Below are 60,948 nucleotides of genomic sequence, written 5' to 3'. Positions count from 1 at the left end.
CTGCTAACATTGTACAATTGTTTAAACAGGAAGAAGGAATAAGCTGAGTTATTACAAGTACAGTAGTTTTGTAATGAATACTTTGGGAAAGTATAAGCCTTTACTTTGAAGAGTACAGATTAATCAAAGACAGCCAGCATGGATATATTTAGTGAAGGTCACGTCTGATTAATATTTCCAATAAAAAGGCAGGTTAACAAGGTAGTAATTACCTATAAAATATGTCTGAATATTCTTCAGGTGTAATCTTAACTTTCTTATTATGATGCAGAAGGAGCCCATTGAATCTATGAATCAGAATTAGGTTTATTATGCTGATCTATAGTATGTTGTGAAATGTGTTGTTTTATGACAACAGTACAGTACAAGACATGAAAATTACCATGAGTTATGAAATAAACAAACAGTGCAAATAATGAATAACAAAGTATTGTTCATGGGTTCATGGACCATTCAGAGATCTGATTGCACAGTGGAAAAAGCTGTTCTTAAAACGTTGGGTAAGGTTGTTCCTGTACCTCCTCCCCGATGGTAGTAATGCAAAGTGGGCATGTCCCAGATGGTGAGGATCTTTAATGGCAAATGCCATCTTCTTGAAGCACCACCTCTTGAAGATTTCCTCAATGATAGGGAGAGTTTCACCCATGATTGAACTGGCTGAATCTATAACCGTCTGCAGCCTCTCTCGATCATGCACATTGATCCACATCAGCCGGTGATGCAACTAGTCAGAGTGCATTCCACTGCACATCTCTTTGCAAGTCTTTGGTAATATAATAATAATAACAAGTACTTTATTGATCCTGAGCAGGAAATTCTTTAAATATCAAATCGCTCCGCTGAAGTACCTCTTTCATGAATGCATTGATGTGTTCAGGCCAGGATAGATCCTCTGACATGGTAACATCCAGAAACTCGAAGCTGCTCACTGCTGACCCTCAATGAGGACCAGTCTATATTCCCTAATTTTGCCTTCCTGAAATTCACAACCAACTCCTTGGTCTTGCTGTCGCTGAGTGTGAATTTTTTGCTACAACACCACTCAACCAGCCGAACTACCTCACTCCTACATACTTTCTCAATGCCACCTGAGATTCTGCCAACAACTGTGGTATTGTTGGCGAATGTACAGATGGTATGTAGCTGTGCCGAGTCACACAGTCATGAATGTAGGGAGGGTACAGTAGTGACCTATGAATGCATCCTCGATGTGTGCCTGTGTTGACTGATGCTAGCTCTCAGCAGAATAACCTTGTCAGCCTTATTCCCCTTCTTCGCACTTCTCTACCGTCTACTCATATTTCCCTTGCTCCATCACTGGCCTACCAAACAATCCTCACGAAACTCGTTGTAAATTTGATGAACAACCATTTCACCTTCCATTAGGAATATCTCACCCTTCCAATGTCAACAATGACTTCAGCAACTTAAAAATAAAGTTATTATCATTTACTCTTGATACATTTATTATCTTTATATTTGTTCAATTATTCAAAGATTCAAAGTACATTCATTACCAAAATATGTATGTATATAGTATACAGTGCTTGATTCGTGTTTTTACAGACAGCCAGAGAACAAAAAAAGAGAAACTTATTTGTTGCAATGTCATTTATCCATTACATCATCCCTTATGCCTTCCATTCGTCAGTAATACCAATTCTACTAAGTCATTCAAGGAGGCCTGCGTAATCAGTTGATTGGCACCAATTAGGCATTCTACACCTCTGCTGACTGTTGAGAAGATAACATTTTCAATGAATTTAACAACAGCTGAGCAAGTATCAAAATGAAAGCCTTGATGGAATACCTTGTACACATTGCATCTTATAGACAGAAGAGACTGCAAATGCTAGAATCTGGAGCAAGAAATATACATTTCATTTTATATTACAAAACACATTACACATTATACCTTGTTTTGTTATAATAAAACAAAGAAAATTCTGGAAAATCTCAGCAGGCCAGACAACGTCTGTAGGAAAAACAATCACAAACTAATGTCTATAACTCTTCATAGTCTAATTTTTTCCATCTTTTCCTGCTTTTGTCAGCTTTCCTGTGTCCTATGTTATTTCTTTTTGTATCTGTTTTTGTACTTGATAAGTTAGTGACCTTCACAGCAGCAAAGACAAAATCAGTGTCCTTGAGAGCTGATGCACTGTTCTACTGATTCTGAGATTCATCATACCAATCTTACTCCCATTCTAACAGGCAGAAGTGGGTCAGGGTGTCAGCCTGCTCAATGTAAACTAGTCCTTTGCGCTATTTAGGTGTCAGCGACAGACCTTCAACGAACTCAGTCCCTCCAGGGAATACTCGGTACTTTCCAGAAAAGATTCCAACCACCTGACTCAAGAAAGCGGCTACCAAGACGGATATCAGGACTAATAAGTAATTGTCTTTTAATGGGAAAACTTGAAAGCAAATTTTAATTAAATCGAAGAGTTAGATGACTTTTCTAAAGAAATGGAGATGTTGGAAATTTGAAAAAAAAACAGAAAATCCACAGATGGAAGGCACTTCTTTCCACAGATACTACCTAACTTGTTGAGTTGTTCCAGCATTTTCTGTTTCTTTTGAAAATCTATCGATAGTCTGTGCTGCTATCCACTGTGCATAAGGTTGCAGGGACTAATGACATTGACTCGCCGTGCGGCAGAATGTAATGAAATCATTCCATGCTTTGCTGACACACCATGATTTTGTGATGGTACAAATTTCGCTGCCATCAACAGAATTTGTTACTACTCCTATGGCATTTCTGGATAGGAAAAACTAGTGACAGTACTAATAATTAGCAATTTCCCGTCAGCACTTCATTCCCCTCCCACTTTTCTTGCATCATAAAAACGTGTTTTAATCTCTTAAATCATGCCAATCACGAGAATAAGTCACCGATTTGCAACATTTACCGCTCTATGGTTGCCTAACTTGCTGGATATCTCAAGGCCATTGCTGCCCTTTTAATTCAGATCTCCAACATCCAGCAGGATGTCACAGTGCGCATTCAGTCGTCTATTCCTATAGCAGGTTGGCGATGAGGTGAAGCGAACGTCAGCCGAGCCCAGGCGGCAGCGCCTGCGCACTTTCCACAGTTCCTCATTTTTTTTCCCTTCACTCCCATTCTGCGATCCTACATTTTGGCGGAGGAAACGACGGGCGGATTTGCAGCTTCTCTTTTTTTTCCTCCCCTTCCCCAACCCCTCCTCACTTCAGGCTTCAGAGACATTGCGAAAGGAGGAGGGAGTGAAGCGCCGGTGTCTCGTCGGTGTCCGGAGCTCGCGAACAGCTGTGTCGAGTGCCCGAGGCTCTCGTTTCGATCGTGACCATGGTTTGCGGCGGGTTCACCTGTTCGAAAAACTCACTGTGTGTCCTTAACCTGCTGTACATCGTGAGTAGAACAATGAAGTGAGCGTGTGTATGAAAGAGGGGCGAACAGACGAAAGGTTAAATGCATGGGAGCTCCCCCCCCCCCATTGGCAGCAGGTGCTCGAAAGAACAGAAAATACCATTTTCGCAGTACCCACAAAATACCATTACATGTATTTTGTTTTTTTATAATTATTATGTTTCAACTGTTGCCTGCTGCATTTGTTCCAAGCAATTGTTTCCAAGGAGGTTATTTGATTTTTCATGCGTGGAAATCTTCTCTGTATTGCCTGCTAATCCCAGGAACGATTTGTGGCGTCAGGGTCCTCTTATATAATTTTGCCTCGCAAATAATTTCCAACTCCATCACAAGATCATTTCCTTTACTAGTTATCCTAGATAAGTTTTTTTTTACTCATCATCGTAGAAAAGTATCGGCAACGCAATGTGGAGGTTAATTTGCGTGGTGATTCAGGAAACTTTTGGACGTTTGGTTTTTAGCAATGTATTTGCAGTAGGTCAGGTTTAATCTTACGAGCGATCCTTTTTCTTGTTTTGCACTAAATGCGAATAGTTTTAAGGACGTAATTCATTGTCTGGCTGTTAGAATGTTCGGAGGGTGGAGGTGTAGACATGTACCATTTCCCAGTACTGTCAATTCCATGAATAATTAACGCAGATGAGAAATTGTGTTCTGATTTTGGTAATACGTTATGGATGAAGGTGTTTAATCTCTCACCTTTGATTCGAATAGCCTATATTTATAAATGGAATAAATTGACCAGAGTTCAAATACACGTCATAAGCTTGGGGCATAGCCTTGTGCGGAAACCACTGGTTGGTTTATTTAGGTATGGAAATTGCCCTTTTAGCAACTGACATACAGGACTGAATTAGTTTTTGTGCACAAAGAATTTTTGTTTTTAATTACAATGCAGTGTGTGCACGTGATTTCAATAAGTGGTATTCATATAAGACGGGATTATTTTCATATTTTAAAAAAAATAAACTTTTGGAAGTACTCAACTGGCCACAGCATCCCTGGAGAGCAATAAATTGTTGTCATTTCAGTAGCTAATATAGCATCATTGACCTGAAACTTCAACTCTGTTTCTCACTACATGTGTTGCTTGACTTGCTAACACATACAAAATGCTGGAGGAACTCAGCAAGCCAATCAGTGCAGGAGGGAGATTGAAAATTGTGGCTGAGTGGTGTCATAGCAACAAACTCTCACTCATGTCAACAAGACCAAGGAACTGATAGTAGACTTCAGGAGAGGGTCCATGAGCCAGTAATCATTGGAGGATCAGAGGAGGAGAGGGTAAGAAACTTTAAATTCCTGGATGTCATTGTCTCAGAGGACTTGCTCTGGACTCATCATATAAATGCAATTGTAAAGAAAGCATGCCAGCGCCTCTACTTCTTCAGTCTGCGGAGATTTAGCAAGTTACCAGAAACCTTAACAAACTTCAGTAGATGTGTGGTGGGTGGAAAGTGTATTGACTGGCTACATTACAGCCTGGTATGGGAACACCAATGCCTTTGAGTGGAAAATCCTACAAAAGGTAGTGGATCTGGCCCAGTATGTCACCAGTAAAATCCTCCCAATCACTGAGCTCGTCTACATGAGATGTAGTCATAGAAAGGCAGCATCCATCATCAAAGATCCTCACCACCCAGGCCATGTTATTTTCTTACTGCTGCCATTAGGTAGAAGATACAAGAGCCTCAGGACTCCCACCTCCAGGTTTAAGAGCAGTTACTACCCCTCAACCATCAAGGTTTTGAACAAAAGAGGTTAACTACACTCATTCCATTTCTGGTATTCCCACAAGCAATGATCTCAATTTAAGGACCTTTTTTCTTGTTATTTCATGCTGTCATTATTTACTGCTATATATTTATATTTGCACAGTTTGTTGTTTTCTGTGCTCTTGCTCTTTCATTGATCCTGGTTACAGTAACTATTCTATAAATTTGCTGAGTATTCTTGCAGGAAAAAAAAAGAATCTCTGGGTTGTATGTGACGACACGTACTCTTGATAACAATTTTTACTTTGGAACTACTTTAAGTATTTATGGAGGGCAATACTGCCTGATCTACTGAGTTCCTCGAGCATTTTGTGTGTGTTGTTGAAGATTTCCAATATCTGCAGAATCTTTTCTGACTATTTGCAGCCATTTGTTTTTATTTCAAATGTGCAGCATTTTCCGTTTTGCTTTTTTAAATTATTTCCATTATTGTTAAAATTCCCAAAAGTTGCTGTAGATGTGTGGTCATTGTTGATTAACTAGGTTGAACTTGGGCTTCAAATTGATCAATGAAATACCTTTTATTATTTTAAAAATAATTCCAACTTGTGTGTTTCTGAAATAAATGAAACATGACAAAATAAAATTTGTATGATTTATTAAACATGGAGACAGGTCTTTGGCTTGTACTGATAAAATGACATTGTTCACGGAAGGAGAAGTCTGCCAATTAAACTGAGTATTTCCTGCAGGAGTTCCACTGACGCCATTCTGAAGATGGGCAGGATATTCATTGAAGTGTTTTGTAATGTGTGCAGTTTGTTTAAAGACCTACTGACATTAAATTTGTTTTGTGAATAGCACAGCTGACATACATATAGTAGAGCACAGTAAAGGTATAGAAATTGTAGTTGTTCTTGAGAAATTTATCCTTAATAAAATCTAAAATATGATCTTGGACAGCTTGGGGCTTTGAGGTTGATAGAAGAGGGGATTTCATGATGAGTAATTTTATTAGATTCAGTAAGACCATATGATGTAGGAGCAGAATTAGGCCATTTGGCCCATTAAGTCCGCTGTTGCCATTTCATCACGGCTGATCCATATTTCTTCTCTACCCAGTCTCCTGCTTGCTCCCTGCATCACTCATACCCTGACCAATCAAGAATCTGTCAACCTCTACCTTCAATATACTTAAAGACTTGGCCTCCACAGCTGTCTGTGGCAAAGAATTCCACAGATTCACCACCCTCTGGCTAAAGAAATTCCTCCTTATCTCCACTCTAAAAGGATGTCCCTCTATTATGAGGCTGTGTCCTCTGCTCTTGGGGTCTCCCACCGTAGGAAACATGCTCTCCACATCCACTCTATCAAGACCTTTCACCATTTGATAGGTTTCAATGAGGTCACCTCTTAATCGCCTGAATTTTAGTGAATACAGGCCCAGAGCCATCAGATGCTCGTTATATGACAAGCCATTCAATCTTGGAATCATTTTCGTGAAACTTCTTTGAACTCTCTCCAGTTTCACCACATCCTTTTTAAGATATGGGGCCCAAATCTGTTCACAATACTCCCAATGAGACCTCACCAGTGCTTTATAAATTTTCAACATTACTTCCTTGCTTTTATATTCTAGTCCTCTTGAAATGAATGTTAGCATTGTATTTGCCTTGCTCACCACATTCATGACCTGCAAATTAATCTTTGAGAATCTTCCAGAAGGACTCACAAGTTCCTTTGCACCTCTTTTTTCTATTTTCTCTTCACTTAGAAAATAGTCAGTCCTTTCATTTCTTCTACCAAAATGCACTACCATACACTTCCCAACACTGTATTCCATCTGCCATTTCTTTGTCCATTTTCCTAATCTGACCGCTTCTGTAGCCTCTTTACTTCCTCAAAACTACCTGTCTCTCCACCTATCTTCATATTGTCTGCAAACTTTGCAACAAAGGCATCAATTCCATCATCCAAATCGTTGACATGTAACATAAAAAGAATCAGTCCCAACACAAACCCCTGTGGTACACCACGAGTCACAGGCAGCCAATCAGAAAAGGCTCCCTTTATTCCCACTCATTACCTTCTGCAAATCAGCCACTACTTTATCCATGTTAGGATCTTTCCTGTAATACAATGGACTCGTAGCTTGTAAGCAGCCACACGTTTGGCAGCTTATCAAAGGCTTTCTGAAAATCTAAGCACACAACATCAGTTCCTTTGTCTGTCCTGCTTGTTACTACTTCCAAGAATTCCAACAGATTTTTTTAGGCAAGATGTTCCCTTGTGGAAACCATGCTGACTATGGCCTCCAAGATCTCATCCTTAATAATTGACTCCAACATCTTCCCAACCACTGAGGTCAGACTAACTGGACTCTAGTTTCCTTTCTTCTGCTTCTTTCCCTTCTTGAAGAGTGAGTGACATTTGCAATTTTCCAGTCTTCTAGAATTGTTCCAGAATTTAGTGATTCCGGATCATTACTAATGCCTCCATGATCTCTTCAGCCACCTCTTCAGAACTCTGGGGTGTGCACCATCTGGTCCAGGTGACTTATCTACCTTCACACCTTTCAATTTCCCAAGAGCCTCCTCTCTCTTTATGGTAATTTCACACACTTCATGACACCTGACACCTGGAACTTCCACCATACTGCTAGTGTATTCCACAGTGAAGACTGGTGCAAAATCTTATTTGGTTTGTCTGCTATTTTGTTCTCCTCTCTTCTTCCCCCCCCCCCCGCCCCCCATTACTACCTCTTCATCATTGTTTTCCAGTGGTCCAAAATCCACTCTAGCCTCTCTCTTACACTTGAGTAAGTAAGGCATTTTTGGTCAGTGTTGTGGGCAGGCTCGAATTGGGCATTAAAACAAGACAGTGGTATAATAAGAAGCAGTGTCATTCTGAGCTGTGTTGCAGATAACTAGGTACTTAGGACACTGAGTGGAATTAAATTGGTGGAAGAAGCAATAACAGTATGAAACAAGCACTGTTTACTTCCTGACTACATTGTCAACAAATTTTAAGTAGTCATTATTATAAAAGGTTATTTCAGAAGGTCTTAAAAGACCTAATTTTAAGTTCCCAAATCTCTTGAATGTCAGAAACACTGGGTCTAGACAAATAATTTGCAGGTCATACATGCTCTGGAAAGTGAATGACTAAGTGCATTGTTGGGCCAAAATGCAGATTAATTACTCGCCACCAACTGGAGGAATTTACCTCAAGGAAGAGTTTAGAAGGGATAATGAAGGAAATAAATATATACTGTATGCTACACAAATATGTTAGATACCAGGAGTAGTCTAAATATTGGTGAATGCATGAGGAGGAAGAATTTCTAGTTTTGTATATCTGTAATCACTAAGAACAGTAGAGATCAGATATCAGAGCTGGCAGCAACAGAAAATTGGAAGTAAGACACAATGCTGAAGAAACTGAGCGGGACAGGCAGCTTCTATGGAGAGAAATGGACAATCAGTGTTTCAAGTTGTGACCCTTTATCTGGACTGAAAGATAGAGGGGAGGCAGCCAGTATAAAAAGATAGAGGGGAGGGGTGGCACAGATCTTGTATACTTTTTATCCTGACCTGCCAATTTCTGGTAGCATTTTGTGCATGGCTCCAGATTCCAGTATTTGCATCTCTTGTATCTCAAGTAAACTGGGATGTGGCCAATCCATCAAAAAATACGACTTAGTCCAGATATTGGGAAAGAATGTGATTCAAGAGAATATGAAATCCTTCGTATGGAAGAATGCTAAACTGGAATTGATATGGATGTGCAGGGAAGGCGAGAGGTGAAGAAAGTTGTGCACAATATTGAAAGTTACAAAATGAATTATATTTGAATAGAAATGTTTACTGCAGAAATTGTGTCGACTTTGACTCTGGCTTGTTTTCAGCATAAGGAAAGCAATTTTTTCTGAGTAGATAACAGTATGTGTAAACAGGAAACTCACTTAATGAGAGAATTCAATCTAATACCAAGTAGGAAATTCCAAGCAAGTTAGAAGTTGATAAACATTAAAAAGTGATTACTTCATCCACTGTCAAGGAAGTCTCACAGGTAAAGAACATCTTTGTGTGGTATTTGTATAACTTCTTCACCCCCAGAAACAGAACAAAGTGTGGCATGTGGTGGTGATCATGCTGCTATGTCACAGAACGTTCATATTGATTGTGAGCTATAAATCAGAAGTAACAAATGTTAAAAGATGATGGCATAATTTTAAGAATTAACTTCAAACAGGAAGACATTAAAGATGAAGGGGTTGTTCAGCATCTGGAGTGATTGTATATCTGGTGGAATACGTTGGAGTGGTTGAGGGGTTGATTTATCAAAAAGGTAGATGTAATTGCATTTAAAAAAAATAAATAAATAAATAAATATATATATATATATATATATATATATATATATATATATATATATATCTGAACATTGGAATAAAATAAATCCCAAAGACAAAGTAAATTTGTGGCTATCTTATTATAAAGTATATCTGATTCTTTGCAGTGATTTGTAGCACAGGTCACTGAGTAGAACTCCAAACAGAAATCCTTGCTGATGTCACTCTCCTGCAAAGCAGGTGTTGCTCATATGATGTAAGTCATGAGTTCTTCTTGCAATGCAGCATATCTGAAGAGTTGTGCATGACTGTTGGCTTTAATATTCTGCATCTTGACAACTATGAAATCTAATACAGTAGCACTTCTTTTGAGTTATGCTGGATTAAAAAAAAAAGTAATGGAGTTGGAAGACCTTTTAAGAAATCAGAAGAGTAATTGTATAATAAAAACTTTTTGTAAGGAGTGGTGTTATTCAAACCAATAGCTGCTTGCTTCTGAAGTTGTTTAGTGCCCATGGTATTGTTTGGACATTGATTTTATAAGTGGTACTTGAGCACAGATTTTGATTTGTAAACTAAAGTAAAACAGTTTAGTAAAAACAATAATTATTGCAGAAGCAAAATTAAATACCTGCCAGAAATCTGTGTAATAAATAATACAATTTTACCTGATGAATGACTTTTGTTGGGCTGAGATGGAATACTACAGTACTGTGCAAAAGTCTTAGACACCCTAGCTGTATATCTGGGTACACATACAGTGCCTATAAAAAGTATTCACCACCTCCACCCCCCCACCCCTGTTTTCATGTTTTTAATGTTTTACAACATTGAATCACAGTGGATTTAATTAGTATAATTACTCATGGCCCCTCCCTTAAGTCAGTATTTAGTAGATGCAACTTTGGCAGCAATTACAGCCTTGAGTCTGTATGGATAGGTCTCTATCAGCTTTGCACATCTGGACACTGTAATTTTTTTTTTTCCTCATTCTTTACAAAACTGCTCCAGCTCTGTCAGATTGCATTGGGATTGTGAGTGAATAGCCCTTTTCAAGTTCAGCTGCAATTTCTTGATTGGATTGAGATCTGGACTCTTGACTTGACCACTCCAGACCATTAATTTTGTTGATTTTAAACCATTCCTGTGTAGCTTCGGCTTTATGCATAGGGTGATTGTCTTGCTGGAAAATAAATCTTCTTCCAAACCTCAGTTCTCTTGCAGACTGCATCAGGTTTTCCTTGTATTTTGCTGCATTCATTTACACTCTACCTTCACAAGTCTTCTAGGGCCTGCTGCAGTGAAGCATCCCCACTGCATGAGGCAGCCACCACCATGCTTCATGGTTGGGATGGTATATTTTTTGGTAATGCGCAGTGTTTGGCTTGCACCAAACATGGCATTTAGTCTGGCCAAACAGCTCAATTTTGGTTTCATCAGACCATAGAACCACCTTCCACCTGACTTCAGAGTCTCCCACATGCCTCCTGGCAAACTTTAGTGAGATTTCATGTGAGTTGTTTATTTTTCAACAGTGGCTTTCTCTTTGCCACTCTCCCATAAAGCTGTGACTGGTGAAGCACCTGGGCAACAGTTGTTATATGCGCAGTCTCTCCTATCTCAGCCACTGAAGCTTGTAACTCCTCCAGAGTTGTCATGGGTCTCTTGGTAGCCTCCCTCACTAGTCCCCTTGCACGGTTACTCAGTTTTTGAGAACTGCCTGCTGTAGGCAGATTTACAGCTGTACCATATTTTTTCATGTCTTGATGATTGACTTAACTGTACTCCAAGGGATATTCAGTGACTTGGTAAGTTGCTTGTATCCATCTCCTGACTTGTGCTTTCTAATAACCTTTTTGCGGAGTCGCTTGGCATGTTCTTTTGTCTTGATGGTGTAGGTTTTTGCCAGGATACTGACTCATCAGCAATTGGACCTTCCAGATACACGAGTACTTTTACTACAACCAATTGAAACATCTTGACTGCATATCGTGCAGTCTGCATTTAACTAATTATGTGATTTCCAAAACCAATTGACTGCACCAATTCAGATTTGGTAGGTCATATTAAAAGGGGTGGTTACTTGTGCAATCAATTATTTTCTGTTTAATATTTAAATAATTTAGTTCACTTTGTAGAGATCTGCTTTCACTTTGACACAATTTTTTTTCTGTTGATCAGCGTCAAAAAAAGCCAAATTAAATCCACCGTGATTCAATGTAGGGAGGGGATGCGAGGGGTAGTGTGGTTGAAGGCGTTAGGCAGCGAGTGGGAGGGGTAGGTGGCAAGGGAGGTGGTAAAGGGTGGTGGGAGGGTAAAGAGGGTAGGGGAGGTAGGGTGGGGAGGGAGGGGTAGGTGAGGGGAGGGTAGAGAGGGGAGAGGGAGTGGGTAGCTGAGGGGAGGGTAAAGGGGGGAGGGAGGGGTAGATGGGAGGGTAGAGGGGGAAGGGGTAGGTGAGGGGAGGGTGGGAGGGAGGGGTTGGATGGGAAGGTAGGTGAGGGGAGGGTAGATGGGGAGGGGGTGGGTAGGGAGAGGGATGTGGAGGAAGGAGAGTCAATGAGGGGAGATGGGGGTGGGGAGGGAGGGGTGGTTGGGGGTAGTGGGGGAGGGGAGGCAAGGAGGGGGAGGGTGGTGGGGGAGGGTTTAGGAGAAGCTAGGGAGGGGTGGTGGGAGTGGGGAACTCGGAATGGATGTGGGGAGGTAGGGAGTTATGGTGGGGGGCATAGGGAGGGGGAAGGAGAGGTGGTGAAGGGGTGTAGGGAGAGGAAGGGAATGTGGGGGGAGATGGGTAGGGGAATAGTGAGTGGGGGAGGGGATGGGGTGAGGGGGGAGGGGAATGGAGGGGGAGGAGGTAGGGCGGGATAGAGGGGTGGGGGAAGGGAGGGGGTCAGGGGATTAGGGTAAGGGAGGGAGTAGGGTGGGGGGATGGAGGTAGGGAGAGGGGGTAGAAAGGGTGAGGGAGGTAGAGGAGAGGGAGTGAGGGAGGCAGGAAAGGGGAAGGTGGGGAAGGGGGTTGGTGAGGAGAGGTGTGGAGGGGGAGAGGAGGTGGTATGGAGGAGGTGCCCCCTTCCCACTCTTAGTCTGCAATAGAGACCCATATCAGAATCAGGTTCATCATCACCCACATACGTCATGAAATTTTTTTTTTTGCTGCAGTAGCATCAGTACAGTGCAAAAATCTTGGGCACCCTCGCAGTGTGTCTGTGTGTTTGTATATGTGTGATACAATATGACTTTGTACTGTATGTAGATTAGGTTTTCTTCTGCCACTGTTCATCATGTGACTGTTGAATAACAATGCTTATTTTTGGGAAAGGAATAGTGTTGTCATAGAGTCAGTGAATAGTACAAGGAAAGCCCTTTTAGTCCATGATGACTATGCCAAATTAAACTAAATCTTTTCTGCCTAGCCTTGATTTGTATGTCTTTATTCCCTGCATAGTCATGTGCCTATCTAAAAGCCTGTCAAACACTGCTATTTTATCTGCTATCCTGGCTGCCCATTCCAGGCACATACCACTCTGCTTTTTTTTTAAATATATAAAAAGGTGCCCTGCATATTCCCTTTTAAGGTTTTTTTTTCAATGCACTCTCTTTTGCTTTGAATCTTGAATATGACCACATGATTTGGGCCTCCTGCAATTTTCCACTGCCTTAAGTGGTAGAAAATGACCCTGTATCGTATCTCCTTTTAGATGTGGAATGGAACTGCTTATCTATGGGTATTACTCATATTTATTAATTTCTCATAATAGTTTTAAATAAAAGTAATTGTTTCAGGGAAGGTGTTGCATGCGATTGACTGAAACGTTTTTTTGCATTTCAAAGAATAATTGCTGTAAGGAACTTTTGAATACCCTGAATATAGTCTATCATTTCTGGGACAAATTGAAGCACTTTTTTACTATGCTCTGGAGATTAACTTGCAAGTCAGTGTAAGAATGGCTCAACACATTAGAATGTCTTTTTCTTTTTTGAGCCCCAATCCTTTCATTTTGTTCAAATTCAAATGGTGCTTATTTATTTTAAAATCATTATGGTTGAATCACTTTAATGTATAATGCTGCAAAAGACAGTAACAATATAAGTAAGAGTGTTGGGACATTTAGGAACGAAGAAGTTTTTAAACTATTGCAATGTAGTAATTCACATAAAAGTTGCTGGTGAACGCAGCGGGCCAGGCAGTGGAAGATGCTGCCTGGCCTGCTGCGTTCACCAGCAACTTTTTGTGTGTTGCTTGAAATTCCAGCATCTGCAGATTTCCTCGTGTTTGCGACAATGTAGTAATTGTTACTGCTTGTATTAGTCAAGTTGAGAATTGTCCTATTGTGTAATACTTAATGCAAGTAGTCTGCCTGGGTCTTTTAACATCATTAGGGAGAGGTATATAATTATCGTATGAATAATACACAGGAGATTTGATACAACTTCAGATAAAACATTTGACTTAATCAGTGAAGTAATTCATAAGGAGGATGCTTTACTGAAGTATATACAAAGAATTTAAAAGCACTTAGTTACAGTAAATTTCTTCCAACATTGTGTTATTCCTTGAATCCGATTTATTTCACCATATTGGTGATAAACATTTTAACCTTGTGATCCTCAAAAGTAGAGGGATAGTATTTTGCTGTATGCATGGCATTTCAAATTTATGGATATGGAAAATGCTTCTGATCCTTCCTAGCATATTCATCTACTTCTGCAATTAAATCCAATAACAGAATTTGCATGCTGAATTGTAGAGTCTGGCGTACAGATATTGAGCCTTTTTCCTATCAAGTCCAGGCTGACCATCAGTTACATATCCATACCATTCCCATTTTCTGGCATCTACTCTGTAGCCTTCTATGCCTTGACAATACAAATGTCCATTGTAGTATTTTAAGTGTTACGAGAATAGCTGCCTCCACTGCCTTCTCCGGAGAGAGCATCAGATTGCAGTCACCCTCGTAGGTGAGGGTGGGAGGGAGAAAATCCACGAATTCTATGTCCAAGCCTATGAAGGCCAGCATCTTTTATGCTACTTCTTCCATCTTTAAGGGTTCTGCCGCCTTTAAGGGTTCATGAACTTGCATACCAAGGACCTTCTGTTCCTCAATATCCCAGGCCCTAAAATTCATGGTATAGTGGAATGCAAAAGTTTGGGCATCCCTGGTCAAAATTTCTGTTACTGTGAATAGATAAGCGTGTAAAAGATGAACTGATTTCCAAAAGGCATGAAGTTAAAGATGACACATTTCTTTAATATTTTAAGCAAGAACACTTTTTTATTTCCATCTTTTACAGTTTCAAAATAACAAAAAGGGAAAAGGGCCCAAAGCAAAAGTTTGGGCACCCTGCATGGCAGTACTTAGTAACACCCCCTTTGGCAAGTATCACAGCTTGTAAATGCTTTTTGTAGCCAGCTAAGAGTCTTTCAATTCTTGTTTGGGGTATTTTCGCCCATTCTTCCTTGCAAAAGGCTTCTAGTTCTGTGAGATTCTTGGGCCGTCTTGCATGCACTGCTCTTTTGAGGTCTATCCACAGATTCTCGATGATGTTCAGGTCAGGGGACTGTGAGGGCCATGGCAAAACCTTCAGCTTGTGCTTCTTGAGGTATTCCATTGTGGATTTTGAGGTGTGTTTAGGTTCAGTATCCTGTTGTAGAAGCCATCCTTTTTTCATCTTCAGCTTTTTTACAGATGGTGTGATGTTTGCTTACAGAATTTGCTGGTATTTAATTGAATTCATTCTTCCCTCTACCAGTAAATGTTTCCCGTGCCACTGGCTGCAACACAAGACCAAAACATGATCGATCCACCCCCGTGCTTAACAGTTGGAGAGGGGTTCTTTTCATGAAATTCTGAACCCTCTTTTCTCCAAACATACCTTTGCTCATTGCAGCCAAAAAGTTCTATTCAAAGGGTTCAAAGGAACATCTAAACAAGCCCGATGAATTTTGGACACAAGTCAATAAATCGGATTCAAGGAATAACACAATGTTGGAAGAAATTTACTGTAACTAAGTGCTTTTTTGCGGGACTGCACAGGCGTGTGACGTCGGGCAGTGCAGCGCGGCAGATTTAAAAGGGCAGATATCCTGCTTCGGGTTTGGTTCGAAGAAGGAAGTCTGAGAGTCGGAGCGGGAGTGCGGAGGAAGACATTTTTGAAATTTTCGTTTTTTTTTCTCCAATGGCGTTCAGAGAGGCGAGACTGCGCAGGCGTGTGACGTCGGGCAGTGCAGTGCGGCAGATTTAAAAGGAACAGAGCCTCATACAGCGGGCAGCGTAGTTTGCGTGCGGCGGAGTGAGCCGGGAGTAGAATGAAAGCTTAAGGGCTTTGGCTCAACGGGCTTAGGCAGAAATTGGCGAGGCGAGGAAGGTTTGGTATTCATTTTCTGTTGTTATTTGAGGAGAGGGGCAGTATGAGTGTGAGGGCAGTTTGTTGTTCTCGGTGTCGGATGTGGGAGGCCCTGGAGTCTCCAAGCCTCCCGGACGTCTACATCTGCGCCAAGTGCATCGAGATGCAGCTCCTAAGGGACCGCATTACGGAACTGGAGCTGCAGCTCGATGACCTTCGTCTGGTCAGGGAGAGTGAGGAGTTGATAGAGAGGAGTTACAGGCAGGTGGTCACACCGGGGCTACGGGACGCAGACAAGTGGGTCACGGTTAGGAGGGGGAAGGGGAAGAGTCAGGTAATAGAGAGTACCCCGGCGGCTGTGCCCCTTAACAATAGGTACTCCTGTTTGAGTACTGTTGGGGGGGACAGCTTACCCGGGGGAAGCGACAGTGGCCGTGCCTCTGGCACAGAGTCCGGCCCTGTAGCTCAGAAGGGTAGGGAAAGGAAGAGGAGGGCAGTTGTGATAGGGGACTCGATAGTAAGGGGGTCAGATAGGCGATTCTGTGGACGCAGTCCAGAGACCCGGATGGTAGTTTGCCTCCCTGGTGCCAGGGTCCGGGATATTTCTGATCGTGTTCAAGATATCCTGAAGTGGGAGGGTGAGGAGCCAGAGGTCGTGATGCATATAGGTACCAATGACATAGGTAGGAAAAGGGAAGAGGTCCTGAAAGGAGAATATAGCTAGCTAGGAAAGGAGTTGAGAAAAAGGACTGCAAAGGTAGTAATCTCGGGATTACTGCCTGTGCCACGCGACAGTGAGAGTAGGAATGCGATGAGGTGGAGGATAAATGCGTGGCTGAGGGATTGGAGCAGGAGGCAGGGATTCTAGTTTTTGGATCATTGGGACCTCTTTTGGTGCAGGCGTGACCTGTACAAAAAGGACGGGTTACACTTGAATCCTAGGGGCCCAATATCCTGGCAGGGAGATTAGCGAGGGCTACTGAGGTCACTTTAAACTAGAATGGTTGGGGGGTGGGAATCAAATTAAAGAGGCTAGGCGAAAGGAGGTTAGTTCACAACAGGGGGATGGGAACCAGTGCAGAGAGACAGAGGGGTGTAAAGTGAGGGTAGAAGCAAAAAGTAGTAAGGAGAAAAGTAAAAGTGGTAGGCCGACAAATCCAGGGCAAGCATCAAGAAGGGCCACTTTTCAACATAATTGTATAAGGGCTAAGAGAGTTGTAAAAGAGCGCCTGAAGGATTTGTGTGTCAATGCAAGGAGCATTCATAACAAGGTGGATGAATTGAAGGTGCAGATTGTTATTAATGATTATGATATAGTTGGGATCACAGAGACATGGCCCCAGGGTGACCAAGGATGGGAGCTCAACGTTCAGGGATATTCAATATTCAGGAGGGATAGACATGAAAGAAAAGGAGGTGGGGTGGCGTTGCTGGTTAAAGAAGAGATTAACGCAATAGAAAGGAAGGACATAAGCCGGGAAGATGTGGAATCGATATGGGTAGAGCTGTATAACACTAGGGCAGAAAATGCTGGTGGGAGTTGTGTACAGGCCACCTAACAGTGGTAGTAAGGTTGGGGATAGTATTAAACAGGAAATTAGAAATGTGTGCAATAAAGGAACGGCAGTTATAATGGGTGACTTCAATCTACATGTAGATTGGGTGAACCAAATTGGTAAAGGTGCTGAGGAAGAGGATTTCTTGGAATGTATGCGGGATGGTTTTTTGAACCAACATGTCGAGGAACCAACTAGAGAGCAGGCTATTCTAGACTGGGTTCTGAGCAATGAGGAAGGGTTAATTAGCAATCTTGTCATGAGAGGCCCCTTGGGTAGAGTGACCATAATATGGTGGAATTCTTCATTAAGATGGGGAGTGACATAGTTAATTCAGAAACAAAGGTTCTGAACTTAAAGGAGGGTAACTTGGAAGGTATGAGTCGTGAATTAGCTAAGATAGACTGGCAAATGACACTTAAAGGATTGACGGTGGATATGCAATGGCAAGCATTTAAAGATTGCATGGACGGACTACAACAATTGTTCATCCCAGTTTGGCAGAAGAATAAATCAAGGAAGGTAGTGCACCCGTGGCTGACAAGAGAAATTAGGGATAGTATCAATTCCAAAGAAGAAGCATACAAATTAGCCAGAGAAAGTGGCTCACCTGAGGACTGGGAGAAATTCAGAGTTCAGCAGAGGAGGACAAAGGGCTTAATTAGGAAGGGGAAAAAAGATTATGAGAGAAAACTGGCAGGGAGGGTGGCTAATGTAACTCCACTTTTTAAAAAAGGAGGGAGAAAGAAACCAGGGAATTATAGACCGGTTAGCCTAACGTTGGTGGTGGGGAAACTGCTGGAGTCAGTTATCAAGGATGTGATAACAGCACATTTGGAAAGTGGTGAAATGATCGGACAAAGTCAGCATGGATTTGTGAAAGGAAAATCATGTCTGATGAATCTCATAGAATTTTTTGAGGATGTAACTAGTAGAGTGGATAGGGGAGAACCAGTGGATGTGGTATATTTGGATTTTCAAAAGGCTTTTGACAAGGTCCCACACAGGAGATTAGTGTGCAAACTTAAAGCACACGGTATTGGGGGTAAGGTATTAATGTGGATAGAGAATTGGTTAGCAGACAGGAAGCAAAGAGTAGGAATAAACGGGACCTTTTCAGAATGGCAGGCAGTGACTAGTGGGGTACCGCAAGGCTCAGTGCTGGGACCCCAGTTGTTTACAATATATATTAATGACTTGGATGAGGGAATTAAATGCAGCATCTCCAAGTTTGCGGATGACACGAAGCTGGGCGGCAGCGTTAGCTGTGAGGAGGATGCTAAGAGGATGCAGGGTGACTTGGATAGGTTGGGTGAGTGGGCAAATTCATGGCAGATGCAATTTAATGTGGATAAATGTGAAGTTATCCACTTTGGTGGCAAAAATAGGAAAACAGATTATTATCTGAATGGTGGCCGATTAGGAAAAGGGGAGGTGCAATGAGACCTGGGTGTCATTATACACCAGTCATTGAAAGTGGGCATGCAGGTACAGCAGGCGGTGAAAAAGGCGAATGGTATGCTGGCATTTATAGCGAGAGGATTCGAGTACAGGAGCAGGGAGGTACTACTGCAGTTGTACAAGGCCTTGGTGAGACCACACCTGGAGTATTGTGTGCAGTTTTGGTCCCCTAATCTGAGGAAAGACATTCTTGCCATAGAGGGAGAACAAAGAAGGTTCACCAGATTGATTCCTGGGATGGCAGGGCTTTCATATGAAGAAAGACTGAATGAACTAGGCTTGTACTCGTTGGAATTTAGAAGATTGAGGGGGGATCTGATTGAAACGTATAAAATCCTAAAGGGATTGGACAGGCTAGATGCAGGAAGATTGTTCCTGATGTTGGGGAAGTCCAGAATGAGGGGTCACGGTTTGAGGATAAAGGTGAAGCCTTTTAGGACTGAGATGAGGAAAAGCTTCTTCACACAGAGAGTGGTGAATCTGTGGAATTCTCTGCCACAGGAAACAGTTGAGGCCGGTTCATTGGCTATATTTAAGAGGGAGTTAGATATGGCCCTTGTGGCTAGGGGGATCAGGGGGTATGGAGGGAAGGCTGGTGCAGGGTTCTGAGTTGGATGATCAGCCATGATCATAATAAATGGCGGTGCAGGCTCGAAGGGCCAAATAGCCTACTCCTGCACCTATTTTCTATGTTTCTATGTTTAAGTCCTGTGAACTGATGAAGTTAAAATAGAACTTGTGAGAAGGATTGAAGGGAAGAAAGCAAGAGGAAGACAAAGACAAATGATGATGGAGACAGCAGCCAGAGAACTGGAAATGAATACCAATGAATTGATCCACTTGACCCAAAACAGCAGTGTGTGGGCCATGGCAGTCAAAGCTCAAACTGGGCATGGCACATGATGATTATTGCTTTATGGAGTCAGATTCCAAGATTTTGAGATCCCTAGTCCCAACTTCTATGCTGAAAGACTGTTCATTCTAGGAAGTTATTAGATCCACTTACTTTCTCCTCTCAATAAACTCTTCCTGTCAATTAAATCTTTCAGTCAATGTAAATTCTCCCAACCATTGCAAAAGGCTATGCCCAATTCTCAGATTTGATAAAGCTTCCTCTCATTTACTCAGTCACTTCTTACTTCCATTTTTAGTTGGATAATTTAAAAAGGAACACTTGTTCCTAATGTTAGTTGTGGCCAGCAATTCTGGAATACCAATATTTTGACTATTTTGTAATGTCTTTGCAGCTGTTTTGCCTCTTTATGATGCATTTCTCAAGAAAATCATCATCTTTATTTGTTTGTCATCTTCAGACTGTTAGGTCCAAGGGCTACAAAAGGGATTGTAATTTTGTTTATTGATAGCTAGCCTTGGCTTAATCAGCTCAAACTCTACTCTTCCCAAAATTCTTGTTCTGAGGTTACTTGATTGAGCAAAAAAAACTACAGTTTCTTTATGAATAATCACTGTCCCATCAAGACTTCTTTTCCCCTTTGTCTTCACTCTCTAATGAGTGTGAAAAGCGCTCTCTTTTACCATCTTGGAAGTAATTGTTTTGCTCCTTTGATCTCTAAGATCTGAAGTTTTCTCTTTGTAAAGCAGCCTCCATATCTCTTGCATTTTTCAAACTCCATCTCATTAATGAGCATTTAATTATTACATTACTTCCCAGATCCTTGCTCATATTGATTTATTGCAGTTATTTTTTGAAAACCAAAATTATGAAAGTATACTTAACATTTATTATTGAAGTACATTGCCCTCTCTTCCCTGAAAGCTCTGCTATTTTCAACACACTTCCTCTGTTGTTCAACTGCATATATGTGCTTGCAGTTAGTATTTCTTAAAAAATGGTTTCCTTTCCAATTACTGTTTGGTCGTATCTCTAGATACTCATGGATTTAAATGTTTTTTTTTCTCTACCTCCTAGGAATGTTATTTAGATTTCTTGATTTCAGAACAAAATTAAGCTGTGTTTAAACACATCTAATAGTGGGAATCAAACTTCACTTGGCATGGAATTGAAATTTGAATGTTCACTGCATGTTTAGATTTCTCTATTGCCTTCAGTACAATCCAGCCACTTCTGAGTAAGAAGCTGCAAAGGATGGATATAGACTCTCTCCTGGATTGCTGACTACCTGACAGAGAGACCCCAGTTTCTACAGCTGGGTAGTTCTGTCTGAGGTGGTAGTAAGTGGTCCTGGAGCTCCCCAAGGGGCAGTCCTGTTTCTGTTCACACTGTACACTTCAGACTTTCAGTACAAATCTGAGTCTTGTCACTTTCAGAGGTTCTCTGACGACTCTGCAGTGGTTGGGCTGGAGTCGGAGTTCAGAAGACTGGTGGAAAAGTTTGTGGAGTGGTGTGGGAGGAATTACCTGCTCCTGAATTGGCCAAAACCAGGGAGATGGAGACTGATATTCAGAGCAAGAGGACTGTGAAGAGTCCTATATACATTCTAGGAGTAGTTGTGGTGGTGGAGGAGTACAAATAGTTGGGTGTTCACCTCGACAACAGACTTGACTGGAAAACCAACACAAAGGCTGTTTACAAGAAGGGGATGAGCAGACTCTATTTTCTAAGGAAGCTGAGATCCTTCAATATGTGCAGCAGGATGCTGGCGATCCTTTACCAGTTTGTTGTAACGAGTGCAGTCGTCTTTTGCAGCTTTATGTTGGGGGAGCAGCATCAGTGCTAGTGATGCAAAAAGACTAAGTAAACTCCATCAAAAAGGCTGGATCCATCCTTGGCTACAACCCGGACTCTGCGTTAGTGGTGGAGAGGAGATCCCTAAACAAACTGTAATCAATTATGGACAATCTGGCACATTCTCTGCATGACCTACTGAATAAGCAGCGGAGAACCCTTTTGAACAGGCTCATTCAGCTCCACTGTCACAATGATCATTACAGAAAATCTTCCCTACGCTCTGTGTGACAGGACACACATCATAGTACAATAGTCTGTTTCATTATTTCATACATTATTGCACATTGGTCAATTATTATTGTGTATATTATTATTCTGTACTTTATTAGTTAAGTCTGCACACTGTTAAGTATGTTTTATTTAAATGTTGCTGCTGTAATGAAAGAATTTCCCACTTGGGATCAATAAAATACTTATGTTGCTTTGAAACTTCACATGCTGTAATTATTTAAAAAAATAACTGCATTTTAACCAATAATTAAGGTGCATAATGTTTTCATAAATGGATGTTTCTTTAGAAATCACATACTAGTATTAACCACTAAGATTGTTGGGCTCATTTGGACAAGCTGTACATGACTTGTACTTTCAAAACAGCCTTGCTTTGGAATTGATCACAAGCATGTTCACAAGGCCATTGTTTTGTTTCGACTACAGATATTGTGTCCTCGGTTTCAGATGGATTTGCCATGGTGCAGCTGCAAGATTAAAAATGCAAAGTTATGTTGAATGTTGTATTGGAGCTTTTATTGCTTGGGTTAGGTTTGGCACAAATCATTTGTACAAAGAAGTTGCCAATTTAAAATAGACTACAATGCACCTCTATCCCAATCTATGCCACAAACCTTTATCATTATTAGAACTGAGATGAAAATTGAAACTTCAGCTCCCCCTCTCCTCCCGTTCCCCTTGTAGAGAATGAAGAAAAGGTATAGTGAAATTTTAGAGGAAATTTATTTGCATACTGAAGAGCGGGGTGAAGAGGCAAAGCAAAATGTACGTCTGTATGCAATAAACAATAGCGTGAAGGTGGATAAAGGTTCCAAAGAAGACCAACTTTTCAGTAAGAGCTCGTTGAGAAATGTGTACATGATTGGCATATTATGTACACAAGCTATATCTTGTGCATCTGTATTACACATTTTGCATAGAGGAATGCTCTTAAATGTTTGAGGCACAAAAAAATTTGGTTATCAAAGCAAAGGTGGAACCAGTAGAAATTAGTAGGAGCATGGTCAAAGCATGTGAGCTGCAACATGTCTGTGAAGAAAATGAGGAAAGTGAAGTGGACCAGAAAGTAAACTCATTAAAGCAGGACTTGGGTTTTAAAAAAACGTTGGACACTGGTAGTGCAGCAGAGTGGCAAAAGCAAGAAATTGATAATTGGGGGAAAGAAAGGGAGGGGACTTAGCTTGTGAACTGGAAAGTGTTGAAACTGTGCAGGATACTGGTGAGGCCACACCTGGAGTACTGCCTGCAGTGCTGGTCTCCTTACTTGAGGAAGGATATACTGGCTTGGAAGGCAGTGCAGAGGAGGTTCACCAGGTTGGTTCCAGAGATGAGGGGGTTAGACTATGAGGAGAGGTTAAGTTGCCTGGGACTGTACTTGCTGGAATTCAGAAGAATGAGAGGAGATCTTGTAGATACATATGAAATTATGAAAGGAATAGATAAGATAGAGGCAGGAAAGTAGTCTCACCTACCAGTGGAAACAAGAACTAAGGGACAAAGCCTCAAGATTCTGGTGAGTAAATTTAGAATGGACATGAGGAACTGCTTTTCCCAGAGAGTGGTGAATCTGTGGAATTCTCTGCCCAATGAAGCAGTGGAGGCTACCTCAGTAAATATATTTAAGACGAGGTTGGATAGATTTTTTGAATAGTAGGGGAATTATGGGGAAAAGGTAGGTAGGTGGAGATGAGTCCATGGCCAGATCAGCCATGATCTTATTGAATGGCGGTACAGGTTCAACAGGCCAGATGGCTCCTATTTCTTTTATGTTCTTATGAAACATAGTGTGGAAGCTGAAGTGATTTAACAGTTTGCCCTTGTTGACACATTCTTAACCTAGTGAGAGGCTCAGAGGTATTAATTGGGCAGTTCTTTGCTTGGATAAGATTGGATTGCTGAGTTCTAGACTAAGTAAATTTTAAGAGGATAAAGGAACTACGTCAGCATCCAAATATTTGAGTCAAGTGGGTGGAAGAATGGAATAGGTGCGTCATAGAAAGCCATATTACTGGAAAACAACTTGCTTGTGGAAATCTTCATTAAATCCAATGCAGTCATTTTGATGGTAGTCAGGATTGTAGACAAAATCCGCATGCAAAGAAAACAGCTAATATTGGTGAATTGTGTCAATACATTCATGAGACTTGGTGCCACATCAGTTTGTTGACACTGGTGCCTGCAAGTGCAGAAATGTGGAGCAACATACAAAGTGCTGGAGGATCTCTGTAGGTCAGTCAGCAAGTACCAACAGAAGCGTACAGCGATATCTTAGTTCAAGACTCTCACTTTAATTGTCCCTTCTACTTTGACTCTGCTCATCAACCTAAACCTCACGGGACTCTGAAAGGAAAAATGTCACAAATTATACTCCATAATTTTGCATGCACCTTCATGTTTGTTTAATGTCATTTCCTGTACATGGTGGGGGTGGAAGAAGAACAGAAATGTTGCTCAGGATCTTGTGCAGCACAAAATAAACACCATATAAAGAGCACAATAAATACATATATTGAATGTCCATAAAGTAACACTAGGCATCGAACTGTGTGTACATAAGGTGACTGACATGAAATGATGGGGGAGGTGGGGTGGGTTAGTGGGGTAGAGGTAGAATTCAGCCTTGCTGCTTGGGGAAAGTGACTGTTTTTTTGAGTCTGGTGTTCCTGGCATGGACACTACATAGCCTCCTCTCTGAAAGGAGTGGGACAGACATTCCATGAGCAGGGTGGATGGGATCCTTCATGATGTTTCTGGCCTTTTTCTGGCACCTTTTTGTATATATATCCTTGATGGCAGGTAGGCTGGTTGCCAGTGATGCATAGGGCAGTTTTAACTACCCATTGTAGAGCCTTCCTGTCTGCTACAGTGCAGTTTCCATACTTTCCTACTTTTTAGGGTGCTGTTTAATTCACATCTGTAGAATGACATAAGTATGGATGTGCATAGTCCAGCTCTCTTCAGCCTCCTCAAAGTAAAAGCGTAGGTGAGCTTTCCTGACTATGTAGGATGTTTTCTGGGACCACGAGAGGTGGTGTGAGGTATGCGCACTCAGGAGTTTGAAGCTGCTGGCAGTTTTCACTGTTATGCCACCAATGTAAAGAGGGGTGTGAGTTCTCCTGAGGTCGATAACCATCTCCTTTATCTTGCTGACATTAAGGAAGAGGTTATTTGCCTGGCACCAGGCCTTGAGCTCTTCCACCTCTCCGTAGACCATCTGAGGAACCTCACCAGTGTTATGTTATCAGCAAACTTGACAGTGTGATAGGCTCATTTGTTCATTATTATCATTTGAGCTAATTGATATAATTTTTCCATGAACTATTGTAAATTTTTTAGTATATTTTCTTGCTGGCGGTTTGATGTTTATTTTTAGAAGCTTTTTGTATGACGCATGACTCTGGGGTTGTACACCTAATGGGTTCTTTTTTTTTCTCACTTTTCTGCTTAGGTTTTGTTTTTGTTATCACAAAAATTTTTTTCAATCTTTAGATAATGTATTTTTTTGAGACATTGTAACTGTTGTTACTTCAATGTACTCATGTTATTTTTTCTGTATAATATAACAATAAAAAGATTTGAAAAGAAAAAGACAGTGTGATAACTCAGGTGTTTAGCCATACAGTCATGTGTGAGCAAAGTGTGCAGTAATGCATATATTCAACCTTCTAAATGTAATGTTAGCAACTTCTGACTTTCAGCCTTCATTACAAAAGAGCATTTTTACTGATGGGGTTTGTTATTGAGGAAAGAGATAAACCTCAGGATTAAGGTTATCTGGTTTTGTGGGTTTTGAGTTGGGTTAATGTGAGAACTTCACAGATGGGAAGAGTGGATAGTTTGAGAGTTGGGCTGCTCCTCCTCCTTTATCCAGGGTTTATGTGTACTCTCAGAGCATGGCATTAAATTTTCAATACCAAGTTCTACTTCGCCACTTTGAGTGATCATGGGCCAGTGATTCTTAGGATTCAATGGGATGTTTCATGGCGTCTGCTGAGTACAGCCCCGAATCTGGCTTTGTACACATAGAAGTCTCCTTCCATCTCTGAATTTAGGATAGTGTCCATTCTGCCCAGTGTAGCTGACAGAGAGCAACTGGGCTTTCAGATTGGAAATTTTGGGCTGAGAGAGGTCACTGATGCTGATTTTGGTAATTCTTTGTATGGAGGATTTTCTGGAGATGGCATATGTGGTATTTTCCATTTCCTGGAGATGTTTGCTGTAAGTATCCCAGACCTTAATCAGACATGACTGCTACCTAATAAATTGAGTTTTGTATCTGGTCCAATGTCTTAACTTTAATCTTTTTTTTTTCAAATGACTAACAGTTAGGTCTGCTGCATTGAAGACTGATGTACTTTCATCAATGTTTCCCATCTAGGAAGTGGTGGCTGCCTAAGTATAGGACTTGGTACACACATTTTATGGTTTTCCATGAGCATTATTGTCCGAGGGCAGTGTTGTGCAGCGGACATGAGCTGGGAGAGGAATTTTAGTCTTGTAGGTGTTGAGTGTAAGACCCTCCCTTGTTTTTGCTTTAGTTAACAGTTGACAATGTATTAGAGGTTGTCCTCTCAGTGTATGTATGCCCGCATGTGCACATACACACACTGCACATACTGTGCACAACACATACCTTGCCACTGAAGTTCAGATTATCTTGGTTCTGGACTGTAGTTAGCACAGGCTGAATAGTTTCCCATTAGTTCCACCAGCACCAGAGGTTTGGTGGAGATGAGGGCCAAATTATAGTGAGTCTAATTTACAAGTGTAGGGAAGTGATGTAGTGTTGCCGAGTGGCCAAGTGGTTAAGGCGTCGGTCTAGTGATCTGAAGGTTGCTATTTTGAGTCTCAGCTGGGCAGCATGTTGTGTCCTTGAGCAAGGCACTTAACCACACATTGCTCTGTGACAACACCGGTGCCAAGCTATATTGACCCTAGTGCCCTTCCCTTGGACAACATCAGTGGTGTGGAGAGGGGAGACTTGCAGCATGGGCAACTGCCGGTCTTCCATATAACCTTGCCCAGGCCTACGCCCTAGAAACCTTCCAAGGCGCAAATCCATGGTCTTACAAGATTAACGGATGCCTATTTTTTTTTTAAAAAAAAGGGAAGTGATGTAGCCTGGGCTTTACTGAGATTGGTTGGAATCATGGCTTTCAAGCTATAATGGAGCAAATGCAAAGTGAAAGTAAATCTGAGTGGACAGCCAAATGTGAGAAAGAGTGTAAGGTTTTAGTGAGGTGAATGAATGAAAGCCATGCAGAGTAGATGGTCATGCAGAAAACCTAGTGGCCTGAAGAACAGATGGTGAATAGAGAGAGCATAGAATGCACATGGAAGCTAAGCGTGGGCAAACTCATCAGGGAGGGTATGACTATCAATGCCATTGGAAGGAAGACTTGAAGACTTCACTAAAATAACTGTTCCAATGTCAGGATTCTTGACTCCATTCGACATCCAGTCTGGCTGCCATTTCCTGACCAACAAGAAGTCATGAAGACTGCATCGAATCTCATAAATAATGAGGCCTTGAACAGGCAATAAACACTCCATAACATAGAGCTTTGGTTGCAAATTTGCAAATGTCATCATTCACCTCTGGAGAGTGAGGAATGTGTTGGAGGACCTGACATGATATAATCTGCAGAGGAGTCTCCCTGTTGTCTGTCACAGGGAAAGTTATCGTCAAGTCCTCCATATCCATCACCTCCAGTGGCCAAAGAGATGCTCCTAAATCTGTGTGGATTGTGTTCATGTACAGATGCAATGGTTGATTATCATTTGAAACATAGTCACAGTCATAGTCATTGGTGAGGAGACGTTGTGTGTAGATGGAGGAGAGTTAGCTACGTGTAGTTCAGAGCACCTACTTTTAACAGGCAGAACTAGCTCTCATTTCAGTTTGCAGTGTTGTCTGTTCTATTTCCATTGTAGTTTTCCTCTATTTATAATACTGAATTTTGCATTTATTTGTGTTTATTTCTATCATGAATTTTTGTTGACATCCATCTTCCATTAAGCACCTGGCTGCTTTAACCAATTAACTCCCTCCTGTGATGAGTCCTGAGGAAGGGTCTCAGCCCAAAACGTCGACTGTACCTCTTCCTATAGATGCTGCCTGGCCTGCTGCGTTCCATCGGCATTTTGTGTGTAACTCCCTCCTGTGATGGTTTTTTTTCTCCTGTCAATGTCTGCAATAAGTAATGAGTTTATAGGATGAAATCGCATCTTGATACCTTTCTGTTAATAGATTCAATGACTTCTCAAAACAGAAATATTTTTCTTTCTCTCCTTTAGTTTCCATGATGCAGATAATAATGAAAATGCCAGGTGTCTTTTATACAAAAAGGCAGAAAGGAACAGTTTCTTTCAAAGAAGATCTAATAATATCAGTTGATGTTTTGGAAATAAACTAATAAGAATGTGTTGAGCCTTCATTCTAACAATTTGAATATGACGTGTTTCTACCTTTGTGGCATCACATTTTTAACGTGTCTAAACTGGTACATTTACATAAGACCATAAGAATATAAGAAGTAGGAGCAGGAGTAGGCCATTTGGCCCGTTGAGCCTGCTCCGCCAATCAATAAGATGATAGCTGATCTGGCCATGGACTCATCTCCACCTACTTGCTTTTTCCCCATAATTCTCAATTCCCTTACAATGCAAAATCTATCCAACCTTGTCTTATATGTATTTACTGAGATGGCCTCCACTGCTTCTTGGGCTGAAAATTCCACTCTTCACATATTTTGGAGAAATATTACTTGCAACATTTTGCACAGCAAATTAAGTGGCGACTAGTAGATGAAAATGCAATGTTGGAAGTCTGGCACAAAAGTAAAATGTTCTGGAAGCAACAGCACTTTTTTTTGAAGGGTCTTCAGTATGAAATTTTAAGCCAGTTGCTCATTCTGCAGATAATGCTGGTCTTGCTGAGTGTTTCCAGTATATTTTGTATTTGAACTATTATTATTTTTTCAAGAATAGTGCATTCTGCAAGTTACTTTCACATTAAAAAAAAATTAAATTATGAATAGAAACAAAAGTGAGAAGTCATATAATTAACATAGTCATCTAACAAAGCTCGATCTAGGAAGTGTTCACTTTGTTTCAATCTGCAAATATCTTTGTACAGTGTTGTTTAGCGAGCCCTAATTTTAATGAATGTAAATACCAGGAAGTATGACATCTATGGCTTGGCACAGCTTGAAGTCACTTACTAGTGCTATTTCCTGTTAGGCCTGTTGCTCTAGTATCTAGTTCTCATCATGTGGCTGTCATGTTAAGTGTTATGGAGGAAAATTGTACTTCTCACGCGTAGACATCCTGCACACTTCTAGTCATGCCTAGTCATTTTCAACATAAAATGGCCGTTATCAGGTCCTTCACTTTACTTCTTGACCTTTTGTAATGTTTTCGCACCGGCACTTTAAACTAGTACAGAAAAAAAATTAATATGTAGTAGGAAAATTTGTTGATTTCACTTGATGCTCAGTTTTAACTTTGTGACCTTCTCTAGATTTTTCTTTCACTTTATAGTCTTACTGCTTCAAACTCCAGCCTTATTATGTCCCCTTCTGTTTCCATCAGCAACAAAGTCTCTGCCTTCATTTGCATGATGCAGAGTTCACTTCCCAGTCTCCTTTGCCTGCTGTACTGAAACGTGTGTGCTTTCTGGCACTTTCCTACTTCAAATAAAGTGGCAACATTGGAAAGATTGTCCAGTTCTAACCTTTCCATTTAAAACAAAGGACCAATCCAATTCAGCAAATTCAGGCAAAAGCCTCCATTGATTATTGTCATCAGTAATATTTAAGTCATTGGGCATCAAAGGGAAATGTCTCCAATGACTGGAGTCCTAACTCTCACAAGGGAGATGGTTGCAGGAACCCTGGACCCAGCCATGGCACTTAACTAAACTAATCCCCATGTTGGTGTTTCAAGTACTCATCACACAACATTTGAAAGTACTTGGAGTACATACCTTCTCCACTTCCTCATGGCAGATGCAATTTAATGTGGATAAATGTGAAGTTATCCACTTTGGTGGCAAAAATAGGAAAACAGATTATTATCTGAACGGTGGCTGATTAGGAAAAGGGGAGGTGCAACGAGACCTGGGTGTCATTATACACCGGTCATTGAAAGTGGGCATGCAGGTACAGCAGGCGGTGAAAAAGGCGAATGGTATGCTGGCATTTATAGCGAGAGGATTGGAGTACAGGAGCAGGGAGGTACTACTGCAGTTGTACAAGGCCTTGGTGAGACCACACCTGGAGTATTGTGTGCAGTTTTGGTCCCCTAATCTGAGGAAAGACATCTTTGCCATAGAGGGAGTACAAAGAAGGTTCACCAGATTGATTCCTGGGATGGCAGGACTTTCATATGAAGAAAGACTGGATGAACTGGGCTTGTACTCGTTGGAATTTAGAAGATTGAGGGAGGATCTGATTGAAACGTATAAGATCCTAAAGGGATTGGACAGGCTAGATGCAGGAAGATTGTTCCCGATGTTGGGGAAGTCCAGAACGAGGGGTCACAGTTTGAGGATAGAGGGGAAGCCTTTTAGGACCGAGATTAGGAAAAACTTCTTCACACAGAGAGTGGTGAATCTGTGGAATTCTCTGCCACAGGAAACTGTTGAGGCCAGTTCATCGGCTATGTTTAAGAGGGAGTTAGATATGGCCCTTGTGGCTACAGGGGTCAGGGGGTATGGAGAGAAGGCTGGGGCGGGGTTCTGAGTTGGATGATCAGCCATGATCATAATAAATGGCGGTGCAGGCTCGAAGGGCCGAATGGCCTACTCCTGCACCTATTTTCTATGTTATAGGGATCTCTATTAGAAGAGAAAATTCTTTCTGTTTACCCTATCTGTGTACCTCAGTGTTGTAGACCATAGTTAAGATCTCCTTCTGATTTCTTTTTCAAAGAATGCAAACCCAGCTAATGGGCCTTTCCTCAGACTTGAATTGCTCCATTTCAGGTGACAGTCTAGTAAATTTTCTTTTCACCCTCTACAGTGTATTCATATCCACCTTCACTGATTTATCAATGCCATTGCATCATATATTACTGTTTGTAGATGAGGGTGTACTTAATAATAACACAATGTTAATTCCACTGCAACCTTTTGATGAACAAACCGGTCCCTGACTATCTGTAGCTAGGCCTAAACAGCAAGCAGGCATTGTCAAATATGAAAAGTGGCAAGCAGTGACTGTTTCCAACATGAAATAAACCTATCATGAGCATGGAATAGTCTAAATGCCTGCCTTTGACTATCAGTATCCTGCAAGAACTCAACTGGACTAACTGCATAAATACTATGATTATAAAAACAGATCAGAGACAGAGTATCCTATTGTGGCGAGAGACTCCATGGCCTTTTCAACATCTCCTTGGCATAAATCAGGAGTATGATTAGAATACACTCAATTTATCTGAATGAGCGCAACTATAACAAATCAAGGAGGTCAATAACATCCAGTACAAAATTATCTACTTGATTAACATGTGAACTTTTTTTTATTCTACAGTGTAGTGTGGCTGCATTTTAGTCTACAGAATCCACTGCAGTAACTCACTGTCTTCCATCTCGGTAGTTTTCAAACCCATACCTCAAGTAGGGGCAGCAGAAGTACAAGAACTTCAAGGCCTACAAGCCTTGCACTATCCTGACTTGGAAATAATTCACCATTCCTTTAATTGGTGGGAAATCTGGAACTCCCTCCACAGATTGCCTTAATCAGAATGACTGCAGCAGTTTATGAACAAGTCTCTCTACCCCCTTCTTGAAGACACTTGGGAATGGGTAGTAACTGTGGGCCTTGTTAGCAGTGCCCAAACCCCAAAAGTGAATGTATAATGGCATCTTTATTAGTTGAGGTTCCTGTTAAAAGCTCTTTATCTTCCCCTTTGTGAATATAGTTAAGGCAACCAATTTCATACAAATGACTGCTAATACTGCCCTGAGGAAGGGTCTCAGTATGAAGCATCATCTGCTCATTCTCCTCTTTAGATGCTGCCTGATCACGTATGTGAACTCTGGGTTTCCAGCATCTGTAGAATCTCTTGTTTATAATGTGCCAACACTATCTTCTCCAGTCATAAGTCTGCACACAATGCTTTATTTGCCCTTTTCCCTGTCACTTCCTTCCTCCACCTGATTGTAGAAAATGATGTAACGACAGCTTAACCCACACTTTGTTTGAAATGGCAATTGCAAGATAGAATAGTTTCCATGCAGTATATCAAAAATAATTTCAGATGATGCTATGTTAGATTTCTACGGTAATAAACTGCCTGGAAGACGTTTCTAAGTAAACGATGTATGCCAAAACTAAGAGCGTGAGTAATTGTGCGTGATAAAGCTTGGCAAGTTACAGAATAGTACTCTGCATCCCATTGTTTTCGGAGCTCTGCTTTTGGATGAATTAACAATCGTGTTGTGTGGTACCTTTTGTACTTCATCTCTTGTAGCAAACAAAATAACAATGACCTCACTTGGCAATGCCAAAGCGTAGCTGCTACAAAATGGTGTTCAAGGAAAGAATGTGGTTTTTCTAAAATCAGTCTCATTTTTCTTTTAATCTTTTTACTTCTGCTTCATTCCTATTGTATTTATAAAATGTGTTTGAATAACTACTGGAAGACCAACAAGCAAAAAAAAAGATTAATTGTTTTTTTTTAGACAGTACTAATCTAGGGCCAGTTTTCAATTTCTCCCTTTTGAAATTTTGAGGGAGGATTTGCTAGCAAACATCTTTGGCCTTTCAAATTGCATTAGAAACCACAATGTTGCACTTTACCATTGATGCACATAGAAAGTCTATGTACTCAGATTCATAAATTTGTTTCTGTTTCATTAAAGACCACATAGTAAATTATCTGTGCTTATATATTTTTGTGATCTGTAAAGGTTCACTTTGTCTCAGTTATCTGAAAAATAAAGGGTCCTATGGATGGAAGGTAAGAACGTTATTTTGGGATGAATTGTGCTGCTTGGGCAGTACCTTTTGATGCGCATCTCCCTTTAGCTGTAAGTACTTATACCTAATCCCAATTTGATGACAAAAGGAGGAAAGTTTGAGATTACTAGAATACAGAAATATACAGAAAATGGTCATTGAATGTAATTGAGTTAACTTGTGTATATTCTTGAACTGAAGCCAGAAGATGCAAATATAAAATTTACGATGAATTAGTAAATGCAGAATAAAAGCTTTTGGATGACTAGTAACACTCAATCAGAATCTGGTTTAATATCGCCAGCATATGTCATGAATTTAGTTGCTTTGTGGCAGCAGTACTTTGTAATACATAATAATAAAACTATGAATGACAATGAGAAGTATAATAAACAAGTAGTGCAAAACGAAGGGGAGAATACTGAGGAAATGTTCGCGAGTTCATTGCACATTTAGAAATCTGATTAGTGGAGAGTGATAGAAAAGTATTTCAATGTAACATGTTCTGCTGTTTAGTGTTGAAATTTGGTAGAGACCCTTTAAATTAAATTAATTTTGAAAACTATTTTGGAATTGGATAAGATCTTGTCAATATAGAAAAATTGCATGGCATTCCCGGGGCGGGGGGGGGGGGCAGGAATTGGGGAATTGGATAAATACTTTAAGGCAAGGTAATTATGAGTTCAGAAACAAAGGGGTTAAGGCAGCTTTTATTAATGTCTGATTCTAAGCGGTAACATTTTTAGTGTATTGTATAACCATAAGACGAGTGGCTGTAACACTGAATTTATGCCTCTTTTCACAGCTGGTCAGTCTGTTGCTGATTGGAATTGCAGCATGGGGTAAAACCTTTGGACTTGTTACGAGCTTCTCTGTCGTTGCTGGAGTGATTGGCGTGGGAATCTTTCTCTTTCTTATTGCTTTGATTGGACTGCTGGGAGCAATTAAACACCACCAAGTGTTGCTGTTTTTTGTATCCTTTTAAATAGAATAATACGTGGGTATGCTGTGCTTTTGTTTATATCCCCCTCGTAATATGCTAACATTTGTGCCTGCATACAAAATATACTGAGGCAAAAATATTTACTGCGTATTAATACAGTGTTTGAGTTATGGTAGGGTTCCATTCTTGAGAACTGATTGTAATCTGAAAAATAAACTGGAAACGAACAGAAACAGTGTGTGGGGGGGGGAATTACAGAGTGAGCAGTAATAGAGTAAGTAAGAAGAGCCAGCCTTGCTGACTCAGTGAGTCTACAGAGTGCTCCCAGTCCCTGGTTGTTGTGACTATTGACAGGCTGTGGCGGGGGGGGGGGGGGGGCTCCAAGGACGTGATGTGTGAGAAGAGCAGGCCTGTGGAAATCCATCCTTCAAATCTTTCAAATGTCCAGTGTCTGTAAGCCAGGGCCGCACTGTAAGGTGCTAAGGGTCAAGAATTGATTTGTTTGGAACATGAATTCATGCCTTCTCTAAGATTGTTGTGATAATCTTAGTGATTTAGGAAAAAAAACAACTTAAACACTTGGTGCTTGTATAGTTACATTCAAATTCCTGTTATTATCCATCATAATGCTGTGGAAATGACAAAAATACACAGATTTAATGGATGCTCCTTTGAATAAAGACATTATTTCTTGCCCTAAGCATATACTAGCATTTACAGCTCTCTCTCCTCACTCCCCCCCCCCAGTTTTCCTAATGTGGAATTATCTGTATCAAAAATATTTCCATCATGGGAAATAGTTGAAGATGTACACAAAAAGACTGCAGGTGCTACAACCTGGTTTAAAGCTTAAGGCAAACCTTAAGGAGCATCAGGTGAAGGAGTCCATGGGAGGCAGTGATTGCAATATGATAGAATTTGCCTTGCAATTTGAGCTAAAGTCAGATGTATCAATATTACAATAGAGTGAATGAAGTTATTGAGGCATGAGAGATGAGCTGGCTAAAGTTGATTGGAAGTTGACATCAGCAGGAATGACAGGAGATCAGCAGTGGCTGGAGTTTCTAGAGCAATTGGGAAGGTGCAGGACAGGTCGCTAAGATGAAGAATTATTCTAAAGGGAGGATGAGGCAACCATGGCAGACAAGGGAAGTCAAAGGTGGTATAAAAGCAAAAGACAGGGCATATAGTAGGGCAAAAATTAGTGGGAAGTTAGAAGTTTGGCAAATGTTTCAAAACCAACAGAAGGCAGCTGAAAATCCCAAAAGGAGAGAAAAGATTAAATATGAAGGTAAGCTAGTCAATAATATAAAAGAAGATACCAAAGGTATATATCAGATATCTAAAGTGTGAAATAGAGGAGAGGGTGGATATGATTGCTGGAAAATGATGATGGAGAGGTAGTAATGGGGGGGGGGGGGGAGACAAAGAAATGACCGAAGAACACTGCGAAAGACACTAGCAGTATGCCAGAAATTCAAGTGTGTTGGAGGCAGAAGTGATTGTAGTTGCTATTAATAAGAAGGTGCTTGGAAAGCTGAAAGGTCTGAAGTTAGATAAGTCACCTGGACCAGATGGACTACACCCCATTCTGAAAGAGCTTGTGGAGGCATTGGAGTGATCTTTCAAGCATCACTAGATTCTGAAGTGGTTCTATTGGACTGGAAATTTGCAGATGTCATTCCACTCTTTAAGAAAGGAGGGAGGCATGAGAAAGGAAATTATAGGCCTGTCTTCAGTGGTTGGGAGGACGTTGGAATCTGTTAAGTATAAGGTTTTGGGGTATTTGAAGGCTCTTGATAAAAATAGGCCAAAGACAGCATGGTTTAAGGAGAAATCTTGTCAAGAAATCTGTTGGAATCTTTGAGGAAATAACAAGCAGGAAAATAAAGGAGGGTCAGTTTTTTTTCACTTAGATATTCAAAAGGCTTTTGACAACGTGCCACACGAGGCTGCTTAATAAGGTAAGAGTCCCTGGTATTACAGGAAAGATACTATCATGGATAGAAGATTGGCTGACCAGCAAGAGGCAAAGATTGGGAATAAAGGGGGGCCTTTTCTATTTGGCTGTTGTTGACTAATGGTTTTCTGCAGGGGTCAGTGTTGGGACCACTTCTTGTTATATGTCAGTGATCTGGATGATGGAATTGATGGCTTTGTGGCAAAGTTTGCAGACAATACAAAGGTAGATTAACGGGCAAGTACTGCTGAAGGAGCAGGGAGTCTGTAGAAGGACAGACAGATTAGGAGAATGGGCAAAGAGGTGGTAGATGGAGTATAGCGGAAGGAAGTGTATGGTCATGTACTTTGACGAAGAAATAAAGGCATAAGATTAAATCTGAGGTGCAAAGTGACTTAGGAGTCCTTATGCAACATTATTAAAGGTTAACTTGCAGGCTGAGTCGGTGGCAAGGAAGGCAAATGCAATGTTAGCATTCGTTTCAAGAGTACTAGAATAGAAAACCAAGGATGTAATGCTGAGGCTTTATAAGGCATTGGTCAGAGTGCTCTTGGAGTATTGTGAGCAGTTTTGGACTGCTTATCTAAGAAAGGATATAATGACATTGGAGAGGATACAGAGGTACATGAGAATAATCTGCGGAATGAAAATGTTATCTGTGAAGAGGATTTAATGGCTCTGGGCCTATAATCACTGGAGTTTAGAAGAATGAGGGGGATCTCATTGAAATATGTCAAATATTGAAAGGCCTAGATAGAGTGGATGTGGGGATGATTCCTGTAGTCGGGGAGTCTCAGACCAGAAAGCACAGCTTCAGAATAGAAGAACGTCCTTTAGAACAGAGATGAGGATGAATCTCTTTAGCTAAAGTGTGGTGAATTTGTTGAATTCCTCACTGCAGATGGCTGTGGAGACCAAATCATTGGGTATCTTTAAAATGGAGGGTGCCAGGTTCTTGATTAGTCAGGGCATCAAAGGTTGCAGGGAGGAGGCAGGAGAATGGTGTTGAGATGGATTATAAATCAACCATGATGGAATGGTGGAGATGATCCAATTAGCCAAATGGCTTAATTCTGCTCCTATGTCTTGTGGTCTTAGACTAGGATTGGAACAAAGATAGCTCCACATCTCCAATGAAATGCAGGCGTAAGTAGGGCCTATATAACTGTGTAAAACAACATCTTTTGATTTTTTTTTAAGAAGGTGAGAGGAATCAAAAGAGAAGTATTCCAAGGTAAGTAATTGTTCTGCAAGGTAGCCCATAGCAATAGTAAAGGGGAATTGTTTGGATTTAAATTATAGAGAAATGTAAAGAGCCCGAGCCCTTCCTGATGGGGAGTAGAACTGCAAAGGGATTGAACGTCTCTGGAGAACATGAGGGTGTGGGGCAATGGTTTAAAGGACTCCTTACCAAGGAAATAAGCATGGAAACAATGGGAGAAGTTCTTACCATCAAGGTAGGCCCTGAGTTCTTCACAGGGGTGTGAATTCAAGGCCCATGCTGAGGTCAGAGAGGATGGATAAGAAACAACAGGAGCAGAAAATGGTAATGAGAGGGACATCTCAGGTTGGTATTGTCAAAGGGAGAATGAAAGAGGGAAGAGTGACTGATAGGGAGAGGAGGGTGACGGATTGAAGGAAGAACTCAAAGGTGAGTGGTTTGCAGGCAGCAGCAGTGGGGTCACCCCCCTGGGGGTGTCACATGTATTGGCATAGAAACAGGAGAAATGCAAGCTATCTGTCCTTAATGACGTACTTTATTATTCATTATGTTTTGATTAAAAACACTATTTCTAAACCCTCTAATCCTTGTGTCACTGAAGTGTTGTTTCACTTACTACAGAAAGTAAAACCTTTCTACTCATTGTGACTGGGCCTCTTAACACCTTTTCATGCATTTATTAAAACTGTTCAGTCTCCTTTCTTCCTAAAGGAAATAAGGCATCATTTGCTTCGATTATTTCACTCTAGCAAAATCCTTATGAATCATCTTTGCACCCTGTCTTGTGTTAACATATTGCCCTTTACTGTGCTAAATTGTATGTTGTGCTGTAGCTATGCCTGTTTAGTAGTTCGTATGGTTCTAGTATGACCTCCCTATTCTTTGTGCCTCATATTCCAAGCTTCAACTGAAAAAGGCTAGAGTCCAACCTGTCTTCATTATCATCCTACTGTCTGACTCCCTCTCTGTGTGTGCATCCTGTACACATCTCTGTAACTTCCCATTTATAATGTATATCCTTGCTTTTTTGCTTTTCGGAATGCATATTTTATAACTAAATGTAATTCCCATTTCACACTCCCTCATGCTATCATCACACTTTGATTTAAAAACGTTCATCAATGATCCAATAGCCTTAAAAGATGTAAAAGTTAGGATTTCAGCTTTACTTATTTGCCTGATGCGGTAACAGGAGTTTGAATGCTTTGTTTTCTTTATTTAAAAACAAAGTTGCCCAATGAAGGTTGGGTACTATATTTTTAATCTTGGAGCAGAAAGAGTAATGGAAAGAATTGGAATGGTAGTTTGATAATGTATGTATATTGCTGCACCATGAATATCAGAAGGTGAGCACAACATTTTTTTTCCTTGACTGCTGGCTATTAGTATATGATCATTCTGTTCTTGGTGTTTGTAGTTCAGTTCTCTATCTCCTGTGCAAGCCTCGCGCTCAATGAGAATCAACAGGTGAGGAAATTCGTTGATCTTCTTTCTTCATTTCACAAGTTCAGAAACTATCTTTAATTTCTCTTTTGTTTTAAACTAACCTTTTATCATGTTCATACACTATCTATGCATTGGATTTAATGACTTGTTTTATGGTGGTGTTAAGTGCCGATTTTCCGTAGATCCGAAAAGGTGAAGGGCTGCACCATGTTGGGAATGCAGCTGTTTGGATTATTGATCAGAGCTGGGATTCAAATCTTGCAGTGCGAGCTGGGGAATGTAAATTCAAACTCCTAATGGTTTTTGACTGTTTGGAAATTCTGATAGTTCAGCATCTGGCTCCTTAAGAGTCCAAATTGACAACTCTGGGTGCAGAGTGTGAGCAGGGTATGGAGCTGGGAGCTGGAGTGTAAGCTGTGTTTGTAGCAGGGTCCAGACTTGGAGGGGCTTGCTTTGATCCCTTATACTCATCACACAGTTTCCCACTCTCTTTAAATTCACTAGATTCACAAAAATATATACATCCCTGCAATATGTTTTCCAGCGTTCTGAAATTAAAAAAATAAAATGCTATATTTCTTGGAGTAACATCCACTGGTCTAAAAATCCGCTACTTTAGTGCTGCTACATATGGTATCAGATAGATTAATGGAGTTTCACTGTAGTGAAGTGAAAACTGGTATTTTTTTTCTTTTCCACTCCACCTTCCCTCTTTTTCCCCACTCTAGCCTCCCCCACTTTAAGCTTGTCTCCTCATCTGCCTATCACATTCTCCAGGTGCCCCTCCTTCCCTTTATCCCACAGTTCAAAACATTAAAAGAAAATGAGAGAGCCAAGAGATGCAAGTAAAGTTTGTTGTTTTTAGTTTGTTAAGTGAAGAAAGCATATGTCATGTGGTAGTGTCACTTATTTTTGCATATAACCAGTAACAAATTGCTACCAAAAATTTGAGGTAAAGAATGAAATTTGCTCTTGTCCTCAAGTAAGCTATACTACATCATAACTTAACACACATTGGGGGGGGGGGTGCGGAGAGATGAATTTTGTCCAGGGTTAAGATATTTACAGGAATGATGTTGAAGGTCTTCTGTGAACACAATCCCTCCATAATGCAGCAATGTACTTGTCATGTTTAAGCTAAGGTAATACATTTTTATCATTTAGTTTAGTTATCATTGCATCAACTAGGTGTCAGCAGTGTGTTATCAGTGGTTTCTCACATAACCCCCTCTGCACCATTTCTACTAGGGGCCAGTAGGTTGTCTCATCTCTGGATTTTGGAAATGTGACAGTCTAACTAATTGACTTGTGTAAGTTTCCAGCAATCATAAAGGGGGGAATATGGATAGGAAGTTCTCCCTTGAAAGATTCAAGGGCTAGGGTTTATTGTTTTTTTAATAAAAAAAGGTTGTGTATTTAAGGCTTTATTTCTGAGGATGGTGAGTCTTTGGCAATCTTTTCTTCAAAGCATGCCTTTGCATATTTTAAAGACATTGTTGTTAAACACAAGGGCAAGAAGTCACTGAGTTTGTAAAAATACACTGGAGTTACAATCGGATCAGCCATGATCATACTGAATGGTGAAGCAGGCTTGAGGGGCAAGTGGCTGACTTCTGTTCCTAATTTGTATGTTCCTATGGAGCAGTTCAAAGGGAGGCACTAGGAATGAGCAACAAATGCTATCTTTGCTTTCAACACCCACACTCTAAACATTTATAACTAACAATCATGATCTAGTACACGGGTGGCCAACCTTTTACATTCCATGCATCAATTTTTTTCATGCACGAATTCAGATGCGCCATACAACTCTTGTACCTCCATTCAATTCTTGTAAAAATATGTTAATATAGACATATCTAGCATTTTTACATGATATATTGATTTAATATAAAAGCAAGATAAACAACACTTGCCTTAATGAGATTTTTGAGTCTGTTTTGATTTTGCCAAGCTTTTAATGTTTGGAGTTAAATTAGTTACTGAGAGCAGCAGAGAATTCTTCAAATTTGAATCAATCGTGACCTCGTTTTGTTTTTAATCAATTTCATGGCTGAAAATGCTTGCTCACATCTGTATGCTCCATCAGTACAAACACTGAGTTTACTAGAACCTAGTTGTAGATTTTCTAGGCATGGTTTTACTTTGTCAAATATGTCTGATCCTCTTGTTTTTCCATGAAGCGACTCAAGACTGATAAGTTCTTCAAAGACGCTAAAATTATCATCACTTCCTCTTATAAAAATGCTTAACTGGGCTACATCACATATGTCAGCAGATTCGTCCAAAGCTAAAGAAAAGAAAGTACAAGCATGGACAAAGTCTTTCAGTTGCTCAGATACATCATGACAGAGTTCTTTGGTGCATCTTGTAACTGTTTGCTTTGAGAGAGCAATTTTGTCTATTTTCCTTTCAATATTTTTATCACCAAGACATCTTGCAAATATTTGGAGACAAGACTTAACAGTTTCTTCTCCATCAGAGAAAGACTTCCATTTTTTTGGCCAACGCTAAAGCAATTTCATAGGACGCTTCTGTCATCACCAAACTTTCACAACTTCTTTTAACAAATATATTTTGTCTTCTTTTGATTTCTTCATTTTTCTTAATCACATATTCTTTCTGTAACTCAGACCCAAGCACTAGATGGGTAACTGAATGTAAAAACAAGGCTTAATTTTTGAAAAAGTACAAAACTGCAAATGTTCACAAAGGACAAACAAAGCACAACTCAGTAGTGCACGAGTATCAGTTGTAAACTGACTGGCAAAAACCTGCGACGCACCGCTGGTGCAGACGCCTGGTGCCTCTTCTGATCATCCAATGTCCCACTGGTTGGCCACCCCTGATCTAGTATGTACCTAAGTTTCCTGTTCATCATTCCTTGGATCATCTAATTCTCCTATATTGATCCAAAAAGTTTAGCTTTCACCCTACTCTGACAGTTTCTTTGAATTTTAACACTCTTCAGTAGTTTGTGTTTCATTAGTCTTCACTGCTATTCTGAGAGAGTAGTGCTGCACACTGAATTCTAGAGCTGTTATGGACCTCTGCTACATCTGCTAAACGTTTATTTTTATTGGACTATTTCCAGAGTAGTTTCTGTGATGCTAGACAGGTTTCATTTCTTATCTAAGCCGGTTTTTAGATTTCCAACAAATGATTTCACCGACCCCCCCCCCCCCCGGATATTCAAACCTGGCCCGAACACGACCTCACTTTATCTAAAAGCTAAATTTATTTATTGATCATCAATCGCTTTCATATAATGTTAGCCCTTTCTAGTTTGCTTAGATTAATCAAGTTAAGATCAAAACAAACTAACATGGATATTGTCTTTTGGATGTGACAATTAAGTTGAAATATTACATGTCTGTTTTAAAATACGAATTTTTAGAGATGTTGTGAGTGATGCATCTTACAAACACTGACTGCTGTCCCAATGATTTGACAGCAAAGTAACTTTTTTTTTTGCTTTCAGAATCATTTTCTGGAAGTGGGATGGAACAAATCAGTAGAAACCAGAGGAGATGTGGAGAGCTATCTGAACTGCTGTGGATTTAATGAAGTGAATAAAAATGAAACCTGCAAAGCTGTAAGTGTATAAAATGCTGGAAGTAAAACATCAGTTTCTTCAAATGTACTGTCAAAAAATTAATTTGAAACCATCAAATTAATCTTTGGTATTTTTAAGCTAGATTAATTCAGGATAGAACTCAGTTTTGCTCTATATAGCTGGGCAGCAAAATGATTGTAATGGCATAAAATCAGAAACTGGTCTCTAAATATCCTAAACTATAAACCTTCTTGGGACACACATCAAAGTTGCTGGTGAACGCAGCAGGCCAGGCAGCATCTCCAGGAAGAGGTACAGTCGATGTTTCAGGCCGAGACCCTTCATCAGGACGAACTGAAGGAAGAGCTAGTAAGAGATTTGAAAGTGGGAGGGGGAGGGGAGATCCAAAATGATAGGAGAAGACAGGAGGGGGAGGGATGGAGCCAAGAGCTGGACAGGTGATTGGCAAAGGGGATATGAGAGGATCATGGGACAGCAGGCCCAGGGAGAAGGAAAACGGGGGGGGGGGGGGAGGAACCCAGAGGATGGGCAAGGGGTATAGTCAGAGGGACAGAGGGAGAAAAAGGAGAGTGAGAGAAAGAATGTGTGTATAAAAATAAATAGCGGATGGGGTACGAGGGGGAGGTGGGGCATTAGCGGAAGTTAGAGAAGTTGATGTTCATGCCATCAGGTTGGACGCTACCCAGACGGAATATAAGGTGTTGTTCCTCCAACCTGAGTGTGGCTTCATCTTTATAGTAGAGGAGGCCGTGGACAGACATGTCAGAATGGGAATGGGATGTGGAATTAAAATGTGTGGCCACTGGGAGATCCTGCTTTCTCTGGTGGACAGAGCGTACGTGTTCAGCAAAGCGGTCTCCCAGTCTGCGTCGGGTTTCGCCAATATATAGAAGGCCACATCGGGAGCACCGGAAGCAGTATATCACCCCAGCCGACTCACAGGTGAAATTCCAGACCTAATCAGTTCCCCTCTACCACCACTCTGCTCCGTCTAGCGGAATTAGTCCTTACACTTAATAATTTCTCCTTTGGCTCCTCCCACTCCCTCCAAACTAAAGCTGTAGCTATGGGCACCCTTATGGGTTCTAGCTATGCCTGCCCTTTTGTTGGCTTTGTGGGACAATCGGCAGGGATCGCTCCCTACACGACTCCCTTGTCCATTCGTCCACCCCCGCATCCCTCCAACCTGATGGCATGAACGTTGACTTCTCTAACTTCCGCTAATGCCCCACCTCCCCCTCGTACCCCATCCGCTATTTATTTTTATACACACATTCTTTCTCTCACTGTCCCTCTCACTATACCCCTTGCCCATCCTCTGTGTCCTCCTCCCCACCCTTTTCCTTCTCCCTGGGCCTCCTGTCCCATGATCCTCTCGTATCCCTTTTGCTAATCACCTGTCCAGCTCTTGGCTCCATCCCTCCCCCTCCTGTCTTCTCCTATCATTTTGGATCTCCCCCTCCCCCTCCCACTTTCAAATCTCTTACTATTCCTTCAGTTCGTCCTGACGAAGGGTCTCGGCCTGAAACGTCGACTGTACCTCTTCCTAGAGATGCTGCCTGGCCTGCTGTGTTCACCAGCAACTTTGATGTGTGTTGCTTGAATTTCCAGCATCTGCAGAATTCCTCTTGTTAACTTTCTTGGGACACCATTCCAAGATTCCTCCTTGCCACCTTCACTATGGTTGTAAATGTAGTTAAGCTCAGTGAGAAGCTGCCCTGCTGAACCCCTGCAATTTGTTTGCTTGTTTCTCTCGGAGTGTATAATACTTCCAAGTTGCCATGCCACACATCGTGGTTTCATACTCTACAGGAATAGTATTAAGATAAACAGCAGAAATTTAAAGTACAGGTAAAGACCAAATTTAAACTTGTTTTTTGTAATTATGGAATCTCAGAATATAAAACTAGATAGTGGTGCCTGTGAAATGTTGATGACTGCAAATACATCATTTAGATCTGTGGTTGAACAGTTTATTAAAAATTTCTGAAACATGAGGCTTCACTTTTTTTTTTACCCCAATAAGTTTTCCAAGCAAGTGCCTCTTAGCCAATAAAACCAGAAGCCCCTGCATCTTCACCAGTGGTCAGTTTCAAACCTCGAGCTGGCCCTGAGGCAAGCTACAGTTAGTGTGGACATTCTCAAATAATATTTGCCTGGATTTGTATTCACTGTAACGACAGGTATGGAATACAGTTGCAATGCAGTATCTTAGTCATAAAGCCATACAACATGGAAATGACCCTCTGGGTTTCCATATCTTGTAGGTATCATTTCACTCAGGTTGAAGGCAAGACTCTGTTGATCAATTAACTGAGAGACAAAACTGGTGTTTCCTTCCTAGTGGCTAAATAGCGATCACTTATGGGAAATTGGAAAGACCCTTGATCCAATGAAGCTTCACCAAGCTGATAAAAATGACCAACCTTGATGAACTACTTTAAACTAAATGTTTATGTTGAGGTTTTGTAAACAAGTACCAAATGAAAGGAAATGTGATGGAGACTTCTAGGTAGTCAGTGCTCACTGTAAATTGAAGACAATTGTGCATAAAGTCCTTTATTTCTGTGGCAATATGTTTTCATGTTGGGGGGGTGGTCACTGGACTGGTTATGTTTAATTTAAGAGCATACATAGAAACAACATAGATGTGAACAAACTGGGCTGATTGAGTCCTCCAGTGTTGCAGTTTTACTGATTCCAATGTTATGAGAACATGTTAATTTCTTATGTTCTTGTGAGATCTTGCCTGATTCCAAAGTTAACTACCATATCTTGAGGTTTTAAGAAACACGAGGTAAATTGTTCACTGTTAATTACAGCAAATAACTTGGCTTCTGATTCTTCAAAGGGTCTTAACCTTCTATTAGTAGATAGTTAAGATCCTTCAAAAATCAGAAACCAAATTATTTTATATGAATTGTACGCTAATAATACTCAAGCTTGGTACCATTGAGGACAAAGTGGCGGTTTTGTTTGAAACTAACTTCACTGGGAACAATCACTCCCTATCCATTGTGACTGTGGTGTATATTTTCAGCAAGTTGTTTTGCAAAATAATCGCCTAGGTTGCTTCAGAGGTACCTCTCCATAGCCTCCTATTGCCTATAGACAAAGGCAAAGTGCACGTGAACTCTACGGTCTGCAAGCTCCCTTCCAAATTGCACACTATTCTGCCTTTCACATAATTTTGCTCTTCACTGTTGCTGAATTTAAGTATTGCCAGGCCTCAATGAGCATCATTTTGAGGGCACTTCCACCACATGGGTTGCAAGGGAGCAGGGCACAACATTCTCAAGGACGTCCAGGGTGGGGAATAAATGCTAGCTTTCCAACCAGTGTCCATCAAGTGGTGAGACATTCTCACCACAAAGGAGGAAAATCCGTCCAACAAGATTGATTGAGAATTATTTTCAGAGTTGCATATTTCATGAATGAAAGCTTTCAAATATGAAGGGAAATGATATCTGCTTTTTTGCAGCACTGTACCAGTAACTGTAAACCATGTGGACCAATTCTAAGAACCTATGCTGGCGAAGTACTGAGATTTGTTGGTGGTATAGGTCTCTTCTTCAGCTTCACCGAGGTCAGTAGAAGTTTCTTTTGAAGGAATTTAATTTAAAGAAGTAGCTCAATCTTTTTTAAAAACTTGAAGCAGTTCCAATTCATTCTTACCTAAAATTGTGTTTTTATTTCGAGTGTCACAGAGCAATTTTAGTGTATCTGCATAGGAAAATGAAATCAAAATTCAAAGTTAAACTTCAAGTAATAATTAAAATACATTTCTCAAATTATTTTGAACTTCTTTGTACCTTTGACAATTATATTGGAAAATTTGCCCACTGATTCTCTACCAGATTTATTGTTGTACCATACCATATTCAGAAATCAGAATCAGATTTAGTATCACTGACTTGTATAAGGATAAATGTTTGTTTTTTCTGCAGCAGTAGAACAATTCAAAGATAAAAATTTAAACTATAAAATAAACAAAAAGGAATAATGCAGTGTTGTTCATGGTGACAAATGCCATTAGAAAGAATTAGTTTTAAGCAATGTAGTCATTGTTTTAATTTAATAATGTACTCTTTTAATACTTCGTCTTTGAATATTGGAAGTCAGTCTGTGGAAAATTTAGCTCCAATTAGTTTGAGGTAGAAGTCATTTTAGCAATTGCTTCAAGTGAACGAAGATCTTTATCCCCCTTCTAATCTGGTAACTTCTGTCAATATGTAATTTCACCGTAATAAACAGTATTTCATTTCTTCAAATACAATGAAAATTTGAAATTCATTTGTACATTTCGTAATCACTAAAATGTGCCAACATTAAATTAGTCTGTCACACAGAATGATTAGAGCCTCTTAGTGCACTAGAAACATAGAAAACCTACAGAACAATACAGGCCCTTCGGCCCACAAAGCTGTGCCGAACATGTCCATACCTGAGAAATTATCTAGGGTTACCCATAGCCCTCTATTTTTCTGAGCTCCATATATCTGTCTAGGAGTTTCTTAAAAGACCCTATCATATCCGCCTCCACTAAAACATTTATGGTCCCTGAGCTTATTATGTTGTTGTTCAGTTGTTTAGTCGAGTCTGACTCTTCGTGACTTCATGGACCATAGGGCCTACAGGGTTCTCATGGAAGATATGGAAGTAGATTGCCAGGCCTTTTTTCTGCACAGACACTGCTACTGCCCAGTTTAGGACCCGGCTGGGTTTGAACTCAGGACCATCTGCTTTGAAGTCCAGTGCTGATGCCACTACACCACCAGTCAGCCACTGTTGATTTAATTGCTACATTAGATTAATGTTTCTGGAAAAATTTATTTTGTATTTAAAGCAGAGTAAGAGGTGGAGAGTTTGTTAAATGCATGTATTTTAATGCTAGGAGCATTGTAAGAAAGGTAGATGAGCTTATAGCATGGATTGAACCTGGAAATATGATGTTGTAGCTATTAGTGGAAACGTGGTTGCAGGAGGGGTGTGATTGGCAACTAAATATTCCAGGATTTGGTTGCTTCAGGTGTGATAGAATAGAAGGGGCAAGGGGGAGGTGTTGCATTGCTTGTTAGAGAAAATATAACAGCGGTGTTCTGGCAGGATAGATTAGTGGACTCGTCTAGGGAGGCTATTTGGGTGGAATTGAGGAATGGGAAAGGTGTAGTGACGCTTATAGGGGTGTATTATAGACCACCTAATGGGGAGCGAGAATTGGAGGAGCAAATTTGTAAGGAGATAGCAGATATTTGTAGTAAGCACAAGGTTGTGATTGTGGGAGATTTTAAATTTTCCACATACAAACTGGGAAGCCCATTTTGTAAAGGGGCTGGATGGTTTGGAGTTTGTCAAATGTGTGCAGGATAGTTTTTTGCAGCAATACATAGAGGTACCAACTAGAGAAGGGGCCGTGTTGGATCTCCTGTTAGGGAATGAGATAGGGCAGGTGACGGAGGTATGTGTTGGGGAGCACTTCAGGTCCAGTGATCAAAATAAGTTCCAATATATTTATGGAGAAGGATAGGACTGGACCCAGGGTTGAGATTTTTGATTGGAGAAAGGCCAGCTTTGAGGAGATGCGAAAGGATTTAGAAGGAGTGGATTGGGAAAATTTGTTTTATGGGAAGGATGTAATAGAGAAATGGAGGTCATTTAAAGGTGAAATTTTGAGGGTACAGAATCTTTATGTTCCTGTTAGGTTGAAAGGAAAGGTTAAAAGTTTGAGAGAGCCATGATTTTCAAGGAATATTGGAAACTTGGTTCGGAAAAAGAGAGGGATCTACAATAAATATAGGCAGCATGGAGTAAATGAGGTGCTTGAGGAATATAAAGAATGTAAAAAGAATCTTAAGAAAGAAATTAGAAAAGCTAAAAGAAGATACGAGGCTGCTTTGGCAAGTAAGGTGGGAAAAAAAAACTCAAGGGTTTCTACAGTTATATTAATAGCAAAAGGATAGTGAGGGATAAAATTGGTTCCTTAGAGAATCAGAGTGGACGGCTATGTGTGAGCCAAAGGAGATGGGGGAGATTTTGAACAATTGCTTTTCTTCGGTATTCACTAAGGAGAATGCTATTGAATTGTGTAAGGTAAAGGAAACAAGAAGGGTAGTTATGGAAAGTATGACGATTAAAGAAAAGGAAGTACTTGTGCTTTTAAGGAATATAAAAGTGGACAAGTCTCTGGGTCTGGACAAGATATTCCCTAGGATCTTGAGGGAAGTTAGTGTGGAAATAGCAGGGGCTCTGACAGAAATATTTCAAATGTCATTAGAAACGGGGATGGTGCCAGAGGATTGGTGTATTGCTCATGTGGTTCCATAGTTTAAAAAGGGTTTGAAGAGTAAACCTAGCAATTATCAGCCTGTGAGTTTGACGTCAGTGGTGGGAAAATTGATGGAAAGTATTCTTAGAGATGGTATATATAATTATCTGGATAGACAGAGTCTGATTAGGAACAGTCAACATGGATTTGTACGTGGAAGGTCATGTTTGACAAACCTTATTGAATTTTTTGATGAGTTTACTAGGAAAGTTGACGAGGATAAAGTGGTGGATGTTCTCTATATGGACTTCAGTAAGGCCTTTGACAAGGTTCCACATGGAAGGTTAGTTAGGAAGGTTCAATCGTTAGGCATTAATATCAAAGTAGTAAAATGGATTCAGCAGTGGCTGGATGGGAGATGCCAGAGAGTAGTGGTGGATAACTGTGTGTCAGATTGGAGGATGGTGTGTAGCAGTGTGCCTCAGGGATCTGTGCTGGGTCCAATGTTGTTTGTCATGTATACTAAGGATCTAGATGATGGGGTAGTAAATTGGATTAGTAAGTATGCAGATGATACTAAGATAGGTTTTCAAAGCTTGCAGAGAGGTTTAGGCCTGTTAGGAGAATGGGCTGAAAGATGGCAGATGGAGTTTAATGCTGATAATTGTGAGGTGCTACATTTTGGTAGGACTAATCAAAATAGGACATGCATGGTAAATGGTAGGGCATTGAAGAATGCTGTAGAACAGAGGGATCTAGGAATAATGGTGCATAGTTCCCCGAAGGTGGAATCTCATGTGGATAGGGTGGTGAAGAAAGCTTTTGGTATGCTGGCCTTCATAAATCAGAGCATTGAGTATAGGAGTTGGGATGTAATGTTAAAATTGTACAAGGTGTTGGTAAGGCCAAATTTGGAGTATTGTGTACAGTTCTGGTCACCGAATTATAGGAAGGATGTCAATAAAATTGAGAGAGTACAGAGGAGATTTACTAAAATGTTGCCGGGTTTCATCTCCTAACTTACAGAGAAAGGTTGAACAAGTTAGGTCTTTATTCTTTGGAGCGTAGAAGGTTGAGGGGGGACTTGATAGAGGCGTTTAAAATTATGAAGGGGATAGACAGAGTTGACGTGGATAGGCTTTTTCCATTGAGAGTGGGGGAGATTCAAACAAGACATAAGTTGAGAGTTAAAGGGCAAAGGTTTAGGGGTAACATGTGGGGGAACTTCTTCACTCAGAGAGTGGTAGCTGTGTGGAATGAGCTTCCAGCAGAAGTGGATAGATACATGGACATGATAAGTTCGTGGCCTAAGGTAGAAGGAGTCAATGTATTTATTTTTCAACATAGTCCCCTCCTATATTTACACACTTCGTCCAGCGGTCGTGGAGCATACGGATCCCTTCTGTGTAGAAGTCGGCGTCTTGGACCTCCAGAAATGGTCCACAGCAGGGGTGATTGATAGGTTCGAGGCCTAAGGTAGAAGGAGATGAGTTATTAATTTCAAACTTTCTGCACAATCACTCAAAGAGTTGAACTGCATGTGTATGTAACGAGAGCTGTATAACTCGTCTCTGGACTAAGTGTGTAAATGTAGGAGGGGACTATGTTGAGAAATAATGTGCTAGGTTTTCTAAAATTGACTCTGTCCACCTCAGGCCACAAACTTATCAATTACTCCTCGTATTACTAAGTCTGTTGCCCATGCAGTGTGCCTTGTAAAAGTTTTCAGCCCCCACCCTTTGTTCACATAACTGAGTATTACAACCACGTATTTTGGTCAATTTCACTGAGAAATTTTATTTGTGAATCACATGCTCATTTTTCACAGTAGAGCCCCAAAAACAGGGAAAATTGTAAAGCATGAAAAACTAAAAATGCTAGAACTGAAATGTCACCCCTTCAAAAAAAAAAAAATCATCTCCCTTTGCTCAGTACTTTGTTGAATCTGGTGGCATCTGCTAGTCTCGCGAGACCATGGATCTGCGCCTGGAAAGTCTTGCTTCAGTCTGTGTTGGTAGAGCAGCGTGTGTTGTGGCTGTAGAGTCCCACACAGGAGTGACAGTCTCGGCTGCAGCGACTGCACTTGAAGGCGTTGTCCTCCAGTGTTGTCTTGGTGCTGTTTTTCCGACGAGTGCGCTTTTCTTCAGCAGCAAGCCTCAGCTTCTCTTCTCTTTTTAGAGCATCTCTCCATCTGCTTGCTTTTGTCATTGATGGTCTCGCCTGTTATGGTTTTCAATGGTGCTGTCTTGCTCTGGGTTGACCCAATGGCTTTCTTGATCCTCTCGTACACTCCACGGATGTTGCCTGTGTCAAATGATGACTGAATGCTTTCTCATAGTTGTAGTCATTCGCACAGCGCATGGCTGTTTCCTGGGCCTTGCTTCTTGCTGTCCTTAGCGCTTGCAGTGTTGCCCGGGTGGGGTGGCGTGGCATTTGTGCTCTAGTAGTGCAACACGCTTCACCTCAATGACAGCGGTGAGCTTACTTGAGCTCACTTCAAACCAGTCCTGTGTCTTGCCCCATTTCTTCCCGAAGGCCTTGAGTGCAGTGCTGTGGATAGTGTCCCTGAGAGAGTCCCATCTCTGCTGAGCATCTCCTTCTGGTGGGTCTGCAAGGAGAGCATCCTCCAGTGACTTGATGAACTCTGCAGCCTGGGTGTTGTGTCTTACTGGCATCGATGCGCTGCTTGCCTGGAGGCTTGGCGCAGTGCATCTTCTTTGGCTGAAGTCTGATCTTGCAGCAAACCAGAGAGTGATCCATGTTGCAGTCGGCACTCTGAAAGGAGCGAGTCATGAGCACATTTCTCAGGTGACGGCGTCTTATGATTATCAGGTCTAGCTGGTGCCAGTGCTTGGAGCAGGGATGTCGCCAAGACACTTTGTGCTGAATTTTGGTCTGGAAGTAGGTGTTGGTGACACACAATTCGTGGAGCATGCAAAGCTCGAGCAGTCGTTGCCCATTGTCATTCATGCTGCCAATCCCATGCTGCCCAGGCAGCTTGGCCAGGAGTCATGGTCGGCGCCCACTCTGGCGTTGAAGTCGCCAAGTAGCAGCAACTGTTCCTGACTTGGGATCTCCTGTATCATCATTGAGAGCTGGTTGTAAAACTCGTCCTTGTGCGTCCTGTGTGGAGTAAAGGGTTGGGGCATAAACACTGACAAGGTTGACAGGCCCGTCAGATGTGTGGAGTCGAAGTGCGAAAATCCGCTCTGTCCCTTTCTTGCTAGGCTCTACCATCTTCAGCAGCGAGCTCTTCACGGCAAAGCCGACGCCATGCTCTCTGGTCTCTTCTGAGCCCTTCCCCGCCAGAAAAAGGTATAGTCTCTTTCACGTAGGGTTCCCGATTCTGTGAGACGTGTCTCTTGGAGCGTTGCAATGTCCACTTGGAGTCTTGACAGTTCATTGTTAATCACTGCTGTCTTGCGTGTGTCCCTGATCTCCCAAAGGTCATCTGATATACCAGTTGTCATGGTCCGTATATTCCAGCATCCTAGTCTGAGTGCTGGCTTCTTTCTTTGTCTTCTAGTTGTGCTTGGTGCAGCGCTTACAGTCCACAGTTTGGGCTACTTATACCCCTAAGCCCCCCACACCCAGTGGAGTGGGCGGACCGTGGCGGGACAGCCCCTAATTATCGGGGGGCTGCCCAGCTTGAGGTGGGGGGTAGCTGTCCAGTGAGACGCGATGGTCTCTCCCTCCGTCAAAAGCAACCCCTGGCGCCTTGTTCTATGTCAGTCGAGCGCAGGCTAATAACCAGTAGACTGCTGCTTTCCGTGTTGTGCCGTCGTGGTGAGGCGACGCTGGAGTGTCCTCTCCAGGGAGCAGGCCTGGGCAAGATTGTATGGAAGACCGGCAGTTGCCCATGCTGCAAGTCTCCCCTCTCTACAACACCGATGTTGTCCAAGGGAAGGGCAAGGGCCGATACAGCTTGGCACCAGTGTCATCACAGGAGTTGCCAGAACGAGGTTGAAGGCAACGTCGGACTGCCTTAGGGCCTCCAGCTCCAGATTTGTCCTGAGGTTTTACTCCCGAAGCCTTTCCCATGAGTGGGTTTGGCCACAAGACAGCAGAGGTTTGAAATCGGAGTTTCCCTCTCTTAGATGGACTGCCTTCCCAGGCTGACGAGCTCCATCTACCCAAACCACTAGTTTTAAGGCACCAGGACCCGCCTTCGCCCCTTCTGCTGTCAGTAGAAACAGTTTCGCCGGGCTTAGTAGCTAAGCCACATGAGAAGGCCAGGAGTTGGACTTAGTTGCCAGAGGCTATTTGAGGCGCATGCCATGAGGAACAGTTTTAGGTAGTGAGAGCTTGTCCCCCCCTACCACTCCTCAGCTTGACAACCTTGTTGAATCACCTCTCAGTTATTACAGCCAGTAGTCTTTTTGGATAAGTGTCTGTTAGATTTGCATAATAGAATGGAGCAAGATTTGCCCATTCCTGTTTGCAAAATTGCTCAAGCAGTGCCAGGGTAGTTGTGGAGTGGTAGTGGACAGGTGTCTTGAGGTCTTGCCAGAAATGTTTGTTTGGGTTAAATTCAGGATTCTGGCTGGGCCACTCAAGGACATCAATTTTCTTCATTTGTTTAGCCACTCCATGGTTTCTCTGGCAGTGTGCTTTGGGTCATTGTCCTGTAGAAAGATGAATTACCACCCCAGTTTAAGCTTTCTGGCAGAGGTGAGCTAGCAAGTTTTTACCCAGGATTTCTCTTACTTAGCAGCATTCATCTTCCCATCAATCCTGACCAATTTTCAGTCCCTGCTGCTGAAAACCGTCACCATAGCATAATGTTACCTCCACCATATTTTACAGTCGGGATGGTGTTGCCTGGCTGATGTGTGGCATTAGATTTGTGCCACATGTAACGCTAAGTGCTGAGGCCAAAAATTTCCACTTTGGTTTCATCCAATCACAAGACCATCTTCCACATCTTTACGGTATTTTCTAAGTAATACTTTGCAAAGTATTTATGAACAAGCATATGCTTTTTTCCAGCCAGGGCTTCTTCCTTGCCACCCTTCCACAAATGCTTCTTTTGTATAAGGCCTTAGAGATTGTGGAACCATGAATTTCATCTCTGGTTGCAGCCACTGACTTCTGCATCTCACTTAGGTTGACTGTTGGTGTCACTATAGCAAGTGCCATTCTTCTCCGGTGACTTAAGTTTAGAGGGGTGGCCTGACCTAGTCAGTGTGGCTGAGGTTTCATGTTTTTTTCACTTTTTTTATGATGGGCCCTGAGCTCTGTGGTCTGTTCAGGGCCCATGAGATGGTCTTGTCCCCTTCTACAGATTTGTGGTTCTCTATTATCATTTCTCTGACTTGTTTTGAAGGCTCAATTGTCCTCATTTTGTTTTGTTGAACTTCTACCATAACTGTTGGACCTTACAGAGAGGGGGGTATTTATACTTATGAATTCATTGATTACAAGTGATCCTCCAATTTTCTATATCGACAAATTGGATGAGTTGGTAAGGTAATGTATAGTATTGTGCTTGAGGATAGTTAGCCTAGTAATTGCAAAGGGAATGAATACTTTTGCAGACTTATTTTGGTTTTAAATTTTTAGTAAATTGGTTTTGTAATTTTTCATTTGATTTGACATGATGCACACTGTTCTGTAGATTACATCAAAAATACTACAATATTGTAGTGAGCATTTGGTCCACGATGATAGACAAGAAAAGTTTGTCTAACTCAATAGCCATTTTTACTGTGATTAAACACAAAAACTGACTGGATACTATGACCTGGGGAGAAAACCCACTCAGTCACATACAGATGGGGGATGTGATAATTACACACCCCGGTTATACTCACGGTCACCCACAAACACACAAGCGAATACACGTATAACCCAAGCTAAAATGTAACAATAAAAGAACTGGAACTTCCCACCATAATCCCACAAAAGCATTTTAAAACAAGAACAATAAATAGTGCTGGCCACTAGGAATGCTGGGGTGTGCTGTCAACCATTTCTTTCCCCCAATCCTGTCCCCTGCCCTGAGCGCTACGCTATATTTTATTTAGCAAATAAGATAGTAAACTGTAACTAATTGTGGGGGATGAATACAGAGCCTTGAAAAAGTATACATCAAAGTAATGAGCACTTATTTGTTCAATACTGATCTTAACTGGGCTTTGTAATGTCTGAAACTGTAATATCAATTTGATCTAAAGGCATAAAATGAGAAAACAATTTTTTTAAAAAAATGCAAGCTTGTTGTTGCAACCTTTATGTAAATTCAGTTCTTTTTTGTTCCAGAGTAAAATTAATCTGAACTGGGTCTGGATAGTACTATTTTTGGACACAAAACCATTAAGTACATTGGATCTCCTTGTAACGTAACTGTTCATATTGTCTTCCCATTTTGAAATGCAAGATAGGCAGTTATCTAATGGCAATGGATGTGAAAATGCTAAAATTACTCAAGTATAATTATGTGTCATTGTATTCAAATTGCTTAACGTGAAATAGTATTCATTTTGTTTCACTACACTACTAATAGTAAAACTTGCAAGTATGTTTATTTCAGATTCTGGGAGTTTGGTTAACACACAGATACAGGAACCAGAAAGATCCACGAGCAAATCCAAGTGCATTCCTGTAGGAAAAGTTTTTTGAAACACCACTCTGTTGGATCCTGTGAATTCTGATGCATCCTGTGAATTTGTTATTCAGACTTCCTACAACTCAAATCCCATGATGCTTGCAAGATTTTTTTTTGAAGTGGGATACGAGTTTTTTGTTGTTACTCCCTCCTGTTGTAATAAACCTGAGAATGGAACGTTTGATCTTTCAGAATTGGAGCAACTCTACTTAGTCTGCAGCCTAATCCCAGTTTCGGCACAGGAGAATTTCTTAAAAAGTTGTCTTTTAAAATTACCTTCTTATGCAGTCTTTTAAAAAAAAATTCTGCTTTGGCATTAGATGTAATTTTCAGAGGAAATAAATAAAGGTAATATGTATTATAATTAAACATCAAGACCTCCCTCAGAGTATTGCAGTGTAAAATGATGTACTAGCCTTTGACTTTTCCATTTTCCGCAAATTATTTTGGCCGAAATTTAAGTTCATTTTTGATTGGCTGACTACTGCTGCAAATGTAAGACAAGTGAGAATATAAATAAATGTAAACATTATTGCAGTTTGTAATTACATAACCGTACTTTGTGGATTTTCAGAAGATGGTTACCCAGATTTGTCTTCTGTCCAGAACAAAAGAGATTAATACATTTAAGGAATTTTGTGGTCATTGATCTTTTGATTAGCTCTTGGCAATAGTTAACTGAGGAAATGCATTTTTCTGCCGTAGAACCTTTGAGATGTAGAAATACTTGCAGGGGGAGGGGTGGTGGAAGAGTCTGTTCTGATCATACTGTTTCTCTAGCTTTGAAAGTGCTTTTACTTGCCTTTACACTTGCCAGTGTGATGAATGTGAAGTTCTGATGTAGAACCATTGTGATCTGTTCATTGATAAATTTAGTATAATTTGGCTATGGCTCAGGTTGTTAATATCTTAGTCTATTTACACTGAATTTAGCGCATGTTATTGGAAATAAAAATAACTTGTTATTGCTCTCAGTGCATAGTAAAATTAATTAATTGGAAATGTAGCTGATTTGGAAGCATTACTTAACGTGTTTGTGTAGCAATTTTTGTCTCTGCATGTGATTGAGGAATTGTTTATTCAGTTATTTAAAACATTGTCCAATTGTATACAATAGCATTTTAAAATTGAGTAAATTTGGTAGTTTGGTATTTCAGCAAGTGTACAATTCAAATCATTGGTTGTTTGTAACACTGGAATGGAACTGATTTAAAATATCGTAATGTGGAGAATGTAACATTAATGGGATGAGTAAATTTTTGGAGACCATGGATAAATTGTGGATGCTAACCATTAAAATATCACATGTGGATAAGTGAACTGAAATTTGTGTTCTTTGCATTTAACCGCTGTATATTCTCACAGTTTCCAGAGGGTTTCAGCCCAAAACGTCAATTGTAATTTCTTCCATAGGTGCTGCCTGGCCTGCTTAGTTCCTCCAGCATTTTGTGTGTTGCTGGGATTTCCAGCATCTGCAGATTTTCTCTTGCTTATAGTTTGCTTGTTTGATTTGAGGTCTGTGAAGAATTCTTTCTCTCATGTTATTTCCACCTATCATCCCTAGACTTTCTGACCCAGTCTGGCTTCTGCTTAATTATCTCAGTGGTTAAATCCTTTCCTGTTTTTTTTTATTTTTCTACCTAACTCTGCCTTTTCTCCATCTTGCTATTCATCTGTTTCTAGTGTTAATTCTTGATATAGTTGCTTCACCAGTGGTGCCCAGGTTCTGGAATTCTCTTCCTAAACCTGATAGATATCTCCCCCTCCCCCTCCCCCTTTTTAAAATACACTTTGCCTGTTTGACCCAGTCTCTGGGTAACTGCCATAATATATCTGCTTGTGTTACTCTAAGATTTCTAAGGGGTAACTTTGAAGGTATGAGACGTGAATTAGCTAAGATAGACTGGCAAATGACACTTAAAGGATTGATGGTGGATATGCAATGGCAAGCATTTAAGGATTGCATGGATGAACTACAAAAATTGTTCATCCCAGTTTGGCAAAAGAATAAATCAAGGAAGGTAGTGCACCTGTGGTTGACAAGAGAAATTAGGGATAGTATCAATTCCAAAGAAGAAGCATACAAATTAGCCAGAAAAAGTGGCTCACCTGAGGACTGGGAGAAATTCAGAGTTCAGCAGAGGAGGACAAAGGGCTTAATTAGGAAGGGGAAAAAAGATTATGAGAGAAAACTGGCAGGGAACATAAAAACTGACTGTAAAAGCTTTTATAGATATGTAAAAAGGAAAAGACTGGTAAAGACAAATGTAGGTCCCCTACAGACAGAAACAGGTGAATTGATTATGGGGAGCAAGGACATGGCAGACCAATTGAATAATTACTTTGGTTCTGTCTTCACTAAGGAGGACATAAATAATCTTCCAGAAATAGTAGGGGACAGAGGGTCCAGTGAGATGGAGGAACTGAGCGAAATACATGTTAGTAGGGAAGTGGTGTTGGTAAATTGAAGGGATTAAAGGCAGATAAATCCCCAGGGCCAGATGGTCTGCATCCCAGAGTGCTTAAGGAAGTAGCCCAAGAAATAGTGGATGCATTAGTGATAATTTTTCAAAACTCATTAGATTCTGGACTAGTTCCTGAGGATTGGAGGGTGGCTAATGTAACCCCACTTTTTAAAAAAGGAGGGAGAGAGAAACCGGGGAATTATAGACCGGTTAGCCTAACGTCGGTGGTGGGGAAACTGCTGGAGTCAGTTATCAAAGATGTGATAACAGCACATTTGGAAAGCGGTGAAATCATTGGACAAAGTCAGCATAGATTTGTGAAAGGAAAATCATGTCTGACGAATCTCATAGAATTTTTTGAGGATGTAACTAGTAGAGTGGATAGGGGAGAACCAGTGGATGTGGTATATTTGGATTTTCAAAAGGCTTTTGACAAGGTCCCACACAGGAGATTAGTGTGCAAACTTAAAGCACATGGTATTGTGGGTAAGGTATTGATGTGGATAGAGAATTGGTCAGCAGACAGGAAGCAAAGAGTGGGAATAAATGGGACCTTTTCAGACTGACAGGCAGTGACTAGTGGGGTACCGCAAGGCTCAGTGCTGGGACCCCAGTTGTTTACAATATATATTAATGACTTGGATGAGGGAATTAAATGCAGCATCTCCAAGTTTGCAGATGACACGAAGCTGGGCGGCAGTGTTAGCTGTGAGGAGGATGCCAAGAGGATGCAGGGTGACTTGGATAGGTTGGGTGAGTGGGCAAATTCATGGCAGATGCAATTTAATGTGGATAAATGTCAAGTTATCCACTTTGGTGGCAAAAATACTAACAGATTATTATCTGAATGGTGGCCGATTAGGAAAAGGGGAGGTGCAACGAGACCTGGGTGTCATTATACACCAGTCATTGAAAGTGGGCATGCAGGTACAGCAGGCGATGAAAAGGGCAAATGGTATGCTGGCATTTATAGCAAGAGGATTCGAGTACAGGAGCAGGGAGATACTACTGCAGTTGTACAAGGCCTTGGTGAGACCACACCTGGAGTATTGTGTGCAGTTTTGGTCCCCTAATCTGAGGAAAGACATCCTTGCCATAGAGGGAGTACAAAGAAGGTTCACCAGATTGATTCCTGGGATGGCAGGACTTTCATATGAAGAAAGACTGGATGAACTAGGCTTGTACTCGTTGGAATTTAGAAGATTGAGGGGGGATGTGATTGAAATGTATAAAATCCTAAAGGGATTGGACAGGCTAGATGCAGGAAGATTGTTCCCGATGTTGGGGAAGTCCAGAACGAGGGGTCACAGTTTGAGGATAAAGGGGAAGTCTTTTAGGACCGAGATTAGGAAAAACTTCTTCACACAGAGAGTGGTGAATCTGTGGAATTCTCTGCCACAGGAAACAGTTGAGGCCAGTTCATTGGCTATATTTAAGAGGGAGTTAGATATGGCCCTTGTGGCTAAAGGGATCGGGGGTATGGAGGGAAGGCTGGTGCAGGGTTCTGAGTTGGATGATCAGCCATGATCATAATAAATGGCGGTGCAGGCTCAAAGGGCTGAATGGCCTACTCCTGCACCTATTTTCTATGTTTCTATGTTTGCTAACACTTCTGAAACTCCTTAAGAAGTTTAACTACATCACTCAAATCTATTGACACTGCCAGGATGAAATTCCTCCCCTGTTATTCATTCCATTTCTAAATCTAGGCAGTCATTCGCAGTAATTCTTCAATATCAGCATTTGTTTTTTGTGGAACCCAGCTGTATGGCACAATGATTAATACAGAAAATCACCTCTAAATGATTTTTTTAAGCATAAGAGATTGCAGATCATCTGTTCCTTTACTATTGCTCCAAAGTCTTGTATCAGCTACAAAAGTTTCTGGATGAATCTCAGTTGCAGTGATCAGAATTGAAGTTATTCAGGTGGACAGACTTGGGTTTGTTATGATTTGCTTTGTGTTCATTAGACCAAATAATATTGTGTATTATTTCTTAACACACAGTCTCAACATAATGACTACAATATAGGCATTATTGACCTCAAGTTAATGAAATGCTCTGTATGAATGATTAATACATTGGTGAAAAGTTGTCAAAATGGACATAGAATGTAGAACAATACAGAACTGGACAGGCCATTTGTGCCAAATGTGATGCCTATCTATTCTAAATGGCCTCCTCTTGTACATCATCCATTTCCCTCCATCCCCTCATATTCATGCGTGTCTCTCTAAAAGCCTTTTAAACTCCACCAAATTACCTGCTTCCACTACCACCCCTACTAACCCATTCTAGGCATCTACCATTCTCTGCATTTCCAAACAAACACTTGCCCCTCATGTTGTGTTTAAACTTTTCTTTACCCCCATTTCCCCAGCATTAAAAACATGCCTTCTGGAATTTGTCATTTCTCCCTGGAGAAAAGAATCTGAGTGTCTACCCTAACTATGCCTCTCATAATTTACAATGCCCTCCGGTGTCCCCTTCAGCCTCCGATGCTCTAGAGAGAACAATCCAAGATTGTGCATCCTTGTAGCTCATACTCTAGGCTGTATCCACGTAAAACTCTTCTGTGGCCTTTCAACAGTTTCTACTTCCTCCTTATGATAAGGCAACCCAGAACTGCACATAATACTGTACTCCAAGTGTGTTCTGAGTAAAGCTACTGTATACCGCTGCAACATGACTTCTTTATCATTATACTCAACATCCTCACCAATGAAGGCAGGCATTCCATATGCTTTCTTTACCACATTGTCTACTTGTGTAGCCACCTTCAGTGATTATGGACTTAGAGCCCAGGATCCCACTCTGCTATACCATTTATCATATAAACTGGTAGACCATGGGTCTACTATTACTTTCTCCTTGCATTAGACCTCCCCAAGTGTGACATCCCCCACTTGCCTGGATTAAAATCCATATACCATTTATATGCCTTTATCTGTAACTGATTGATATCCTGTTGTATTCTTTTATACACTGTCCACAACTCCAATCCAGTAAAGTTGCTAATCCACCCATCTGCATTTTCATCTACATACAATATATCACAAACAACAGGGGTCCCAGAAGTGATCCTTGTAGAACACAACTGTTCACAGACTGCCTGCTACTTGAGCAGCCGCCTAACCCCAGCCTATCCTACAGGTAAGCCAGTTCTGAATCCAAAATTGCAATTCACACTGGATCACATGCAACTTTATCTTCTGAATCGGTCCTACCATGGGGAACCTTATCAAATGCCTTACTAAAGGCCAAGGAGGGTAATGTCCACTAGCTTACACTCATCAGACACTATCATCACCTCCCCTCCAAAACTCAATCAAGTTTGTAAGGTATGATCTGTCCCATACAAAGTAGGCCATGTCTTTCCAAATGTGGATGAATTCTATCCAGCATTAGCTTCTCTAAGAGCTTTTCTATCTTTGATGCGAAGCTCACTGGCCTGTAATTACTAGGATTATCCTTTTTCTCTTCATAATCAAAGGCACGACATTTGCTTTCCAGCCCACTAGGTAAGACCGTTGATGAAAGACTATTGAGAATGAAATTGTACTGATGGCATAAGGTTGATGGTATGTGTATGTATCAAGCAAACAAATAGAGCAATACTTAAATGTAGCATAGTATACTAGTTTCTTGTAGTCTTTGCCATGTGGAGTCCATTTATTATAGTTGGGCAATTTTGTAATAAAGTCCACAGC

General features: G+C 41.0%; 1 protein-coding gene across 1 annotated transcript; it reads left to right on the top strand.

The window, feature by feature from the left end:
* The first annotated feature begins 2,947 nt into the window (after nt 1-2,947).
* Nucleotides 2,948-56,091, top strand: tspan13a (tetraspanin 13a). Its single transcript, XM_063043764.1, has 6 exons — nt 2,948-3,394; nt 33,557-33,724; nt 38,263-38,343; nt 41,804-41,917; nt 45,381-45,485; nt 54,697-56,091. The coding sequence occupies exons 1-6, from the start codon at nt 3,332-3,334 to the stop codon at nt 54,769-54,771; spliced, it is 606 nt and encodes a 201-aa protein (XP_062899834.1). The 5' UTR covers nt 2,948-3,331; the 3' UTR covers nt 54,772-56,091.
* Nucleotides 56,092-60,948: the final 4,857 nt, after the last annotated feature.

The sequence above is a fragment of the Mobula hypostoma genome, chromosome 3, assembly GCF_963921235.1.
Source record: "Mobula hypostoma chromosome 3, sMobHyp1.1, whole genome shotgun sequence".
Taxonomy (NCBI): domain Eukaryota; kingdom Metazoa; phylum Chordata; class Chondrichthyes; order Myliobatiformes; family Myliobatidae; genus Mobula; species Mobula hypostoma.
The sequence above is the reverse complement of the archived record's forward strand: the minus strand, read 5'-3'. Positions and strand labels throughout refer to the sequence as shown.

Bases quoted from the DNA above. Each gene is read 5' to 3' on its own strand.
- tspan13a (XM_063043764.1), top strand. From the start codon at position 3,332: ATGGTTTGCGGCGGGTTCACCTGTTCGAAAAACTCACTGTGTGTCCTT. The intron at 3,395-33,556 runs GTGAGTAGAACA...CTCTTTTCACAG, and splicing joins TCCTTAACCTGCTGTACATC to CTGGTCAGTCTGTTGCTGAT. The intron at 38,344-41,803 runs GTGAGGAAATTC...TTTTGCTTTCAG, and splicing joins CGCTCAATGAGAATCAACAG to AATCATTTTCTGGAAGTGGG.